This window comes from Macrotis lagotis, chromosome 1 (genome assembly GCF_037893015.1).
Source record: "Macrotis lagotis isolate mMagLag1 chromosome 1, bilby.v1.9.chrom.fasta, whole genome shotgun sequence".
Lineage (NCBI taxonomy): Eukaryota > Metazoa > Chordata > Mammalia > Peramelemorphia > Peramelidae > Macrotis > Macrotis lagotis.
This window is the reverse complement of record NC_133658.1, coordinates 864,896,201-864,960,724: the sequence shown is the minus strand read 5'-3', so window position 1 is coordinate 864,960,724 and position 64,524 is coordinate 864,896,201. Positions and strand designations below refer to the sequence as shown.

Genomic DNA, 64,524 nt, shown 5'->3' with positions numbered 1-64,524 from the left:
GAAGAACAAAGGCCCCCAAAGTCTACCAGATCCTTTCCTAGGTCAACCTTACCCAAATGAGAGGAGGTGGGGAGATTTTGCTTCTGTTTTTAGATTCACTATACAAAACATATGCAAATGAAATTGAAAGTAAAGCTGGGGGTCTAATGGGTTATGGAGCCGGTCACCTAATCCAAAGGTCCTTTCACTTTATGGGGCAAATGTACAGGCATTGGATAGGATGGATTTGGACTCCAGGGTGGCTCAACCTTTGGCAGAAATGAAGAACATTAATCTATTCCATCTCTAGATCCTGACTTGAGCTCTGGGACCCCAGGGACCAACTCTAATGAGTTTCCTTCATCTTGGGTCATCTCCCTTCACTAAACCACAGAATATCAAGCTCAAGTGAGGACAGAATGCTAATGGGGACTTTAAAACAGAGACTATTGGAATCAGGAGGGAACCTAGAACATGGACTATTAGAACTGAAAAGGGTCTCAGGACAGAGAACATCAGAGCTATTAAAGGACTTAAAAACAGAATGTCAGACTAGAAGAGATCTTCAAAGAATATCAGAGATGGGAGAGCTTAGAATATGAGAGAAATATAGAATATGAGAAGGAACATAGAGTATGAGAGGTGGAAGGGGTCTCAGACCATGTTAAAACTGAAAAGGCCCTTAGAACACAGAAAATGAGAGCTAGAAGAAACTTTACAACTTGGAAAATCAATTTTGAAAAGAACTTCAGATCAGGTCAAAATCAAGGAGGGACCTTACACTAGAGAATGTCAGAGCTGGGAAGGACTTTAGAAAATAAAATTCCTGACCTGAATGAGATCAACCCTCTCATTTCACAGAGGAAGAGACTGAGGCCCAGAAGGGGAAGTTAACTTGACCAAGGCAGAAATTTAGTGGCAGAAATGAAACGAACTGGCAGTCAAAGTCAACAAGCATCATTATCGGAAACATTTAGCATTTCTTAGACCAGGGGTCTCCTTTTTCCATCAAAACCTTCTGACTTGGGGGCAGCTAGGTGGTACAGTGGATAATGCACCAGCCCTGGAGTCAGGAGGACCTGAGCTCAAATTCAGCCTCAGCCACTTAATAATTACCTAGCTGTGTGGCCTTGGGCAAGCCACTTAACCCCATTGCCTTGCAAAAACCTAAAACAAACAAACAAAAAACCTCTGACTATTGATAACTGGGCAATGAATCAAAATATTTAAGTTCTTGAAACATCTCTGCCAATAACTTGCTATGTGACCTTGGGTGATGTACTGCTGCACCCTAGCCTTCACTTCCTCTCTCTATAACTTGAGATGCTTGAACAGTTACTCCAACTGAGATGTTAAATGACTTTGACCAATACATCATTCTTCCCTGGGTCCTGAGTTCTTCATCTGAAAAATGAAGGGACTCTATCAAATGATCTCTCTAAGATACCTTCTAGTTCTGATGTTCTATGTTCTGAGCCTCTCAGATCTGACATTCTCTGTGCTAAGACCCTTCCCAGCTCTGACATTCTGTGATCTAAGGACTCTCCCAGCTCTGACATTGTTTTCTAAGGATCCTCCCAGTTCTGACATCCTGTGTAAGGACCCTCCCAGCTCTGACATTCCCTGTCCTTAAAGATCCTCCCAGCTCCAACATTCTATATTCCAAACCCCCTCCCAGCTCTGACATTTTCATGTTCTAAGGGCCCTCCTAGATTTGACTATTTTAAGGTCCTGTCCAGTCCCAACAGTGTGTTCCAAAATACTAAGGGAAATCTTGGGTCCCTCCAGCCTAGAAGACATTCTATGTGCTAAAATCTCCTGCCATTTTAGATAGGGTGCTGAACTGGAATCCTGCCTCACATTCCCACCAGCTCTACAAGCTTGGCCAGATCAGCACCTCTTTTGGCCCAGTTTTCTCCTCTGTCTTGGTGATAGCCTCCACCTCCCAGGATCTCCCCATGAGGATCCAATAAGATCACACATGTCAAAAAAAGCTTTGCAAACCTGACAGAACTATTAGGATCACTATCACTTGGAGTCTGTGATAGCCTGAGGTATCTGCCCCTCCCACATGCTCATGCCCCTCCCTCAACTATAACTACCTCTTTCTTCTTAGGCAAAAGTTTCTCACAGATCTTGTTTGGAGGAGCAGAGACTTGGAGCTTGAAGATGAAGGTGGCTGCTTTTCTCTTCGTTTTCCTACTCTGCCTTGTGGCCCTGCCTGAGATCGAGGTAAGGGCAGCCCTTGTTCCTCCAGATTCAAGATTCTCAACAACTCTGATTTCTAGTTGGAGTGGGGTCTTTCCTGGGAAAGGGGACTAGCCTCCAAACCCTTCCTATTACCTGGCATCTGAAAAAACTCCCCCCCCCCCCACTATATTTTTCCAGGTAAATGCCCTCCCCATACAGTAGGATAAAATCAGACAGTTTGGAGGGGAACTCCAGGTGTCTTGACTATCCTCCGTCCCTACTGAGTATCCACGGGGAGCATCTATTTATAATAGCAAGGATTGAGTAGCCTGTGAGATTGGGAAGACAGATTCTGAATGAAATATTCCACCAATTCAGCTCTAAAGAAAGACCCCCACAATAATAGAAGGAGGTCAGGTAGACCCAGGCTTACCTGCTATTTCCCCATTGAGAGCATGTCATAGTAGAGAGCTAGTCTTAGAGCCAAGAAAGGGCCAGGCTTCTGATGGACCCTAGAAAAACAACCTAACCTCTCTATGACTTTCAGCTAAGGAAAAGCTGCCAACTTGCATTGGTAAAGGGGATTTCTTCATCAGGGTGCCAGTGCCAATTAAATCATAGCTCCAGTCCTTAGTCCTTCCTTTCTGCCAGATTGGCACTTTTGAAAGCCTGGGGGTAGCTGCCCTTCCTGTTATTCCACCTCTGCCCTCAATGTATTAAGAAAGGTCTAACCTGGGATGCTAGTCCTGGCCCGAGTTCAGATGTAGAATGAGCCATTTTTTTCTTTCTAGATCCCTGTTGTAAAATGAAAGAGTAAAACTAGATGTTTACAACTCTACTAGACTAAAAGCCCCTTCTAATTATTATATTCTATATTTTAACATCCCTCCCAACCAAAAAAGGATGTTATCTTTTGGTTGGAACTACTTTTTTGTATTATGGACCCTTTTGGCAGCCTGGTGAGGCTTTTGAGCCCTTTCTCAGAAAAAAGTTTTTAAATAATTGAAGAAAATGTTCAATTTCAGCTAGAGGTGAGTGAAAAAACAAGGATGTCATTTTTTTTCCCTTCAGCCTAATTAATAGACCCCTGAGGGGCAGCTAGTTGGCACAATGGATAGAGCACTGGCCCTGGAGTCAGGAGTACCTGAGTTCAAATCTGACCTCAGACACTTAATAATTACCTAGCTATGTGGCCTTGGGCAAGCCACTTAATCCCACTGCCTTGTAAAAAAAAATGAAATAAAATAATAAACCCCTGAAATCTATCTCCAGTCTAATAGGGAATTTGTGGTCCAAATCTATAGTCCTTGCTGGGGCTGGAAGGAGGCTAAAATTGGTGGGATCTCTGGAATTTGGAAGTTTTGAGCTGCCAGAGGGTCAAAGACAATCTGATAAAGAATGACCTTAATATGGTGACCCTCTGGACTTTTCTTACATTGTCTTGCCTTGCTTCAATCACTGAATGGGTATTGCCTCAGTCAAACTGAGACCTATTGAAGACCTTAACTTAAAAAGGTCAAGGTCTTCCGTTGCATGGGGCCATTGAGGAGAAAGGAAGGCTGGTGACTTAGTACAGCCCTCTCCCTTTTTAAATCCAATTCACTTGCAAGTCAGAGCAGTACCTTCCTAATGTCATGAGTCTCTTCAAGAAAAAAGGGCAAGCAACCACAGTCCCCTGGAATGGAGGGCCACTAGGCTGCTGAAGGGGGTGGGGTGGAGGGCAGCCCAGGACCTGGTTAAAGTTTCCAGACAAACAGCTTTGGAGGCTGGTGTAGGCAGGGAGATTCAGTCTTCTCCCCTGCCCCTGTTTTCCCTGCTTCCCCCCAACCCGACCCCAGTTAAAAAAAAAGAACTAGCTTAGACTGAACCAAAGAGGGATGCCTCTTCTCATCTCAACCCCATTTGAGAACCAGACGAGTCCCTTCATTTGGACCAACCTGTAACTCAGGTGGGCTTATCTTACTGACCAAGAGGTGGTTGCTGTTGAGTGATTTTTTCAGTCATATATGACTCTTCATGACCTTATTTGGGATTTTCTTAGCAAAAATACTAGAGGAGTTTGCCATTTTCTCCTCCAGCTCATTTTACAAATGAGGAAACTGAGGCAAACAGAGTGAAATGACTTGTCAAGGGTTTCACAGCTTATAAGTGCCTGAGGCCAGATTTGAACTCAGGAAGAGTCTTTATGATCTCAGATTCCATACTCTATCCACTGCACCGTACTTATCTGCATGCCTCAGTTCCCTCTCTCCCTTCCTATAAGGTTAAATTGAGTGGTCCTACCTGGAGTAATAACCCATTGGGCCCACTGGATTGTTTCTTGCTTCACCACTCTGAGGAAGGGAAGGACGGACATGCATTTTCCTTTCCCAGGCACAATTGGGCTGTTGAGTGGGGACTGATGGATAGATTCCCTTGTCACTACTCCACAAGGGTAAATCACCCCAGGAGACACAAGCAGAGAGGTCTCACTTACCTTGTATTTCCTTTCTGACAGGTGACTGTAGAAAAATAGACCTCAGGCAGTTAAGAGAAGCACAACTATTCACAAGACTCAGCACCAGCTAAGTTTTTTCCTATCTGTAGACAGGAAACAATGGTTGTCAGAGCTTGCTGACACCTTTCAGTTCAGTCCCTCCATTTTATAGAGGAAGAAACTGGTGCTCAGAAAAGAAAAATAACTTGCCTGCGGTCACACAAAAAAGCGAGCAGCGGTAAACCCAGTCTTTTCCATTCCCAGGCTAGCCTTCTTTCCTTTACCTTCTCCTGGCTAAGATGCAGTCCTTTTTAGGGGAGGTGGGAGAGAGAAAGAATCTGGGAAAAACCAAGGCAGTCAGTCCCCCATTTACCTTATGGTTGAAGGGATGGAAGGAAGATGAGTGTGTCTAAACAGTCCCTACTCCCTTCTTTCCACAAGAGCCCATTCCAATAGGAAGCTCCAGGGTCTTGGTTTCAGTTTATGTGACTTTATACAAGTCACTTTTCCTTTCTCTTTTTTTCAGGTTTTTTTTTTTTTTGGTTTTTATTACAAGGCAATGAGGTTAAGTGACTTGCCTAAGGCCACACAGCTAGGTAATTATTAAGTATCTGAGGCTGGATTTGAACTCAGGTCCTCCTGACTCCAGGGTAGGTGCTCTATCCACTACACCACCTAGCTGCCCCTATTTTCTCTTTCTTGACCTCAGTTTCCCCATTTGTAATAAAGTATTTGTGACATGTTCTTTAAGGTTCCTTTTAGCTCAAATATCCCATGTTCTAAGACCCCTCCCATCCTTATATTCTCTATTGTGTTTAATAATATACTTCTGCTCAGAAGCTTCCATAGCAATTACCCCAGGCTCAGAACTCTGAGCCGCAGCAGAGATCTCTGGAAATGTTTCCCTTTTCAATGGGTGGGGTTTGACCCTGATCTCAGACACTTAGCTGTGTGACTACAAGAAAGTCACTTCAGCTGTTTACCTCAGTTTCCCAAACTATAGCCATAATAACAACCCCTACCTAGAAGGGGTATTCTGAGGTCAAATAATGCTTATACTCCTTTCTCTTCTAAGTCTCAGAATGTTTACCTTCCTTTAATTAAATTCAATAACTACATATTTATATTAATATATTCAAATATTTATATGAAAGCTGATATGCTTAAGGCATTGTGCTAGGTGGGTGATGGTGATCAAAAGTAAGAACTACTACTGTCCCTGTCTTCAAGGAGCTTACATTCAGGTGTCACCTTCATGAAGTCTTCCCTAAACCTCCCAATTGTGAATTCTCTTTCTTTCTCTGATTCTTACCTCATTCTGTCTTTTCCCTCACTCTCTCTCTCTCTCTCCTCTCTCCTCTGTCTTATTCTCTCTCTCTCTCTTTCTCTTTCTCTGTCTCTGCATTTCTTTCTCTCTCTGGATCTCTCCCTCCCTGTCTGTCTCCTCTGCCTAACTCTTTTCCCTCTCTCCACCTCCCTCTTCATTCTCTGTCTGTCTCTGATTCCTACTCACTCTCCTTCCATCTCTCTCTCTCTCTCTATTATTTTTCCCAATTGCATGTAAAGATGTTTCCTATTTTTGTAAAAAATATAAAAAACCTCTCCATTTTTGTAAAATGCTCTCTCTTCCCTTTTCCTTCCCTCTCCCCTCCTCAAATTAGCAAACAATCTGATATCAGTTATACATGCACAAGCATGTTACATATATTTCCATATTAGTCATGTTGTGAAAGAAGAACCAGAATAAAAAGGAGAAACTGCATCTCTCCTCTCATTTTCTCTCTTCCATCTCACTCTTTCTCTTCCTGTCCTCTGATTTATGTTTTATCTCTTCTCCAATTAGTTTCTAATCAATTCTATATGTACATGTCTTAGCCCTCCCCACCCCAAATAGAATGGAAACTTCTTGCTGTCAAAGACTTACTTTTTAAAATATATTTTCAGTACCTAATACAGTGCCTTACATGTAAGACACTGAAAATTGTTAAACTGATTTGAATACTACTCTTTCTAATCTAATATTTCATGTTTTATAGTATCTTTCTGCTCTTACCTCTTTACCAAATTTCCTTGAGATCACAGAGCTATTAGAAATCCTTTAGTTTGGCATCCTCATTTTACAGATGGAAATCTAAGACCTAGAGAAGTGATTTGTCCAAGGTCAAATGGGCAGAGACAGCATTTTTCAATGCAGGATCTCTGGCTCCAAATTTTTTCTGTTACTTTGAACTTCCTCATTTCCATATGTGTTTGTTTCTAAAAGACCTCAGAGGAAGATATATTCCCCAAACATTTTTCCCTCAGAGTCTTTTTTCATTATTTCTTCAATCTCTTCTTCAATCTCCCCAAGTTGGGTTTCCCTTGAGGTAGGAAAATGAGAAGACAGAAGATAGGGTTAAACATCCCCCAAGTAATCTTGAAAGAATCTAACCTAGGCTAATAATGAAGCAAGGAAGTGAGGGTTAATCAGGCCAATTGAGTCTCCTCAATCCTCTTGATAAGAGGATGTCATGGACCTTTATCTTAAAGGGGCATCTCCCATGGAGTTGAATGTGGGCTCTGGCTCTGAGTCTCCCTTCTATTGTCCATCTTCCACAGGCTTCTGACAGCTCAGGAACTGCAGCACCCTCATCATCTAAAAGCCAGATGTTCCACGGACCCTATACCTGGAGTCTCCTCATCCTCACTGGGGTCCTCGGTTACCTCTTTCAGCTGCACTGAAACCTGGGACCAAGACTACGGAAACCACCTACCAGCCCTGGCTCCTGCTCACTCTTCTCCCTGAAGGCCCATTCCTCATGGCTACCGTAGAGTCCTTCACGTCGGTCCCTCCCAGCCCCTCAGCTGAGCATCCCATCACCTTTCAGGAGTTCAGATGCCCAGTCCATCCCCTGTCCACTAGGATCATAGAGTTATATCCCTCAGCACTCTGAGGGTTATAGTGATGAGAGATCAAACCACAGACCTGCTTAACTCAATAAAGCTTTTAAAGTCCTGACTGTGTGATCTTTCTGTTGGGTCCCTATCCCCATTCTAAGGATGCCTTTAGGCCCCCTCTTTCCCACCCCAAGCCCAGGACCTTCTGATAGCATTTGCAGAAATACATCTTCCCTTCCCTTCCCCAGGCTCCCTTGCATAGTTTCCTTGATCTGCAAATGCAGCCCACCCTAGTCTTGCCCCTTTTCCCAAACTCACTAGATAAGGGAAAAAAGCAGATGAAGCAGCTTCTGAGACTCCCACCTCAGCCTCACCCCTCTCACCAACTCACAGAAAGATAGGACTGGAGAAATTTGAGAGATTAGCTAATCCAGTGTTCTCATTTTCTTGAGACCTTCAGAAACGAAGAGATTTGTCCAATGTCACTCCGTAGTTAGGGGCAGAATCAGGAACTTGGAGTTCCTGGTCTTCTGATCCCAGGACCAGAGTCCACTCCAGAGTCCTGAACGAAGGCCAAACAGCCACACCACGGAGAGATGATGGTGGGAGAGCTCCTGAAAGCTAGAGCCTCTGTCCCTTCGCCTCCTCCCACCCAGGCTCCCTGAGAAGTGTGGGAGAAGGGAGATGATTCAGTTCTTCCCAGGATAAACCTTTGGGGTATAAGGGCATGGGGCTCCCCATCTCCATTGCTGCTTTGGTCATGTCCTCACCTTCCCTTGAATCTGTGGTCACCTCCAGCTCCCACTCCCCACCCCCATACATCGACAGGCAGGTTAACCTCTGGACTCATCCATAGACTTTTGCCCCAGATTGGCTGGACCCTAGTCTTCCCAGAATACAATCTGTTGCCTCTCAGCCGCACATGGCTTCCTGACTTTATCTCTCAGGGCTTGGGCTCTCCAGAAACGAAGGAGATCCCAGGTACTAGTTCCCATAAGACCCCACTACAATCTGGTTTCTTCTCTGGTATTTGGGGAGGGGAGAAGTGGTATCAGGTGGAGAGTCCCAGGTAAGAAGAACGGAGGGATGGTTAGAAAGCTTGGGTCCCATTATCTCCTGGCCACCCCACCCCCACCTGTCCCCCCATCCTTTCCTGATCTTTTTGCTGCTGGGAGGGGGTGGGGGGGTGGGGGACCCCTTAGGAGAAAGAACACTACCCTGTGTGATAGTAGGGAACTGGGAAAAGCAGGGAGGGTAAAGAGAGAAAGGTAAAGAAAGGTACCAGAGTGTGGAATCCTTTTTCCCCAAGAAAAATAGAAGCCAAACCTTCCTGTTCCCCTTCCCTCTTCCATCTCTCTGCCCCCTTCTCTCTCTTTCCTTCTCTTCTCCTTTCTTCTTCTCTTCCTTTCTTTCCTGTTTTGTCCTCTTCTCTCATCTCTTCTCCCTAATTCCCTTCTTTCTCCTCCTTTATCCCTTTCCTTCTATATTTTCTCTCTACTCTTCCCTTTCTCCTCTCCTTTCTCTCTGCCTTTCTCCCTCTCTTCCCTTCATCTTTTTACTTTCTTCCCATCTTGCTCTACTCTCTCATCTCTATTTTTTCTTTTTCTTCCCTTTTCTTTCTTCCCTTTTCTCCCTTCTTTTCTCTTTCTCTTCTCTCCTTTCTCTCTCTCCTCCCTTTCCCCCTCTTCCCTTCTTCTCTTCAGCTTCTTCCCATCTTCCTCTCTTTCTCCCATCTCTATTTTTTCTTTTTCCTCCTTTTTTCTTTTTTCCCTTTTCTTGTTTCTCCCTTCCCTTTCTCCTCTCTCCTCCCTTTCCCCTTTTTCTTCCTCTTTTCTCCTCATTCCTCTGTTTCTTCTTCTCCAATTTCCTTTTTTTTCTCTTCTCTCTTTCCCCTCCCTGCTTTTCCCAGTTCCCTACTATCTATCACACAGGGTAATGTTTGCCCTCTGGTGGCTAAAAAGTGTCCTTTCTCCCAAGGGGTCCTCCCACCCCACCCCCAACCCCTCCCAGCAGCAAAAGGATCAGGAAAGGATGGGGAGGCAGGACCTAGGGTGGGCAGAGGGTAGGGAGAAAATGTAGAATTCCACAAAATGAGGAATTTGATCTGAGAAGAATCCTCAATCCCAGACACAAAGATTCAACAACACAAGGAGAGCCGGGTTGACATTATAAAACATCTTATGTTACAAAGACAATATCTATACAAACATAGGGCCCAGTTCCAACACCACACCCCAAATTCTCCGAAGTGAAGGATCTCAAAGCACCTGGACATCCCAGATCTGAGAAGGTCTGTCCTCAGTCCTGTCCCACAGCACAGCATGGTCCCTGTCATAGCCTCGCCCACCTGGAGGAGTACAAGGAGGTCATTAGTGAAGGTTGAAGTGCCTTCCCAATCCTTGACCTCCAGAACATGTCCCTCCCTGCCTCCCCCCACCTCACCTTTCACATCTAGGATCTTGTCTTCAAACATCTCACTGCAGATGTGTCCAGATGTGTCAATGCTCCATGTCTGTCTGGGCTGCCGGCTCTCAGTCCAAAGCACCACCTTGGATCCAGGGCTGGGCTGCCCAATCACCTGTAGGCTCATCGTTGGGGCCACCTGGGACCCCCAAGAAGAGATTAACCATCCTTTAACTAAATCCCCAAGTCCTAAGAAAATCTCTGGGGCACTGTCTGAACTGTCTGAACACCAGATGGTCCACCTCTTTTCCAACCCTGCTCAGATCCCCACTTTTGGCTGACCACATTCCTTAAGAAGTATCATCTTGGGAGCAGCTAGGTGGTGCAGTGGATAGAGCACCCGCCCTGGAGTCAGGAGTACCTGAGCTCACATCTGACCTCAGACACCTAATAATTACCTAGCTGTGTGGCCTTGGGAAAGTCACTTGACCCATTGCCTTGCAAACCCCCCCCCAAAAAAAGAAGTATCATCTTAGACTATCAATGATAATAGAAACACCCAGGCCCAGAAGGTTAGCACCTGAAGGAACTTCAGGGGGAAAAAAGCAACCTTGCACAATAGAATTGGAAGGAAACTCTCACAGGACCTTAGAGGTTCCCTCTGGTAGGTCTCATTGGAGTCACAGCAGCTCAAATCCCTGCCCTGCCTTGGTGATCTGAACCTCAGCATCCTCCACTATCAAATGAAGGACCCAGGTCCCTTCCAGCTCTAAACTCTGCTGTGATCTCTTGGCATCTGGGCAAAGGGCACCCCTTTCCTGAGGCTGTCCTCCCCCTTCTGCCTTAAAAAAATCCTGATTTTATTTCATAAATACATATGTGATGTTATTTGATGTGTACATTGTATTGTTATGTTATATGCAAGGAATATTTTATAGGTACATTTTGTTATTTATATGCACACTGTGTTGCTAGTTTATATTTATACCTCTGTATTATTTTATATATATATATATATATACATATACATATGGGTTACTATTTTATATGTACAGTGCTGCTATTTATATGTATATTGTGTTGCCATTTCTATTTATATATTGTGTTGTCATTTTATATTTACATTATTTTATGTCTCCATGTGTTCCTATTTTATATGGCTATGTGTGTTGTTATTTTAAATGAGTTGCAAGGAGTACCTCCTACCTGAGACCTCTTGGTTCCCTTCCTCCTCACCTGCCCCCCAAAATATCCCAACTCCTCCAACTCGCCCCTTAAGGTAGCTTTCATTTCTTCCACATTTGGCTTGAGTGTACCCACTTATTTACATCTTGTCTTCCCCATAATGATGTAAACTCCTAGAGGGTTGTACAGTTATTGCCTTTTTTGCTTCTGGGTCCCTGGCCCATAGTAATCACTTCATACATGCTTTATAAATTCATTGCTTGCTTGCTGTGTAGAATGTCCTCTCTCCTGATAGAATGGCAGTTCTCAGAGGGCAGGAGAGGCTTCTCTTTTGTACTTGTCATCGTTTCCCCTGCCAATCCCCACCTTTACTACCTAAGAGAGCCACCAGCACATAGTAATAACTTAATGGCTGCTCCTAGGTGGCTTGATTCCCTAACAGTTGTAAACTCTCTACAGGCAGGAACCATGTCTTATCTGATACTCATCTTTACCTCAATCCCTATGCTGTGCAGTATTCTGCAAAATAGATGCTTAAATGAATGGATGAATACAGAATGTCAGTATTAGGAGGGGTCTTAGAATACAGCATGTCAGAGCTGGGGGGGGGGTCCTTAGAATAGAGAATGTCAGAGCTGGGGGAGTCCCTAGAACATAGAATGTCAAAGTTGGGGGTGTCCTTAGAACACAGGATATCAGAGTTGGGGGGCCCTTAGAACACAGGGTATCAGAGCTGGGAGATTCTTAGAACACAGAATGTCAGAACTGGAGAGGGCCCTTAGAACACAGAATGTCAGAACTGGGGGGGCCCTTAGAACACAGAATATCGGAGCTAGAGGCGTCCTTTAGAGATGATCTAGTTTGCCAATCTCATTTTACAGGAGGCTCCTGAGGCCCAGAGAGGGGAGTAATTGGCTTATGTTCACCCATCAATGCAGTCCTTTCCATTACCCAGCTTTTGCAAGCTAAGGCAAAAGAAATTATGTAGAAATCTCCCTGCTAGCATGTCCTGGGTTTTTGTCTGATTTCTCTTCTTCGTTGGATTCTTTCTGGGGGAAAGGCCTGTGAGACAGCCCTCCTTGACAGGGGCCTCAGAAATGCCCACCCTCCCTGTCCCGTGCCTCACATACCTGGTTCTTCAGTAGCCCATCTTCATAGTACCAGATACAGCTGGCCCCAGCCCGGGTCTCTGAGACCACAACTCTCCCAGCTTTCATGTCCTCCACGTCCTCAGGCACTGCCAACCACCTTCCCAGACCTTTGTTCCGCAGGCAGAAGTAAACTCGACGCTAAGGAAAGTGGGGAGCCAGGTGAGGAGGAGAGTCCCAGGACTTCCTTTGGTCTTCTAGCCTCCTCGTTCACATTCCTGAGTTAGCCCCAACCCCGGTCTCACTTATTCAGCCAGCTCCAAACCCACTGCACCCTCACCTTTGTGAGCAGGGGAGGCATCATGCACCATAAAACACAGAGTACCCAGACTCATTCATGGGCAGGAGTAGAGATCCATGCTGGCATGGTTATACAAATAAGTCCCAGAGAGCAGCAAATGAAGACCCCCCTGCCCCCAGAGTCACAGGCAGACATGCCAAAAATCCACACAGACAACTAGGTTCCATCACATCTATCCTTGGGCATACCTGCTTGATAGGATAGAGAGAGCCTATCCTCTGGGTCCCACTGTAGGTCAGCCAGTTGGTGATCTCTGTGCTTCCCACCAGCCAATGGCGACCTCGGAAATCACTATGCTCACATAGCACCCAACTGGGAACCCGAAATCCAAGATGGGGAGACCAAGGCAGAAGCACCCAAAAGGAAGAAGAAAATGGACATAGGGAAAAAAGGCAGGGTGGAGGTCAGACATGTGTCAGATATGGCTCCCACTGGTGTTGAGATTGGGGGAATCAGACTGAGTTATCTCTTTTTGTATTTCCCGTATTTACCATCTGCACAAAGTAGGTTCTTATTAAATGTATATTGATCGATTAGGGACCCAATCTGGATAAAATGGGGGTTGTTTGACCTAGGACCTCTCCCTGCTTAATGGCTTCAGAATCCAAACTTTACGGGAGGTCAAGATCTAGTTACTGTGAATTTCAAAAGTGGTTTGGGGGCTCTCTTAGCCTTGGGGATGGAGAAGAAGAATATTTTGGGTGGGACTGTCCTAGGTTTGGGAATTCCCCAGACCTTGGGGGTTCTAGCTTTCCCTCCCCCTCACCTCAAGGTCTCTAACATCCTACAACACATTAATTCCTTCCCTCCTGTCCTGTGCTTCTCTTAAAGGTTTTACCCTCCTTCCTTCCCTTTGCCCTCCCCAGCCCCAACCACCCAAGTGCTCCCTGGACTCACACGCCCCCTTTGATCCGAATGGAGAGGACATGGCTGTTGAAGCCCTCTGCTTGAAGGCTCCGCACTTCCCCATTGAGCTCAATCTCCTTTCCTTCAAAGCACTCCAACCCATAGAGGAATACAGATGGCTCAGAAAAATGCTGGTGGAAGGGGAAACACAGGCTAAGACTTGGCCCTAGATATGGAACCAGAACCAGATCCCTAAGCCAGTGGGAACAATGCTGGCTTTGGGATCAAGGGATGTGGGTTGTGTCTGACACTTATTAGTGGTATGACCTTTGGATAAGGTAATAACTCCTCTGAACCTCTGTTTTATCAACTGAAAAAAGGTTATTTTTGTAGTAATATCTGTACCACAGGTCTAATGGATTTGTAGTCAGGAAGACCAAAATTCAATTTGATCCTAGACACTAGTTATGTGATTCTGGGTAAAAATTTCCTCATCTGTAAAATGGTAATAAGAAGAAGAAGAAGGAAATTTTTTAAAAATTAACTTTGAAAATCATCTTTACACATAATTTGAAAAAATACTATTGAAAATTGAAATTGAAATTTGAAAATTGAAATTAAAAAATACTAAAAATACTATTAAGATTAAAATGGTAATAATAATAGAAATAGCACCTACCTCCCAGAGTTGTGAGAATAAAGGAGGAAAGGAACAAACATTTCTTAAGAGCTTGGAATATGCTAAAAATAGTCCTAAGTGCTCACAACTAATATCTCATTTAATCCTCACAACTACCCTAGAAGGAAGGTGATATTATTATCCCCATTTTATAGATGAGGAAATTGAGGGTAAATAGAGGCTAAGGGTCTCTCTCTGGGTCCCAGGCAAGAAATTATCTGGGCTGGATTTGAACTCAGATTTTCTGGACTCCAGGTCTAGAAGTCTCTCCTTGAGCCACCTTGCATGCTTTTCCAAACCTTAAAGCATTACATAAATGTTAGCTAACTACCACCATCTTCATCATTATCCTCCTCTATCATCATCATACCACCTCCTTCATAAGGTGGTAATGAGGGATGTTCTTTATACGATTTTCCAAACCTTAAAGCGTTATATAAATGCTAGCTAGCTATCACTATCATCATCATCATCTTCAATCATCATCATACCACCTACTTCATAGGGTAGTAATGAAGGATATTCTTTGTAAAACTAATTAGAATGTGAGTTATTATCATTTATGGAATGCCTTTATATTTGATTGTGTTTATAGAAGGCAGAGATAGTTGATTATTCCTTTTCAGAGGATGAATCTGGGTCCAAAGAGGTTGGATGACTTGTTCATAGTCACACAACAGGTTATTGGTCAAAACCAAGACTAGAATGAAGGTCTACTAATCCCTGACCCAGGCAGTGCCTTTTACTCACATTATAAGTCTACCCTAAAGAAAGTCCCAACTCTCTCTTTGTTCTGTCCTCTCATCCCTATCCTTGGATCAAGAGAAAAGAATGAGTCTTCTTCCAAAATAAAGTCATAAAATATAGAATTTCAGATTTGAGAGGGCCCTCAGAACATTTTGTCAGAGCTGAAAGAGATTTAGAACATGGAATCTTCAATAGCTTGGAAGGTCCTTAGAACAGAGAATTTCAGATCTAGGAGGGAACTTAGAACACAGAATGTCCAAACTGAGAGGGATCCTTAGAACATAGAATGTTGGAGCTGGATGAAGCCTTGTAACAAACAAAGTTGAAGGCAAGAGGGAATTTACATATCAATTAATCCAAATCTGCCATCTTTGTTATAGGTCTGTAAATTGAGACTCAAAGAGAAAGGAAATGACCCAAGGTGACTGAATCAATCTTCTGACTCCCAGCTCAATATGTTCTATGACATCATTCTCCTTCTTCTACTGAGGGAACTGGGGACCTTGGGAGGGAAAGGAGTACTCACCAGGGGGACCTTTCGCAGTGAGCTAAGGACAGTGGAAGTTAGGCAACCCATGGCTGTAAGTGTTGGGAACTCTCCTTCTGAGAGCACATGTTGTTCCCCCTCAAATTCCTGCTTCTCAAAGAGGATCCAGCTGTTGGAATGAAAAGGAGTCTCAGTGTGATCACCTTAAACTAGATTAGAGCATCCATCCAAGAAGTCCTTCTCCTGAGGCAGGACAGCCCTACCTAAGGCTCAGAGAAGGAAAAGCCTCTATCTTCAATCCTAAGACAGGGGTCCATCCATCTTCTCTCTATAGCCCCTTAGTTCAGTCAAGTCATTCTCAAGGAAGAATGAACTAATTAATGTAACAGTAGTATGCTCTAGGTAAACCAGGGAAAGAGGAGCATGAGAATCACTTTCCCTGGGAAGTCTTCTCCTACTCCACCTCTGTTACCTTTATCTTGAGGTAAATTCTAGGGAGGCTTCCTCACGCCTCCTCTTAGTCACCCTGGACTGAAAGTATGGCTCTCCTTCTCCAGAATTTTCTTCTATTACCTGCCACCATAGACCCGACAGGACTGGGGCTGGAAGGAGGGGGGCAAAGAAGCCTGGTCATCCTCAAAAGAAATGTGGTCCCCAAGGAAATCAGGTCCTGAGAAGAGTTGAATCTGGGAACAGAGAAAATAACCAATTAGAGCTGGGGAGGGCCCATGGAAGAACTGTTAGACCATAGCACTCATTGGCAAATGGGGAGCTTGAAGGCCAGAGAAGAGATATGTTTTATTTGAGGTCATGCAAGTAGTTAATGACAGAGTTGAGATTTGAACCCACTCCACTCTCAGACCAGGAGATAGGGAAGAAGGCCACCAAAAAAGAAAAGGGAAAGATGGGGGGAGGGCGGTGCCTAGATAAAGGTCAGACCTAAAAGCAATGGGGAAAAGATGCGATTGTCAGCCAGAATTGATTAGCTACCCTTAGTGTGCTAGCCACCGTGCTGGAGAAACAAAGAAAGGTAAGCAAGTCCTTGCCCTCCAGGAGAGAGAACATGCAAATAACTATGGACAAACAACAAATAGACAAAATCATTTGAGGATGGTCTCAGGAAGATCTATCCAGAAAGATTTCTTATAGAAAAAGCCAGGGAAGCCAGGAGATAGAGATGAGAAGATATAAGAGTTTCAGGCATAGGACAGTCAAGGAAAATCCTAAGAGTCTAGAAATGGATTATCTGGGGGAAGAACAGCAAAGAGGTCAGCGTCCCTTGATGATAAAGAGGCAGGTTTGGGCTCAAAGTAAGGAAAAACTTTTGAACAGCCAGAACTGGATTGGACTGTTTTGGGAGAGGAAACAGGCTCCCAAGCAGAGAGTTAATCAGCAATTCATTAATCAGCAAACCCTTGTTAAACCCACTATTTGCCAGGTCCTACAGATTTGGAGACAAAAATAAAACCACTCTTCCCAAGAAAAGCAAGCAATACATAATAGGGCCTGCAAAGATCCTCTTTTCCCTGTTTTACTATGTATATGGAAATGCTCATTTATTCTTCATTTGTTAAAGAGTACTAGTAGCTGAAAGGATAAGGAAAAACCTCAGATAGGGAGTGGTGTTTGACCTGGACCTTGAAGGAGATGAGGGATTCTAAGAGATGAAGGTGAGGAGGGAAGGCATTCAAAGCTTAAGCCACAGCCTGGGCAAAGGCACAGAAGTGGGAGATGAATGGTCATGTGTGACAGGGAGAAGGTCATCACTTGCCTAGGCCATGGAATAACATAGAATAGAAGAAAGGGCCTTGAGTACCAAAGAAAGTAGTTTGTATTCAGTCTTAGTATTAGAAAGGCACCGAAGGGACAGCTAGGTGGCATTGGGACAGCTAAGTGGTGCAGTGGCTAGAGCACTGGGCCCTGGAGTCAGGAGTACCTGAGCTCAAATCCGACCTCAGACACTTAATAATTATCCGGCTGTGTGGCCTTGGGCAAGCCACTTAACCCCATTGCCTTGCAATACACCGCCCCCCCCCAAAAGGCACTGAAGTTTATTGAGAAAGGAATTGATATGGTCAAACCTGTAATTTGGGAAAATCACTTTGGCAGCTATGTAGAGGATGAATAGGAAAAAGGCTAGAGGTAGAAAGACTAATTAAGAGGTTTTTGCAATAATCAGATAAAAGGTGAAGGAGGCCTTGAATAAGGGTAGTGGTCTTGTGAATAGAGAGACAGGAAGGAGTGTGAGAGATGTCATGGAATTTAAAATAATAAGATCTGGGGTACATTAGATAGAACATTGACCCTGGACCCAGGGGTTTAAATCTGGCCTCAGACACTTACTAGCTGTGTGACCCTGGACAAGTCACTTGCCAAGAAAGAGACAGAGACAGAGACAGAGATGTCCTACAGTGATGTAGGACTGGAGCCCAAGAAAGATACTAGGTCAAGAGATATAGGGCAGTTAGGAGCTAGGACTATAGTTAAAGGGCAGTTGGAAGACAGGCAGAGTAACTATGAAGTAACTTTCAATTGAAAGAGGGTGTCAGAAGCCCAGTTTTTAATGAGCTGAAAAGTTGAAAAGTTTTCTAATGAGTGGAGAGAAAGGGAGAGCACCCACTATAGACAGCTTTTTCTAAGAGTTTGCCTTGAAAGTGAAGAGTTTTATAGCAGCTCTTTTTGTGGTGGCAAAGAATAGGAAATTAAATTAAGGGGATACACAGCAATTAAGGAACAACCGAACAAGTTTCAAATATAAATATGATGCAGTACTATTGTTTTGTAAGAAATCATGAGTGGGGGCAACTAGGTGGTGCAGTGGCTAGAGCACTGACCCTGGAATCAGGAGGACCTGAGTTCAAATCCAGCTCAGACACGTAATAATTACTTAGCTGTGTGGCCTTGGGCAAGTCACTTAACCCCCATTGCCTTGCAAAAAAAGAAAAAGAAAAAGAAATCACGAGTGACTGGACTTTAGAAAAGCATAGAAAGACTTGCATGAACTGATGCTGAGTGAAGAGAACTGAATCAAGAGAACACTGTACACACTAACATTGTGAGATGATCAACTATGATGGATGAAGGTCCTCCCAGTAGTTCAATGATCAAGGACAAGCCTGAGAGACCCGCTATGGACCATGTTATCTTCATCCGGAGGGAAAAATTATGGAGTTTGAAAGCAGAGCAAAGTATACTATCTTCACTTATTAAAACTTCTTTTATGTTTTTCTTTCTCATTTTTTTCCTCTTTAGTTCTAATTCCTTTCACAACATGACTAATATGGAAATATGTTAAACACAATTGTATATGTACAACTTTTACAAGATTGTTCACTATCATAGGGAATGGGGAAAGAAGGAAAGGTGGTAGAAAAATGTGGAACTCATAAACCTGAAATGAATAAATGTTGAAAATTACCTTTACAAGTAATTGAAAAAAATAAAATAATAAAGAAGTAAAGGAAGAGAGATATGGGTACACAGTTTGAGGGGATGAGAGGTGTGAACTATTTGTTGGGGATTTCCTAGAAAGGTTTCCTGCCCAGATATAGTTAGGACCTGTTCAATCCAAAGACTCAGTGACTGTAGGGGAAGGAGCCTCTGGTGACAGAATTTCAGGAGAAGGGAAGCTGAAAAGCTTCTATGCCCCCTCCCCTCTTTTCAGCAAGGACCCCCTTCCTTACCTTAGAGACAAAATGTAAGTCGTGCTCCCCAACCTGGAAGAGATGAAAGGCAGGTATGAAGATCAGAAGGATATGGGGCCTCCAAGTTGAGCCAGGACTCCAGCATGACCAAAAGCTGTCTCCTCTTCCCACATAGTAAGTATCCCTTCTATGATCTTTTCTGATCCCCATTCCCCATCAGAGACTCTTTTCTGCTTTTGGTTCTGTTCCAATCTCATCCCTTCAAGAGAAACTCTGGTCCATACCATCTATGTTCATATCATGGCCCTCTCCAAACTAAAGGCTCTGCCCCTACTGGAATGTCCAACAAAGAGAGGCTCTTCCCTTTCCTCAGAGTATTCCTGGAAGGGTCAAGGTTTTCAGGAAGAGATCCCTTCCCTAGCCTCTGGCTCTTTATATGTCATTGCCCCATCCACCAGAGACACCTATCCCCACCCTTGGCCCTGCCCCTATAACCAAGAGGGAATTCCCCACCTTACTTCCCCATATGTCATACACATATCAGCACTTTCCTCCTACCCAGCTCACTAGGTGATGCCCAACTCCCAAACTGAGCCTCCTCCCCAGCCCCAGGTTCCTCAGAGGCATGACCTCCAACTCCATCCCTTCTACCTGGAGACTACCTTACTCTCAGCCCTGCCTGACCTTCCAGGAAAGGCTTCATCTCAAAGTCCCTACCCACAGCCCTGCCCCACCACCACCACCACAGAGTACTGCCCCTCACTGACCTGCAAAATGGGCTGGAGGGAGGTGATGGTGCTATTGCCAGCCCCCCAGTCATCACAATTTCGGTACACACCCTTCTCAAGTACATACTGCTCCCCAGAGAAGCCCACAAGTTCATAGGCCACCCACCTGTAGACAAAAAGAGGCCGGGGATTGGGGAGAGCCTGAGGGTTTTAGGCTCTAAGATTGTTGAGGCAAAGCCGGGGATGGTACCCAGTTGAGGGTCAGATACACAACACAGTGTGTGGGGAAGAGAAGGGGAAGAGAAGGGCAAGAAACTTGAACAAGAGGAACTACTGAGAAACTGAGTCCCCTGTTCAAGGGGATGGGGGAAAGGAATAAGTAACCCCCTTTCCAAACAATGTAAGATAGCAATGTAGGGGTAGGTAATACCAGTTCTATCAGTCCCCTTTTTCAGATAGGGAAATAAGTTCAGGGAGGGTAAATAAGGGTTTTATCTTATTCAAGGTAAAACAGTGGAGGATGTGCCAAAGCCAGGGTTTTGATCCCAGACTCCTGGTTCCCTGGGCACCACAACATGTTCCCCACCACACAATCTGAGGGCCCCCTCCCCTTCTCTCTGTCTGTCTCTGTCTTACCTGCTCTCTCTCTCTCTCTCTCTCTCTCTCTCTCTCTCTCCCTGTGTCACACATGCATTCTAGGATCCTCTACCTTTTTCTCATTCTTTCTCTTTCTGTCTCTGTCTCTGTCTGTCTCTGTCTCTGTCTCTTTCTGTCACACACACACACACACACACACACACACACACTCTCTCTCTCTCTCTCTCTCTCTCTCTCTCTCTCTCTCACTTAGGACTCCCTTTTTCTGTCCCCTTGTGTTTTTCTATTTCTCTGTTTGCTTCCCCCAAGTTCATAGGCCACCTACCTGTAGGCAAAAAGAGACTGAGTCGTCTCTCACATCCACCCCCCCCAGGAGTCCCTTTCCATCACCCACCCTCAACCTGAAGCTGCCACAGGGGTCACTCCCCCTCTAGTCCCCTCTGCTCGCATTTCCCTTGGCCCTCCCCTGCCCTCTCCCACTGGTCACTCACACGCCACTCAACACATGGATGGCTTGAGTGGTAAGGCTGTGGCCAGCCAGCTGCACATCAGAGAGGGCCTCACTCAATCCCACACTTGGTCCTTCAAAATCTGCAGCCTCAAACAGCATCACAGCTGGGTCCGAAAAGTCCTGTGTACAAACAGACAGTCAGCCCCTTCAGTTCCCATTGCCATCACAGCTCTGATGAGGAGAGGCTGGCTGAGTTAGAAAGCTGTTAGTTATAGGGAAGGAAGCTGGACATGCCAGCAAGAATACCCTCTCTAAGGGAAGGGGGAAGGCAGGGAGATGGACAGAATCACCTCTGGAGATGTTCCCTTACCGTGCGGATGACCCTCAAGGAGGTCAGCAAGTCATCATAGCCACCCCAGTGGGACCAGTCTGGATATTCGCCTTCCTCCAGGAGGTACTGGTGTCCTCGGAAACCTTCTTTCTCATAACCTACCCAGCTATGTCAGGAGACAGACAGACAGACAGACAGACAGACAGACAGATCCCTTCAGATCCCTACAGCCTCTACCACTAAAGCTGCAGAGCAGAGGGCCATCCAAGCTCTGGAACTCAGAGGACAGTGGGGAACCATTTGGGGCTGGGGGAGGAGGCTGGGGATGAGGAGGATATAGAAAGTGGCCAGTGTGAAAATAGAGAGGGGGTGAAGAAAACTTGGCGGGGGTGTCAGAGGTCAACATTCTGTGGCATTGAGTAGAGTTCCCAGCCCATGAACCCAGCCTCTTACCAGCCCCCAAGGATACGCAGGGAGCCCACAGTGGCCAAGCTGGGGCTCTGCCCATCCTCTGGCTTCCTCAAGTCATAGATGTCTCGGCTCACTTCCCAACAGTGACCTTGGAAGTCCTTGGCCTCATACACTAGGGCCTGGGAAGCGGGGAGAGAATTCAGGTTTATGGGGAAGTCAGGACATTGGGACCTTGGTCCTCCTCAAGACCCAGAACTTGGATTCCCATGACATACCAATACAGAATGATCATTACCATTACTGAGTCCTAAGCTCTTAAAGGGGTTCTCCTTGCTGAGGCTCCTGTTCCTATCACTAGGTTCCCTATTGCCTTCCCTATAATGGGGTAGCTCTTCATGAAACCCCATCTTTAGTGTACTTCTAATCCCTTAATGATTTCCCTTCCTTTTCACTGAAAATCTATTCCATCACTAAGCTCCTATCCATTGGAAACTGTCTTTGCTGGTACCTGAGATGGCTTCACAGGGGATCTCAGGGGGCTCAGGGGAAATTCTTATCCACAATGCTATGACTCCCCTTATCCCTAGACTCTCCTTCCCTCCCCTTCCATCTTTCAGGGAAGCTCTTATCTCCAAAGCCACCCTGGTTATACCTTTCTCACAGTTCCCTCCTTCCCTTCTGAAACCCAGCCCTGTTATAGAATGTTTGTCTGGGTTTGTTTTTTTTTTTTTTGAAGAAGATGATGGCATCAGGGAGATGATGCTATGACAAATACATGAATTGAATTTGAATGAGAGGGTCTGTGCTAAGTCACTGGTCTCACTTTCTCCTTCAGAGCCATCTGGGTCCAGAGGTCAGATATGAATCAGGACAACTGGAGATGGTCTGGATATGAGGTGATCAAAGATAAGTGACTTGTCCAAGGTCATACAGCTAAGAGGCAAGTATCTGGGGTCAGATTCAAACACCCATCCTCCTGAATTCAAGTCCTCTATCCACTGTGCCACCTAGCTGAGGGCAGCTAGACCTTAAAGACAGGAGAATGGGAGTTAAAATCCAACCTCAGACATTTACAAGCTGAGAGACCTTGGGCAAGTCATTTAACCCTGAATACCCTGCATTCAGAGCCATCTCCAGTCATCCTGATTCATATCTGGCCCCTGGATCTAGATGGATTTGGAAGCGAGAGTGAGGCCAGTGACTTAGTACAGCATCCCTTCACTCAACTCCAACTCACATGTTTGTCATGGCATCACTGATATCCCTGATATCATAGTCTTCAAGAATGAAGGACAACCATCATCATTATTATTGTTACAGAATAGGTCTCTGTGGACAGGGTGGGGAAGTAGGTTTCATCTCTTACCTTGGGTTCTCCTGGCTTCTCCACAGAAGGACAACCCTGTAGAAGTAACAAAGTAAAATAAAGCCTAGACTAAAGACAGGAGAAGAGACAAGGCCAAGGAAAGTGCATGAACTGATTCCTGGAGAGGAAGTTTCTTTTGACCTTTTAACTTTTTCACTTCAGCCTTTCCATCATACAAAATGGATGTAAATTAGGAGGCTTTTTCCACAGTCAAAGATAACTACCTCCAGTTCCTCTACTGTCATTTGGGCAGTCCTCCCCTTCCCTTCTTCTTTCTCCCCTCTCCATATCTTTTGATCTGATGATCTCTCTCCAGACCCAGGGTTCCCCAAGAGAAGGGGACAATAACTGAGAGTAACAGTTAAGGCTGTGGGGGGGGTATTTTGTTTACTCTTAAACAAGAATATTTTATTAATGTATAAAAAATTATTTGTACAAAATGAGAATAAATATGAAAAAAAAAGAAAAAAATAGTTAAGGCTGTGGGGTCACTGCTCTCTTAGGTCCTCACCAGTGTCAAAGGCTTCAGGGAGTTGATTTGAGGGTCAGAAGAACCCCAGGATTCTGGGGTAGGGTAGACTCCAGGCTCCAGGATACAGGGAACTCCAGTAAAGTTGGGTTTGGAGTACAGCAACCACCTGGGGAGGAGCAAGATGTCCTTGATTTGGTCCCAGAAAATACAGAAACATGGGGCAAGAGAACAGGCATGGACTGAAGCAAGATGGGGATTCTAGGTCTGGGTAGAGGGAGATCCAAGAGTCCTGTTGGGTGACACTGGGCCTGTGAGAGAAGTAAAGATTGGTATGTCCCACAAGTTCTTCTCCGGGGCAGGGGCTTAGATAGATAGATGGAATTTAAGAGTGGGAAGGGAACAGAGTCCTGAGTCATCCCTGGCTTACAATCCAGCAGTGACAGTAATAGATGATGCAAGTAAGGGCTGTCCCTGTCCCTGGGCATCCTCCAAGGCTTCTGTCAACTTCACCTGGACGCCCTCGTTGCCTTCCTTTGAGAATAGGCTGATCTCAGGGATGACATAGTCCTAGAGTAGAGGGAGGGACATGAGAGGTAGACAAGATGTTCAGACTCTATGAATCATCAAACCTCCCTGATCCTGGGATCATCTTGTCCCAAGGGGATGGATACGATGACCTCTGAAAGGTCCAGGCTTTCAGAGTCAGATGAGAGTCAGTCAGATCCAGGAGCTCCTCAAGACTATTAAAGGGGTCCCTGATTGGTACTTCATCCCACCCATTGCCTTTGGGCAGGTCCCTACTCATACCACTCCAGTTAAGTTAGGGCTTCCTAACTATTATTATGTATTCTTTTTGAATGCTATTTTATATTATTTTTTCAATTACATGTAAAGATAATTTTCAACATTCATCTTTTTGTAAACTTTTGAGTTTCATATTTTTCTACCTCCCTTCTTTTTCCTCCCCCATTCCCATGCAAGCAAATAATCTGATAAAGGTTTTACAGGTACAGTCGATTATTATTAAGTATTCTCTCTGACTGCTCACCATGCTTAGAATGTTCTCCCTTCTCTGCTCTGACTACAGACCTCCCTGGCCTCTTTCAAGTTCCAATAAAATCCCATCTTCCACAAGAAGCCTTCCCCAAGCTCGCTTAACTCTAGTGCCTTCCCTTTGTTAGATATGTATATATGTATATATGTACATGTTGTAGATATGTATATATATATACTTATTTATATTATATGATATATATATATATATATTTGTTTGTTTACAAGTAGTCTTTTTCCATTAGAGTGGAAGCTCCTTGAAGACAGGGATAGTCTTTTGCTTCTTTTTTGTAACCCTAGTCCTTAACACAGGGTCTGATATGTTGTGGGCACTTAATTATTTGACTTATTTATTATCTTTTTTGATTCTCATATTTTCTCCAGAATAGAGAATGAAGATGTTGTGACCATGTTATAGAAGATGTAACTGAGATTTATAGAGGCAGAAATGGCAGGATGAATTATAATTCAAAATCAGATCACCTATTTCCAAATTCTACCACACCACCCTGCTCCATTTTACAGGTAGAAAATGACTGAGAAATGGGCACATGACTTGCCCAAGGTCACATAGCTAATAAGTAGCAGAACCTTTTTATCATCTTATGACAGGAAAAATCAATACTCTTCATCTCACTCCTAGAATTACATCAACATTTAAGTCCCTAGTGTAGACTCTATAAATTACTAACTTTCTTAAGGAGGAAAGAAGAGAGGCATGGAGGGAGGAAGAGAATTTGGAACTCAGAATTTTGCAAAACAAATGTTTAAAAAATTTATATATATGTAAATGAGAAAAAATAAAATTAAAATGAAATGTTTTGGGGAGGCTAGGTGACGCAAAGGATAGAGCACCGGCCTTGGAGTCGGGAGGACCTGAGTTCAAATGCAACCTCAGATATTTAATAATTACCCCATTGTGTGACCTTGGGCAAATCATTTAGCCCCACTGCCTTGCCAAAAAAAAACATTTAATACTACTATGTGCCAAAGGAATATATAAAGACAAAAATGAAACAGTCCCTGCCCTCAAGAAGCGTACATCTACTAGGAGAAACAAGCACCAGAAGACAGGTCATGGAATTTGAGAAATGGTTCACAGGTCACTTGATAGTGCTCTACAATTTGACTCTATCTTTCCAAACTCATTCACACAACTGGACTACTTCCCATCTCCCAAGCACATCCCTCATTTTCCTCCCCAGAGACTTTGCTCATCATGGTCCTTATGCCTGAAACACCATTCCCCCCCTTGAAGGGTAACGCTTGTCTTCTCCATCTTCCCTTCCTGCCTGTAAGATTGTAAGATTGTAAGCCTTTTGAAGGGCTATAGCCCTCGGTGTCTCCCTCCATGATTACTACTGAGTTGGATACAGAGCAACAATAAAAATTAAGGTGTGTGCCCAAGAACTTTAGGAGGTATTATCCTCACTTTACAGATGAGGAAAATGATCTGTCAAGGCCATACAGCTAGTTCAGGAGATAGGATTCCTGCTTGGTACTTCTAATTCCAAAATCCTGCCCACTTTCCACAATATCCATTGCCTCTCTAAAATAAAAGTCGATTACAAATAATCAATGAATGAGTAAATGACCCTCCTGGCTCCCTCCCTTTGGATTTCATCACAGATCTGGAGTCCAGAGGATGCAGGGGAGCTGCATTGTGGAGGCCACTAAAACAGTCATGATCTCTTCCTGCTCCTTCTTCCTGTCCCAGATTACCTCTGAAAACTTCCCCTGTTTCTGTCTCAGACCCAGCCCAGCCCAGAACAGTGAGGGTCTGCTCCAGCCCCCTTGGCTTCCTCCCCACCTCAAGTCCTCACTGTCCAACTTCTTAAATTAGCCCCTTCAGTCTGGGGGGGGAGGGTCCATAGTGGTTCCCTATTACTTCTGATTTTGTGCAGATTGAAATCTTGTTCCTTCTCTTCTCAACTTTAACCAGGTAAGGAGAGCAGACAAGAAAGGAATATTCTACCTCCTCCCTGAACCCCTGCTCATATTCCACCCCTCCCCAACTTTAGCCAGGCAAAGTAGCACTAGATAGCACAATGGATAGAGGGCTAAGCCTGCAGTCGAAGTACTGAGTTCAAATCTTATCTCAGACCCTAGCTGTGTGACCCTGGACAGATCACTTCACCTCTGCCTGCCTCAGTTTCTTCAACTGTAAAAAGGAAACAATAATAATATCTACCTCCATTCCATTCTTTAGAAGAGTAAGGGGCAGAATCAGACTGGGGTACCTAAGAACGGGAAGTATGTCTCCCCATTCAGTCTGGGGGGCATCCTGTATGACTTGCTATTTAGGAATCATCCTGAGACTTAATGCTCTTCATCCACCATACTCTTTAGATAGGGAGATGAAGGGTGAAGAAACTTCAAGAACAGTTCCTGACCAACTCCCCCCCCATCCCCATGAAGCTGCTTTACTCACTCTGACAATCCTCCTGAGGGAGCCAATGATCAAAGGACTCCATGCCGTACCCAACTCCCTGAGCTCCATGTCTCCCTCAGGGAGGACCAGCTTCTGACCCTGGAATCCAGGCTTCTCATAGAGCAACCACCTGTGGGAACATAGGAAACCTGGGAAGAGTTCCATGGGGTCTGAGGGCCTACCACCAAAGCCTGACCCAGAGACCAGTCCATCTTGGTGATGATCAGTCCAGTACTGAGAATGCCAATGGGGCTCCCACCTTTAATTCTGTCAATATTGGGTGTAGAGGCAGAAACAGGCCTGGATCCTACTCCTACCCTCAATGAACATGGCCATGCCAGCTTCCACCTCTGCAAAGTCCTGCCTGGTGAATCAGCCAGAGGCACAAGGTCTGCCCTCAAGTCTCCTTGGACTCACCCTTTTCAGCCATGGCCCCTACACTCACCCTCCTCGTAGCACCCGGAGGGAAGTTGGAGGGGGAAGCCAGCCTGTGGCATCTGTGACATCACCCCAGACCTCCCGGGCTTCGCCTTGGCAGCCAGGCTCCGAGAAGAGGATGATCTACGGATGAGAGAGGGAACGCCAACAGATGGGTCAATCCCTCCCACTGGGTCACTCCCTCTGGGGCATGCACCCCTGCCCTCCCTTTGTCCTGGCCCATTCCAGGCCACCGACCCTTCTGCCCTTCTCCCTGGTCCACTGACCATTGATTCTCCTCTGCCTTCAATTATGTTATTCCCCCAAGCTTGACCCAATGACCCCTCTGCCCAGACCCGATCCCCTCCCCCTCGTGCTTCATTGACCAGTCAATAAATTGTCCACTGTGGATGAGGCAGCCCGAGGGGTAGAAAGACACCCTTCACCAACCACATCCCTGCCCATAGGTCTCTCCATTTTCCCAGTTTCCTCCTTCATACCTTCCCTGGTCTGGTGTTCAGTTTTCCTTGTTCCTTCTCTTCCCAAATCTAACCAGGTAAGGAAAGCAGACAAGAAAGGGATGTTCAGAAAGCTGATCCTCAGACAGGGCCCCCCAATCCCTAACCCCATTTCTCTGAGCTGATGATGCCCTCCGTCCTAGGCCTAAGAGACCCTAGCCTAAAATCCCAAGTCCACAAAACCCTCCAGCACTCAGCAGGGGCTCCATATTAGTAGTACAAGACCAGCAGCTCCTATTTCTATGGAACTAAAAAGCTAACAAGTCCTTTTTGAGAAGTGCTAGAAGCATTAATTAGGATGCCCATCTTACAGATGAGGAAATTAAGAGCCAGAGAGAAGTAGCTTGTGCAGAGTCACTGAGACTGTGGTGGGGTCTGAATTCAAACCTACTCTAACAGGACCATAGGAATTTGAATTGGAAGTGATCTCAAAAATCACTTGGTCAGGGGGGTTTTAACCTGGGGTCTGTGACTTTATTATTCTGATTACTGTATTTCAACATTTTGGTCCTTGTAGTACCAAGGACTTTATTATTTTGTGCAGTTAAAAACATTATTCTGAGAAGTCCACAACCTTTCAAAGGGAGACACTACACACACAAAAAAGTGATGAATACTGGATTTTAACAAATCCCCTCAGTTATCAGAGTAAGAAAACAAAGGCCCAGGGGCAAAGACTTGCCCAAGGTAGATGGAACAAGAGGTTGTCCAGAGTCAGGATTTAAACCTAAGTCTTTTCACTCTTAAACCATTGCTTTTCCCATTGAACTTTCCCCTTCCCCCTTCTCCCTCCTGCTCCTGGCCCCCTTAGCATGCTGAGAGTTTCCCTCTCCTCTTTCCCAGCCTCCTTTGTTCTATGGTCAGCCCAATATCCAGTACAGTTCCTCAAAAAAAAAATTAGGTAGTTAGGCAATGCAGTGGATAAAGTGCTAAACCTGGAGTCAGAAAAACCTGAGTTCAAATCCAGCTTCAAACACTGTCTGGCTGTATGACCCTGGGAAAGTCATTTAACTTCTATCTAGGGGTGGTGCTGTGGATAAAGCATCGGCCTTGGAGTCAGGAGTACCTGGGTTCAAATCCAGTCTCAGACACTTGATAATGACCTAGCTGTGTGGCCTTGGGCAAGCCACTTAACACCATTTGCCTTGCAAAAACCTAAAAAAACAAAACAAAAAACCTTCTATCTGTCTTTGTTTTCTCAGCTGTAAAATGGGCATAATAAACAGCACTTCCCCCCCCAGGATTGTTGGATCAAATTAGATATGTGCGTGTAATATAGTAGCATTATAATATAATAATAATATCAGGTTTTGAAAACCTTCAAGTGCTATATTATAACAGTTAGAGGTTGCTGTTGTTATTATTGTTATTAAATTCTCTTACCCTGACTTCAGGAAGTTGCTTGGTCCCCCCGGCTTCAGCCTCAATCTGTGGCTTTCCTTGGCTAGACAGAAGAGGGATACGTCCAGGGCCCTTCTCCAGGGCAGGTGAGGCATGGGGTCTCAGGGAAGATAATTTAGCCCCTAGAGTGGCAGAAGGTGCCATCTCCCCTCCCCCAAAGAGGAGGCTGCCCTCCAGGCGGGAAGGAGGAGCCCCAGCAGCCCCCCTCCGGGGACCCAGCTCTGCTGTCTGTGGCCCCTGAACATCAGCCACATGTAACTTCATCATGTCCAGTGGGGAGCGGGTTTCCGAGGGCTGCCGGGAGGGTCGAATGTCCCAGAAGAATCCCTGCCCAGGATTGGCCTTCTCCTGGCGCCGCTGAAGCTTCTCATCATCACTGAGATAGGGGTTCTCCGGTTCCTCATCAGACTCTGGCTGTGGCTGTGGCCCTGGCTCTGGCTCTGGCTCAGGCCTGGGTCCTGGAGTCCAGGTTGAGGCCTGGTCTTCCTCAATGGCAGGTAGTGTGGCATACATGGCCAGATAGGAGGAACGAGGGGCCCGGGGCAGTCTATGGGTGTGCAGGATCTCAGGGGGCTCCATGTTCCGAAGAGTGTCCAGGAAAAGTTCCAGGTCAGTGGTCAGAGCTACTTCTTCATCTTCTCCAACAGACTCCTGGTTGACTTCACCATTAGCAGGGCTCTGTGAGGGCCCCACCTCCAAGGGAGATAGGGAAGGAGAGTCTTTGGTCCCTAAGATGGCTTCAGTCTTTGTTGGAGATGGGACATGAGGGGCTCCAGAATCTGGCACAACCTCAGGCTTTGTTGGAGATGGGACATGAGGGGTTCCAGAATCTGGGACAACCTCAGTCTTTGTTGGAGATGGGACATGAGGGGTTCCAGAATCTGGGACAACCTCAGTCCTTGTTGGGGATGGGACAAGAGAAGTTCCAGAGCCTGGAACAACCTCATTCTTTGTCAGGGATGTAATGAGAGGGATTCCAGAGTCTGGAACAATCTCCTCTTTTGTTGGGGATGTGATGAGAGAGGTTCCAGAGTCTGGAACAACCTCTTTCTTTGTTGGGGTTGGGGATGGAGGGGTTTCACGGCTTGAGACAACCTCAGTCCTTGTTGGGGATGGGGCAAGAGGGGTTTTAGAGTTTGGAACAACCATGTTCTTTGTTGGGGATAGGACAAGAGGGGTTCCAGAATCTGGAATATTTTCATTCTTTGTTGGGGTTGGGATGAGAGAAGTTCCAGGACCTGGGACAACCTTAGTCTTCACTGGGGATAGGATGAGAGGGGTTCTAGGGCTTGGGACAAGCTCAGTCCTTGTTGGGGATGGGACAAGAGGGGCTCTGGAATCTGGAACAACCTTAGTCTTCACTGGGGATAGGATGAGAGGGGTTCTCGGACCTGGGACAACCTCAGTCCTTATTGGGGATGGGACAAAAGGGATTTCATTATCTGGAACAACTTTAGTCTTTGTGGAAGATGGCACAAAATGTTCTTCAGAATCCAGGTCAATCTCATTCCTTTGGGGTGATGGGGTAAGGGAAGATCTAGGTAATGAGACAATTTTGTCCTTTTTGGGAGATGGTTCAAGAGACACTCCAGAACTCATAATGACCTCGGTCCTCTTAAAGGATGAATCCTGGGGAGCACTAGGGCTCAGGACATCTTCACTTTTTACCTGTGATGATGTAGGGGCTATTTTAGACTTCAGGGAGATTTTGATGGTGGGATCATGATTCACGGTAGGCAGCTCTGGGACAACAAGGGTGCTTAGGTGTTGGGGACCAGAGGAAGATGGAACTGAAGTCCTGGTGGGGGGAACCTGAAGAGGAAGCTGAAGAGGACTTGGGCCATGTCTAGAATCAGATAGTTGAATAATTGGTACTTCCCTCTCTTTGGGTGAACAGGCCTCAGCATTGATGTCATTAGCCCTGGGGCCACTACCTTCTTCTTGGTTTGCCTCCCCAAACTTTGGTGGCTGTCCCTGAGTCTCGGGCACTCCCACTTGGCTTGAGGGAGGCCCTTGGAACCTGCTGATCGCCTGGGGTAGCCGACTCCGTCTCAAGGCCTCAACTTTTGGGGGATGAGGTTCAGAGGGTACTAGAGTAGTGAGAATTTCTAGGGCCTGGCTCCGACTGGGTGATGGGGAACCTTCATGACGGGGGCCTACCACAACAGCTCGGACTGTTCGGGCTACGTGCCGGCCTCGAGGTAGTCCTTCGGCCCCAGTGGGCCCAATCATTAATGAGCTGCTACTACTTGTCCGCTTCTCCACTCGCCCTCCCATTATTGTTGTGGTACGCACAGTCCGAGTCACCCGCCTCTCCTCGGAGGCCCGAAAGGTTCCACTGGAAGAACCTAGGCCAGGGTGAGGGCTTGCCTCTCGAGGCCCTGTCACTGGCCCCTCTGCCCGGGTGACAGTGGTAACACTGAGCTTTGATGTCTCTGCGTGAGTTATAGGGTTACTGCTGTGGAGCTGGACAGCAGCCTCCTTCAGCTTCCCCTGTTGCTTCTTCTCCTTTGGGAGTGGTGTGTACATCTTAGAGAAGATGGGCTCATGACTGAGGAATTTCTTTGTGTCACCTGGAGGGGAGTCTTTAGGTAGGTCATGCCTTTCCCTGACACCGGCCTTGGGTCCCTGAGAATTCACAGTCTCCTCTTCACATGTGGTGATGCCATTGACTTCCTCTCGATGGTAGGTATATGCATATGATTCCTCCTGGGGAGCAGCACCCCCACCTTGGGAGACCAGGGAGACCTTGTGGAAGCGGTGCCGAACCTCCTCCTGGGCAGGGGGCCGATGTCGCCAGGTCAGAGTGGCACTCACCACACCAGACTCTGGCTGGGCTGGGTGTGTGCCTGCCTCCTCCATGCCAGGGCCTGGCACTTTGCCCTGAGGGCTCTCTGTCTCCTCCCTGCTCAGCACCCCCAGGACACTGCAAAGGAGAGAAGCATTGATCAGTTGGGGATACCTCCATGATACTTCCAATACCTCCATGAGGTGATAAATAATAATAATATTTGAATTGACTAATATATTCTTTCCCCCCTTTTTTCTTATTTATTTTTTCCAATTATATCAACATTCATTTTTGTTATGTTTCCTCCCTTCCAACCTTTCCTTCCCCCTGCCTAGGTTAACAAGTAATCTGATGGGTTCTATATGAACAGCAGCTAACACATACTCTTTAGAGTAGCCCATCTCTAAAAGTAACCTCATCCACCCCACTAACTCTAGGTACTTCACCCAGATCTGAAGGCTGACCTTATAGTCTATTCCTAGATATATAGGCAGGCTGATGTCAGGGCCATCTCTCTGAGTCTTGGTTTGCTCCTTTGCAAAATGTTGGGATGAGATTAGGAAGTTTCCAAAAAACCTTCCAATTCTGACATTCCCTGTTTTAAGGACCCTCCTGGTTCTGATATCCTGTATTTTAAGGTTCTTTCCAACTCTGACATTCTATATTCTAATGTCCTTCTAATATTACCTCCCAGTTTTGAAATTCTGTGTTCTAAGGTTTCTCGCAGCTCTAACGTTGTCTGTTCTAAGGAGCCTCCCAATGCTGACATTCTGAATTCTAAGGGCCTTCTCAGCTCTGACCTTTTATGTTCTAAGACCCCTCCCATTTCTGACCTTCTGTGTTCTCCAGGTCCTTTCACTTTTGACATCCTATGTTTTAGGGCCCTCCCAGTTCTGATCTTCTGGGTTCTAAGGGTCCCCTCAGCCCTCATATTCTCTATGTTATGTTCCCTCTCAATTCTGACATTCTGTGTTCTAAGGGTCAAACACGGAGTGTCAGATCTGAGAGGGGCCTTAGAACCCAGAAAGTCAGAGCTGGGAGGCCAGTTATATTAGGCCAGACTGCTTAACAGGGAGGGAGATGTGGGATTGGTGCTTGGGTGTTCGGGGATAAAGAAGAGAGATGGGAGAACTATAGAGCTAGGTTGGGAAGGAGCCAAAGCCAAGCTGAATGGGAAGAGAAGGTAGGAAGGGAATAAATACTCACAGAGTGACTATCGTGTACTAAGTGCACTTTACAAATATTATCTCATTGGATCCTCACAATAGCCCTGCAAGGTCGGAAACTAGGCACACAAAGGTGAAGTCATTCATCTAGTCACACAACTAGTGAGTGTCTGGCCACACAGGCTGAAAGGGAAGAAATCCTGACCAGGGTTAACAAACAGAAAAGGAAGAATAAGCTAGTAAACACATTAAGATTCCCACCTATACATGCTTTCTCCTTCAGGTGAGCCTGTCCTAATGATGATGATGATGATGTTTGTCCCTCATTCTCAAAGAAGACCATGACATCAGGGAGGTGATGCCATGACAAGCATATGAATTGGATCTGAGTGGGGGGGTGGATTAAGTCCCCAGCCTCACTTTCTCCTCCAGAGTCATCTGGGTCCAGTGGCCAGATATGAATCAGGTCAACTGGAGATGGCCATGGATGCGAAGTAATCAGAATTAAATGACTTGCCCAGATCACACAGCTAACAAGTGCCAAGTATCTGAGGTTGGATTTGAACTCCCATCCTCCTGACTCCAGGGCCAGGGCTATATCCACTGTGCCACCTAGTTGCACTTGAGTCTCTCCTATCACACACATATATCCATGTTATGCCTTTGTTGGCTTAATAGAATAGAAGTGAGTTTAGATCTCAGCCCTGACACTGACTGACTAGGAGACAGTGGACCAATCACTTAACTTCTGAATATGTTTCCTGATCTGTAAAAATGGAAACAACCCATGTGGGATCTGTATTCAAGGGTGATGTAGAGTTCAAATGGTACAAAGTAGAACATGCACTTCAAAAATCCTAAAATGCTATGTAAATGTTGGCTATCATCATTATTTGTATGACTTTACCCCTCTCTAAGGGTCTAGCTAAAATGGAGAGTGTACAAGAATGAAAGTCAGAAATGCCTGAGTTCAAATCCTGTCTCAGAGATTTACTAGCCATATAACCCTGGACAAGTCACGTAACTTGCCTGTAATATGGGTATAATAATAGCCTCTACCTCCTAGAGTTATTTTGAAGTCAAAACAAGATATTTAAAAATGCTTTGCAAACATTAAAGCTAGCACTAATTAAAGTAAGGGCAGATAGGATAGAGTGGATAGGCACAGTGAATAAAGTTCTGGGCCTGAAGTCAGGAAGACCTGAGTTTAATTCAGTCTCATATATTTACTAACTGTGTGACTCTATTTGCCTCAGTTTTCTTATCTGTAAAATGAATCAAAGAAAGAAATGGCAAACCACTTCAGCATCTTTGTCAAGAAAACCCTAAACTGAGTCGTGAAAAGTTGGACACAACTGAACAACAAAGATAATGAAAGCAAGACCCATTTTGAAGTTTCCATAGACATTGACGCATAAAGGATATGGGAATAATTAAAGAATTCCCTCCCTAATTTCTTATTGATTGTCTAGACCTGTGAGTTCATTGAGGAAGCTCTTGGTTTCCTTAAGAAAATTCTTTGCAAATTAATACAAATCAGTAATTGTTCTATGACTTCTAATATTCTAGGATAAATGACTCTTTGATCATCACAAGGCCAGAGTCAAACCAAGTCTTCCCATCTCCCAGCTCCATCCTCTATCCACTATTTCTGATTCTCTCTTTTTTAATTTGGTTATCTCTTCCCTAAATCTGGGTTTCCCCATGTACAATTTGATTAACTTAGCCCAGAGAGGCCATTTTATTCATTTCCCTCTTAAGGGATCCCTTCCTCTTTTTCTAATTTAATAAAAAATATTTTCAATTCCAACCTTCCACCCTTCCTCTTTCCCTCCCATTATGAAGGCAAGAAATGCAATTCAGGGACCCCTCTCAAACCATTTCCTAGGGTCTTTGAGAAATCATCTTGTCCATCCCCCTGACCCAAGTCAGACAGAAGTAAATTGACTCTGTTTCTAGTTTTTTTTGCCTCTTTAGATCTCATTCTGATCTCTTCCCTCCCTACCTGCCTTTCATTCATTTGGTCAATCATTCCTCTAGTAACCTTCCCCTCAAGAATCTCAGATTCATCCCAGGGATATATACTCCTCCTGTCCCCAGGATCTTATCAGTCCATTCACTCCCTCCAGAGCTGGCTTGGGGCCCTTGGGACTTTGGCCTGGCTTTGACAGTCCCCAGACATGAGTCAGTATTTTATGAGGGGCTGAGATGAAAGGGGCTAGGGTAGAGAAGCTGTGGAAAGCCAGTCTCTGCCTCAGGACTTGTCAGACTAGATGCCAGGGATGGGGGTGGGGGGGGATAAAAAGGGGATATGGGCCCAACCCCAAGCCTGACGCCTCTTTCTATTTGGCAATAAGCTGACCTTCAAAGAAGTGGGTGGAGAGAAGAGGGTGACCATTCAGGTCTGGTCTAGGAATCTTTAAGCAGGGGATAAAGCTGGATTCCTTGATCCCTAAGAAAAATTTGCATGCTCTTTACTGAGCTCTAAATGTGCCTCCTATCTCCTCATTGAACTTTAATCCAACCTCAGTGAACTGATTCAGTGGGGCTCTGTCCCCTCAGTGAGCACCATTTCCTTCACTGAACTCCATCCCCTTACTGGGTCTCTCATTCTAGAGTCCTATTTCCTCACCAAGTCTCCCATAATTCTACTTTCTTTTTTTTTTTTTTTTGGTTTTTGTTTTTGTGGGACAATGGGATTAAGTGACTTCTCCAAGGTCACACATCTAATGAGTATCAAGGGCCTGAGGTCAAATTTAAACTCAGGTCCTCCAGGGTTGATACTCTATTAACCTTGCTGCCCCCCATAGTAATTCTTATTGAACCCTATGCCTTACCCTGAACCCTCTTCACTCTCCCATTTCACGCATTAACAATAGATCATGTTATCAAGCAGAGGCATATCAGTAGGAAAGGCTCCCATGACCTTTGAAGACCCAAAAAAAATCAGAAAAAGAGGAGAGTCATTGGTTGCCATGCTACATCAGTCCTTCTCCTGAACTGAATTTCTACCATTAATGCATGGAATTGGAGAGCTGAAGGGGAAGGAAAAGGGGGCTCAGGTTGAAGGTAATGGAAGACTTGGTGAGGGAATGGGACTCAGCTTGAAGACAGAGAGAACTTCCCAAATTTTCAAACCTCTTTCATGAGCAGGAGGCAGAAAGATATCTCAGAATCTCACCCACTTCTCACCTCAACCATAGATTGGATCCTCAAGGGCTATCTAGCCTAAAGTGGTATATGTTGGGGGAGGGGGGAGGAGAAGGATGGACAAGATAACCTGTACCCTCAAAACATGGCCTGTGGGACTGGGAAGTGAAGGGTGTGGGGAAGTGATGCCTAATCCAACAAGTCAAACAAAACCCTCAACTCACCTGTGAGTCACCCCCCAAACTGGGCCAAACCAGTCTCTACACACACCCATCCACTACTACGGATCCAACCGAAACCCATCTTCCTTGTCAACCCCCCCCCCCCACCTCTCCTTTTTTCAATGCCTTCCTGGCCTCAAGGGCTTTTTCATGGGAGTTGTCAAAGTAGGGGCATAAAAGTGTGAGGGGGCAGCAGTTTAGCTCTCCAGACTCCAGCTGGGACTCCACAGAGTCTATCATTATGTACCTGGAGCCAAAAATAGCTTGGGAGAGGACTGGGTGGGGGCCACCTACAGCCTTACTCCAGCTCCTTCCCTATTTTGACCTCTCTTCCCTCCTCCTTGACCTTTCTCTCTCCTTATTCAAAACCAAGTCTCAGATGATTTGAGAAACTGTCTTCCCTAGGATCTAATCACCATCACCCTTAAGTCTAGCACTTACCCTCCACTGGGGGGATCTGGGAATAGGGATGGGGGGAGGGGAAGTAGCGAAAGAATAGGACATTTCTAGGAACCAAAAGTATTCATTTAATTTGCGGAATGTCAGAATTGGGAGGGACCATAGAACATTGCACGCCTTAGGAGACAAGAACATTATAATCTCTTCCTTGTCCATTGTATATACCTCCAGCACCTGTCTCTATCCTATAAGATGAAGAAAAGTTGGCTCATATAATATTAGAGCTGGAAGGAATTTTAAAACATAAAATGTTAAGTTCTGGAAAGGGCCTCAGAATACAGAATGAGAGCTAAAAGAAGGCATAGAAACCATAAAACTAATTCATTTTGCAAATGGGAATTGGAGGTTCAGAGAAGGGAAAAAAGCTCTGGAGTGGTCATCAGATCATTGGGGCACAGTCTGAATTCAATCAATGAAAACTTCTCTGGACATCATTTTTCCCATCTGTAAAATGAAGATGGTAATACTATTTGCTATACCTACCTCATAAGGTCTTTGAAATGTTAAAATAAGAATATATAGAATATATAAAATAAATAGATGAACATAAATATAATATATTTATATATAGATTATTATATAATATAGAAATATAATTGATTTAGAGGTCATCTGATCCCTTCATTTTATAAATAAAGAACTTAAGTGGAGAGAGAGATTAGGGGACACATCTTTAACCTCAATTTATACAGTTTGTAATTAGAAAAGCCAGGATTCAAATCCAAATCCTCTTGTCTTCAAGCGCAGTTAGACTGGGTTCAGGTCTAAATTCTACTCTTTCTGTTAAGAACACCACCATCTTTCTAGCTACGCCAAGATCCTAGCCTTAATATCATCCTCAACCCACAATCCACAATACATAATACATATCCCAGTCAAAGTCCAGGGGCAAGCACAATTCTTCCTCACTTAAACCCAATTCACATGTAAGTCAAGACATCATCCTCTTAGGACCACTACCACCATCACCACCACAACAACAACACAAACACCAATATCCAATTCATTTTCAAGTCTTGTTACATCTATCTGCAAAATATTTCTCACAACCCTCCTCTACTCTCCATTTACTCCATCACCACCCTAGTTCAGGCTCTCCTCACCTCTCACCCAGACAGGACATTGTCCTAAAACTCCTAATCTGGTCTCCCTGCCTCCTCTCTCTCCCATTTCACTCCACCTTCCACTTGAGTCCAAGCTCAAGTGACTTTCCTAAAGTGTAGGTCTGATAATATCATCTCTCCTATTCAACAATCTCCAGTGGCTCCCTATTCCCTCTTGAAGCAATCACAGATCTTCTGTTTAGCAAAGTCCCTTTCAATTCTGCTCCAATCAACCTTAACCAGGCTTAAAATGTAAATTAATGCTGTTCATACCCTCTGTGGTCCAATTCCTTGCTGGTTTTTTTTTTCACTTAGTTCTTCTGACCCCATCTCCATGCCTTTCTATATAGACTGTCCCACAATTCCTTCCTCTGCCTCTTAGAATCCCAGATTTCTTCCAAGTCTTGTTTATGTTCAATCTATATTCATCCTTTTTTTATTCCTCCCCTTCCCTGAGAGATCACAATGTATTTACTTTGTATATACTGTATATATGTATCTATTATATACATTATACATGGATATACTATAGGCATACTGTCTATAATATTGCCCCCAATAGAATGCAAATGTCTCAAGGGTAAAATTTGTTTCATCTTTGTCCTTGTGTCCCAAGTACCTAGGAGAGCACTGGACAGATCATCAAGTGCTTACCAATTGATTATTATCTGCATGACCCTTGAGCAAGTTATGACCTCTCTGGAGGTCAGTTCCTCATCTTAAAAAAAAAGGAAGAGATTGGACTAATTGACTTAAAAGTCTTTTCTACTCTAAATTTCTGTGTAGTCTGCCATTTAATTTTCCCAATAACCCACATGAGGTGGATGGTACAAGTATTACTATCTTCATTTTACAGATGGAGAAATTGAGGCTCAGAGATATGAAGTGGTAAAGAAGCTTAGATCTAAGGTCCTAGAGCAAGTTATTTGCAGATTTCGGTTTCTAATTCAGATCTTTTGGTTACTATCCCAGTGTTTTGTTGCTTATTTTTCCCTCAATATTGTATAAATACTTCTCTCAGCCTCAGTTTCTCCATCTACAAAATGACATGTGAAAGTCCATTGTAAACCTTAAGGTGCTTACCTATTATGAACCTTAAGAGTGTTTACTTATTATGAATATAATGATTATGTAATCTCTGTGCTTTTCATAACAATAAACACACCCACTGTCCTCATAATCAGGAGTGAAAGGAAAGAGTATCAATTTGGTATCACCTAGAGGTTAAGGATCAATGACCCTAAGCTAGAAGGGACCTTAGGGACCTTCAAGTTCAACTGCCATCATTTAACAAATGGGGAAACTAAGGCTCAGGAATGTGAAGTGGGTGAGTGGGAAAGTAGAAAGAGTCAAGACCCAGAACTTCACAGAATCACCTAACCTAGAAGTCTTTTAGAACCTTACATACTCTTCTTTGGGGTCAAGGGGGAAACACAGAGATAGTATGGAGTAAGGGATGAACAAGATAATAATAAAAACTAATATTTCTATCATTACATAATTTTATTTGATCTTTCCCCAAACCCTAAAAAGTAGATCTTTCAGCTATTATTATGCTCATTTTACATAAGAGGGAACTAAACAGAGGGATAGTGACATTCCCAGGTTCTATTGCTAGTAAATAACTGAGGCAAGATTTACAGTCAGCTCTCCTGACTCCATGACAGGATGCTAACCACTAAGCTATGCTAACCTCGAGTCAAAATTCCCTTCCTAGTTCACCATTCCCCATCCACAGAGTTGCTTTTGTACTGCTGTTCCTAGTGGTTGGTTCCTAGTAAACAAATAATTAATTCTTTTTTCATCCATTTATTCATCCATTTAAATTTCTTAAATTTAGTATTTTATTTTTCCCCACGTGTATATATATATATATATATATATATATACATACATATATATATATATATATATATTCATCCATTTTTTTTTCTGATTTCCTGAGACCTCTATGGGAATAGAGAAATTACTTGAACCTTCTCTTAAGGAGACAACTTGATATAATAGGGAGAAAAAAAATGACTCTGGATTCTAACTCTGATATTTACTTGGATAAATAACTTCACCACTTTGAGCCTCAATTTTCTCATCCATAAATTGAACTAGGTGAACATGGAATGTTCCTTCTAGCTCTCCTATGACTATGGTCCTGAGTGCCTGATGAAGACAGGTGGGCATGATGGGAAACCTCGGAATCCAAAGATTCATGAGAATCAATATTTTGAAGCTCTATTTATTTTTTGCAGTCATGTGATCTCACTTGGTGGATTTTCCTAGGCTGGAGTTCATTTGACCAAAGGAAACTTCAGTTCTCTCTTTTCTACCTCCAGAGCTGCCCACCTCCTTCAGTTCAGGGGCGTTCAAGGCCACTCCATTAGTCCAGAGCATCAATAGTTAACTTTAATAGCTGTTACTGTCATTCTTATGATTCAGTGATAAATAAGAATCTTTCTAAATTTCACTCATCTACCTGGCTTCTTGGAGCAAAGGACTTCAAAGCATCCTCTTGCCACCTCCTTACCAGCCTGCACTTGACAACTTGGGGCTCAGAAAGGTTGAACAACTTGCCCCAGGACACCCAGCACCTTGACAGCCAACATAAGACTAGAAGCAGGTTCCCAGGCCAGATTTGGGTGCCTGATCCCTTCAGAGGGTGGAGATGGGGTGACTCCCTTATTACATTGTGGGCACTTCCCTGGCCAGCCACATAGAGGGGAAATCAAGACAGGGACTAGCTTCTAATCGACTGGAAGTAAAAAATAGCTCAGATAGGCTAGCAGAAAGAGAGACAGTATGATCAATCCCAGGCTGGGGGTTGGAATGAGGCTGGGGTGGAGAAGGACAGAGCTCAGAGCCAGAGAAGAATGAATGAATCTCTACTGAGAAGAAGGCAGGGCTCTGAGAATGGGGTCAAAGAAAACCAGCTGTGTCTCTCCAAGCAGAGCCCTTACTACTCACCTACTGCCCAGAGATCCAGGTGATTCGATGGCCCGGCTCCCGGCAGGCTTGCCTGCCCTTCTTGGGTACTGGTCCTGCTTCAACTGGGGTTCCCAGGGCCAGAAGTCGGGACACCCTGTAATGGGGCGTGGCTTCTGGGGAGGGGCCTGCACCCTGGCCCGGCAGCCCCGGAATTCTTCAGGACTGCCTGGGCAAGGAGCTGGTTGGGCCGGTTTCAGCTCCCACGGCAGTGAAGGTACTGACTCTAGCTCCCCTCCGCCCTCCCCAGGAATCATTCCTGTCTCCCCCTGCAGGGTGATGGTAACAAGGTGGCAAGTGGTCCTGGCTGGCAATGGGGCATCATGGAGTGGCTCTGGTTCCCCAAAAGTAGAGGTCTCTGTGAAGTGACCCTGAGAGCTGTCATCCTTTGCTGGATGAGGAGTGAGAGATGGAACTGGGAGGGTGAGGGCAACCTCAGACCTCACCGAATCTTGGGGCTGTGGAGTAGTAGAGGTACTAGTAGTACCCCCCTGGGCAAAGGGGTCTGCTCTCTCCTCACTTGGGCTAGGGTCTTCCTCCTCCAAAGCAGCATCCCTAGTACTCAAAGGAGAAACATCAAAGGACTCCCTGTCCTGCCCATCTACCCCATGGCAAGTCAAGGGTTGTCTGAGGGGACAAGAACCAGGTGTCTCATGCTCTTGGGATTGTACTGGGGAGAGAGATTCTGGAGTTCCTGCAATCTCTGAGTCCTTAGGTTGGGGAGAAGTACAATTGGCGAGGTCCAAGGTACTGCCCACCGCTGGTCTCTGCAGTCGTCCTAGGGAATGAGTGGATGTCCCTAGGCTTTTTTTCCGGAGCCATCGTTTTCCTAGGCCCCAGTTCTGCAGGTCCCATTCCGAGTTGCTCCGAACACCCTCCTGGGGGCACAATAATCACAGGCCATAAGACCTCATGGGCACCAGAGGCCAGGGCCTTCTTCCCTTACTCCTGGGACTTCCAGGAGTCAGGTTAGAAAATATGGGGTTCTGGGAGACATTTTATTATGGCTATTCATAAGCTCAACCACATCCTAAGAAGAATGACCAAAATGGTGAAAAACCTTGAGTCCATGCCAACTGAGACTTGGTTGAAAGACCTGGGTTGTCTGGGTAAGAGAAACCTTAGGAGGGAACATGAATGCCACCTTGAGTATATGAAGGACAGTGATTTAGAAAAAGGATTACACTAGTTCCTGCTTGGTTCTAGAGGGTGGCATTAATTCAAAACCACCTACCTCCCTCTGCAGTGACTTAATAGAGATCAGGAGGACACATTTCCCTCGAAATTACCCTATTAGCTCCTTCCTGCTATTCCCATAGTTATTTCCACCTCAAGCAGAATGGAAGGAATACTTCCTTTGGAATCAGGACACATAGGGTTAAACCTGAGCTCTTGCAATCATTTGGCTGTGTGGCCTAGGGCCAATCATTTCCCTTTTTGAATCTTAATTTCCTCCCTCCACCCCAGTGCCTTCACAAAATGAGAGGGTACTCTAAACCCTTTGAGATCTTAGGATTGCTCTTGCCTCCTGGCTTGTACAGGTCCCAGGCCTTAGGGCTACCCAAGCAAAGAGGGGACTCTTGGGCATATAACCTTGGCAGAGGATCCTGGATCTGAGGAACCTGGTCCTTGGGTCCAGGCAGTGTGTCCCCTAGCTCCAACTTCCCCACTGGCAAGGTCTGGACTCTACCTCTCTTCCCAAGCTTCCCCAACCACGTCACTGCTTGCTGTTTGGTTGTTGTGGTTGTTGTCGGGGGTAGGAGGTGCCAATTGCTGTGCCAGTCCTTATGACAGCCCTTTCTAGGCAGCAGGGCAGGGAGGAGACTGGCCTTTGGGGAACTCTCAGGAGTCCAAAGAAATTACCGACTTGCCAAAGGTTAAACAGGAAGTTAGGGTCAGAGAAGGTACAAAGATTCTCAGTCAGAATAGGAGGGGCCAATGCTAGATACTAAAAAGAGTTGTGCCCCCTTTTTGTGGAAGAGGTGCCCTAGAGGAACCCTCAGCTTGGGAGAAAGGGCAGAAAGTACCATAGAGCCCTTTTTTCCTCCATGGGCAAAGTGGCCATTATTGGTGTGTGGGGGGAGGGGTTGTGGGTGTGAGTATGGGTGTGGGTGTATATGGATGTTTGGGTGGGTGGGTAGGTATTTGTCATTGAAGCAGTAGTGATTGTGCTCAGTTGCTGAGTAGGCAGCAATAATTGTAAGGAAAGGCACTGAGGGAAGACAAATTCTGATTGGATATAAGCTCCTTGAAGATAGAGATGATTTCATTTTTGACTCTGTCTCCAGCCCCAAAGTCAAGAGACTGGAAGACAGTAGGGCTTGTTGATTGATTGGTTAGGATAAACTCAGAATGCCTTTGGGGAGCAGCTTTAAATTCAAGGCCCCCCCCCTTCCTTTTCTCCAGTCCATGCAGTAACTCCCATGGGAACCTTAACCTGGGTCATTTTTGGTGCCTGAGGTCCCAGCCATTAGATCTGGTCTCTCCTATGAGCCCCACTACCTCACAAACCCCCAAAGAGATGAATCAATGAATTCTCTTGAGAAGGAACTTCCTCTTTCCAGTTTTCTCTCTGAAAAATGGAACTTTCATTATCTAACTTGCAGGGGTTGTAGGAAGGAAAGCATTTTGGAACAAATAAAAATTTTCTGGAAATAGGAATGATAATTCATGGTGCTATAGGGTACCAGAAGTCATTAACACAAAAGAGGCCAGTTAAGTAGCCCTATTGATTATTATTTATTATTATTATTTAAAATAATATTACCTTGATGTTGTGGTTGAAGTTGCTGCTCTGAACCAGGTCTGGGCAGCTCTGACCTTTCCAGGGCCTAGAAGAGAATAGGGAAACAATAGGATGAATAGTTTCTCCTGCCACTTCATCCATTTGAAATCCCTCAAGGTTGGCCTCTCTCCCAGAAGAATAATTTTACAGCCAACCATTGGGAGGGGCAGAGGCAGTATAGAAAATAGTCAGACACTGAGTATAGCCAAGCTTTTTCCATACTTGAGGAATGAGGAGAAAGGCAGGATCCAAAAGAGGGATGCCATGCCCAAAGATTCTAGGTAGCTGCATTCATCAGAAATAGCTTATCAGAGGTGAGGGACACAGAAGTCACCTCAGAGAACAAGTGCTATCTAAGAGGGAGAAAGTACATGCCCCTCTGTGTAAGCATCTTGGGACAGGTTCACACTATACTAGTTATAGCTCTGCCCCCCCCCCACTCCTTTTCTTTAAAGCAATGGGATCCATGAACTTAAAAAAAAAATTCTCATAACTATTCAGTATAATTGGTTTTCTTTGTAATCTTATGTGTTTTATTGTATGCACTTAAAACCTTACTGGGAGGAGTCCATAGGTTCCAGAAGCCTATGAAAGAGATTCAAGATACAAAAAAGGCTAAAGATCTTACTTTGGAGCCTAAGTATTACTGCTACCCAAGGGTGGGCAAAGGAAGGTCAACTATAATATAGGATTGTTGTCCAATGGAATCACAAAAGGAATGATTCTGCTTCTATTCCCCTATTCTTACACACACACACACACACACACACACACAAAACCTCTGCTCCATCTCTTTCAGACCCAGTGAATTCAAATTTGACCAAGGGTTGGAATAAGAACAGAAAGGGGAAGCAGAAAATATTGTTAAAACTGGAAATTACCTTAGAACAAAGAATGTCCTAACTGGGGGGTGAATTTAGACACAATGCCAAAGCTAGGAGGGAACTAACAACATGGAAAGTGAAAACTGGAAATGACCTTAGAGCAGAAAAGGTGAGAACTGAGAGGGACCTTGGAACATAGATTGGCAGAGCTGGAAATAACCTTGGAATCTAGTGTATCAGAGCTGGGAGGGACCCGAGAACACTCAGTATCAAAGCTGGAAGGAGACTTATTGATCCCCTAGTTCATCTCCATTTTATAGATTTAGAACCTGAGATACAGAGACAGAAACAAATGTATATGGATAGGGAGAGGAGGGAGAGGCAGAGAGAGACACACAAGAACTGGGAGAGGGCCAGAGACAGGATCTCCCCTTCTCCCCCTCATTCTGCCCACATCCTCCATGGCTTCTGCCTTGCCCAGGCCCTGGGAACCCTGGGTTGGGGAAGGAGCCATGTTGTGGCCCATAAGATGCCCAGGGCCCTACGCTCCCACGGCCTCTTGGGAACATGATCCAGACCTATGAACAGGCACACACATGCAGAGCCTGTCATCCAATTCCTTTAATCCTGACTCACTCCTCTCCGACCCCGCCTTCTCTCAGGTAGGTTGGGGTAGGAGACTGAGCTCCCAGATTGCGGCAGGAGGTAGAGAGGGGGTGAAGAGGAGGGACAGTGTACAGATTGTGCCAAAGGGGGTTGGGTGTGGCTACCGACAGTAGGGTTAAAGGTCTGACTGGTATTTATCAGGCTTCCAGGGAGATGAGAAAATCTCCCATCTGTATATACTCTTTGTGTGTGGGGGGTCCATTCCATAGAATGTTAGATTATTTAATGCTCTAATGTTCTATGTTCTAAGCTCCCTCCCAGGGGTCCTTATAGGATTGAAATTCTTTTCCTGAAGATCCCAGGCCAGCTCTTGCCCAGTCTGCCACCCCCTGACCTCTCTCCCTGTCTGGACAAGTCCCCAGCTTTCTCTTTCTTCACACCCTTCCTTTCCCTCTCCTCCCAGCCTCAGGCCTAGAGCTCCCACAGCTGGCCAGGAGGCTTCCTGATGACATCTGGGGCCCAAGATAAGATCTAGACAAATTGCAGCGGGTACTATGTACAAACATTCAGAGACTAAGCATACGCTATACCCCCATGTCTGTGTACGGGACCTTTCATCAAGTCTGGGTAGCTTTGAGAATGAAGAGTGCAGGTTGGCCACTGTATAGGCTCATAGACATTATAGGAGGCCTTGGAGATCACCAAGTCCAACCTCCTTCATGTTACAGCTAGGGAAACTGAGGTCTACCAGATTATAGATTTAGACTTGGAAAGAACTTTATTGGTCACTTACTGGTGTCCAGGTGTCTCTCCTTGAGAGAAAAGGGACTTTTTTTTTGTCTTTTCCCACCCAATAGTATCCCATATATAGTAGTTTTTTAAAAAATATTTGATTAAATGAACTGAGTTGAATTTCCACTACTTTATAAAGCCTTACCCAGGATCCTATAGTGACTCAGTGGCAAAGGCATTACTAGAACTTTTAGTGTTCCAACCCAGGAACTGTGACAAAGGAGACTGAGACCTCCACCACACCCACAAGCTTAGGGCAGGAGTGATAAAAGGGTTAAAGTTTAGAAATTTAAAAAAAAACAAGGCCACAAGGATAACAGATGGGGGGGTGGGGACTAGAATCACAGATCTGCAGCTGGAAGGGATCTCAGGCCTCTTCCAATCCAACTCCCTCATTTTACAGAAGAGATCACAAGGTCAGTAACCGGAAAACTGGGGTTTGAATTCAGTTCTTCAGATTCCAGATCCAGAGATCTTTGCTGCCTCTTCTGTAGAATGAGACTGATGATATCATTCACCTCCCAGTGTTGTAATGAGCATCAAATGAGCTTTTAGGAGTGTTATAAAGGACATTATTGTTGTTTTTGTTATTTTCACTGTCTTATGGCAATGGGAGCATGGACAAATTATTTCCTACTTTGGGCCTCAGTTTTCCTATCTATAAAAGGAGGAGGACTGAATTAGAATATAGGCCATTAGATGGTTTTTAAGGCCTCTTATAAATCTAATATTTAGGATTTCAGTCTTTTAAATTATTCTGCCCCCTCAACCCCTTCATCCCCCCCACAACTCCCCTGGAAGACAGGATGGTAGAGGGATGGCACAAGTATTTTTTTTTTTAGTTTTTGCAAGACAATGGGGTTAAGTGGCTTGCCCAAGGCCACACAGCTAGGTAATTATTAAGTGTCTGAGGCCAGATTTGAACTCAGGTACTCCTGACTCCAGGCTGGTGCTCTATCCACTGTGCTACCTAGCCGCCCCACACAAGCATTATTAAGACCTATTAGGCTTGATATAGGCAGCATGCTAAATGCTTTATAAAGATTATCTCATTTAAATCTCACGAGAACCCTGCCATTATCTATACTTTATACTTAGGGAAACTGAGGCTGATGGAGGTGAAGTGACTTGCTTGGGGTCACAGGTGTCTGAGATCACATTTGAACTCAGACCTTCCTTAACCCAGGTCCAGAGTTTTGTTTACTATATGATCTAGCTGACTTCTAGAAATGAATAATTATAAGATTTATTAAATTTAGATGAGTATGGTTAAATTCTCTAATTTTACTTTGAATAAAAATGAATATATTTTAATATCAGTGATGCAACAAACTTGTCATAAGTACTTTGCCAATTCCCTTTCCCTCTCTGGGCCTCAGTTTTCCCATCTGTAAAAAGAGGAAATTGGATTATCTTTCTTTTTACTTTTGACCCAGATGTGTGATTTTATCTATGCACAGTACACCTGAAAAAGATACCTCTCTGGCACTTCAGAGCAGTAACTGGTCTGCAGTTTATAGTCCTGTTTTTAGACTATATTACAGTTTTAATCTCCAAATTTAAAATCTTTTGAGGATCCCTTAAAGAGCTTCTATTTATGTGAACTTTAGAGCTGTAGAAATGAAAATGCCTGAGTTTTGAGGTCCCCAGATCCCATTTTGAGAATCCCTGGATCTTAGGGAACTGCCTGAAAGCACTGAAATATTAACAATTTATCCCGGGTTATAGAGAGGATAATAAATCTAGAAACAGAATCAGAAATCATGTAATCTTACCCAATCATTTTACAGATAAGGAAACTGAGGCCAGCAGGTGTTAAGTGACTTGATCAAATCCACACTGCTAATAAGCATGACCCACAAGATTGATTTGAATCCAGCCATGGGCTTTGATGCCCAGCCTGGACCAGGCTACATCACACAACCAGAATGTGGCAGACATAACTTGAACCCAGGGCCACCATCTATTCCCCCCCCCCCCATGCTGTATGTCCCTTCCACTTCTAAATCCTTTGAAAGACCAGTTCTAAAAATCCCATGAACTCAGTAATTCATAATCTGAATTCTCTAATATTCAGAGCTCTCCTATCGCTCTAGCTCTCTCTAACATCTGTTCAAAGCACGGCACCCCTCACCCTGGAATCCCAGAGCTGAGCCATCTCGGCCCCTGAGACCCTTTCTTCCTCCATCAACACCTACACGTGTGGTGTGTGTCCTTCCAGCCTCTACCTGCCTCACCTGTCGGGGACTCTGGGTTCTCCAGGCAGAGCTGCTGCTTTGCTCCTCCTGTCCTTTCGGGCCCCCAGACCCTCCAGGGCCTGGGTCAGGTGGGCCCGCAGATCCCGGAGCCGGGACCTCAGCCGGGGCCGCTCGGCCATGGCAGGGCTGGGGGCCGTCGGGGAGTCGCTTTCCTTGGGCGCACCTTCCCTCCTCCTGGAGCTGGGCTTCTAGGACAGCTGAGCAGCGGGTGGAGACCTGTGTGTCACCTGGATTCCCGCCGTGTTTACTGAGAAAACACCCCTCATCCACTCTCCCCCGCCCACAGAACAAACTGGAACCTGGTCGGGAGCGATAGATGGTTGAAGGTGGGGGACGGGGGTGCGTAGTGGCAGAGTCACTTGGTCAAGTCCTCATTTAAACAATCGTGGCTTAACCCGCAAGACGGGCGCAGTGAAGGGAGGGCAGGTCCCCCCTCTGGGCGGAGGGGGCGGGTCTCCCCTCCTTGAACTATCCCTTCTGCTCTAGTCCTGCATTCCTTGGAGTTGGGATGCTGATCTCATAGTCCTTCCTTTCTCCTCCCCCACCACAAGGTGAGCTGTTTGGGGCCTTCAGGGGAAGCAAAGGGGCATGGGCCAGAGCTGGGGTCAAGGGTCGGAGGCGGAGGTAGGCAAAAGGTTGGAGGTAGGTGAGTGAGCTACACGAGTGAGATCAGGGACCAGAGTCTGGGAACCCGACGCAGAACTCGAACTGGAAGGGGGCTGGACAGCTCCTGGTCTAGCCTTCTCTCCGGTTCAAGCTCCTCTGATTCTGGCCTTCAATTCAATGCAGCCAATGGAACCCTCTGCTCCGGAGATAGTGGTACAAGATAAAAACCCAACAGTTCATGCCCTGAAATCATTGATCTAGTCCAGGAAGGGCCATTAGAACCCATGTGGGCCAACCCTCCATTTAAAGATAAGAAAACGGAAACCGAGACTTTGCCATGGCCACCAAGGCTGGAGATACTTCGGTCTCCCGGCTACTGTTTAGTGTTGAGGGCGGGGTTACATTAAGTTCCATTCCCCACCTTCCCCCATCTCCAGAAAAGCTTTCCCAGTCATCTCTGCCGCTCGGTTTCCCTATCTTCCTTCAATACAGTTCATATTTCACCTTAGAACTTTCCCGATCCCTCCAGCGGCAGGGATTCCCACCTATATGTTCAGCATATATCTTGCATAGACCTCTTTTTCGTGTTGCCTCCATTAGACTGTAAGTTCCTTCAGGGAAGGAGCAGTTTTTTGCCCTTCTTTGTATCCTCTGAATTTAGCCCAGTGCTCAACACAAATCCTTAATAATTGAACGGTGGGAGCTGTGAATGGATCCAGTCTTTCTGGAGAGCGATATGGAACAATTCCCGAACAGCAATAAAATTGTTCCATGCCCTTTGACCCAATTCTAGGTCTATATCTAGAGGAAATTATAGAAAAAAGGAAAAGTCCTATATGTTCAAAATATTCATAGCAGCCCTTTTTTATAGTGGCAAAGAAATGGAAATGAAGGGGATGCCCAGCAATCGGGGAATGGCTAGAGAAGTAATGGTACATGAATACCATGGAATACTATTGTTCTATAGAAAACCAAAAATGGTCTGAGTCTAGAGAAACATGGAATGATTTATGGGATCTGATGCTGAGCCAAGGGAGTAAGGACTAAGAGAACAATGTACACATCAACAACATTGTCAGTTGAGCAGCCTTGATAGAAGCAGCTCCTCTCAGCAGTTCAGAGAGCTAAGACAACTGTAAACTGGCTATGGACTCTATTATCCCCATCCAGAGGAAGAAAAATAAAACAAAACAAAGCACAAGCACAGACAAACAAACCCTTCCGAATCTGATGAACACTTTATTAAAATTAACATTTATGTATCTCTTTCCCTTAATCCTAATTCCTCATGCTGAAAATTACTAATCTGTAAACATGTATATCAAAATAGGTATGTAAAATGCTAACCTGACTGTTTGCCAATGAGAGAAGGGGGGGTGGGAAGGGAGGGTGGAAGGAAATTTTATAACTTAAAAATATATATGTGCAGATCAATGAAAATAAATAAATTTAATTAAAAAAGCTGATTGATAGATGACTGACAATTCCGTCACTCTTTTCATAATTGAGGAACATTTATTAAGCACCTACTACTGTCAGGCTAAGTATCTGAGACTGTATTTTTTGAACTTGGGTTCACTTGATTCCAGGGATGGTACTTATCCACTTCAATACCTTGTTGTATGACCCTGGATAAGTCACTTGACTCTGATGGTCAGAACTGTTTCCAGTCGCCCTGAGTCATATTTGGTCATTGTATCTAGATGACACTAGAGGAGATAGTGAGGCTGGTGACTTAGCACAGCACCCCCCCCCCCACCTCAAATCCAATTCATGTGCATGTTACAGCATCACCTCCCTGATGTCATGGTTTTCTTCCAGAAAGACAGACAAACAATAAAAACAACAATAATCAGGCAATGTTCTAAGTTCCAAGGAGACAAAGAAAGGCAAAAGATAGTCTCTGCCTGAGATGAGTTTAAAGCCTAATTGTATTAGGATCCCTCAAATCATTTTCTATTGGACACTTAACTAGTCTTGGGACCCGAGGAAAGTTAATGTCTGAATCTATTTCCTTCTCTAGAAAGAGGGGATTCAATGAAGCCTGGATTCATCAATTAACAAGTCTTTATTAAATAACTTTTATTCACCAAGTATTTTACTCAGAGCAGGGAATAAAAAGCCCAAACAGGAAACTGTTTCTGCCCTTAAGAAGTATACATTTGGGGGCGGCTAGGTGGTGCAGGGGATAGAGCACCAGCCCTGGAGTCAGGAGTACCTGAGTTCAAATCCAGCCTCAGACACTTAATAATTACCTAGCTGTGTGGCCTTGGGCAAGCCACTTAAAACCCCATTTGCCTTGCAAAAAATAAAAAATAAAAAATATACATTTGATGAAGACAAAAACTTGTACATAAATTGGTACATAGAAAATATATATAAGGCAGTTATTATGTGATATTGTGAAAAGAAATGAGCCTGAGGGAACTAGGTAAAGCTACATACAGAAACCTGAGCTCAGTCTTGAAGGAAAGTTGGGAATCCAGAAGCAAAGTCACGAGGGGTCTCCTGGAAAGGACCTTAGATGGGAGATTAAGTGACCTGAGGGAGGCTCTCTGGAGAACCTGCTCTGGTCAGGTTGCTGTACTGATCAAAATAATAGATAAAACCCAAATATAGCCTTAAAAAACTCTGGGATTCTCCTCCCAACTCTTCAAGTAGATTGCTGGGACTTACTCAGGTTCTGCTCTACCGGCAGTCTCTAATGTGGACTTCTGACTTTTCAAGGATCCCAAGGTGCCAACTGTCCCTAATGTTCCTTCCCCTAGAAGCAAGGAAGAACAACTCCGAGGCAAAGAACAGAGTGGAAATAATGATGACTACCTCAGGGTTGTTTCGTGGATGAAAGGAGATGATGTATATAAGTCACTCTGGAAATCTTTAAGTGATCCATAAATGCTGGCTATTATTTGTTTTATTGTTGTTGTTGCTGTTATTATTATAATATTATATTATATTATAATATAATATATAATATATTATATTATAATATATAATATATTATAATATTATATTCTATTCTATTATATTATAATATTATTATAGATGCAAGTGGATATGGGTGGAGAGAGCTATTGACTTCAGAGCTTTCTTTATCTCTTGCCACCCAGAGGTTTATAGTTTTTAAAGCCTGGATCACCAATAAGGAGGAACTGTTATTGTCTTTGTTAATGTACACCTAGTTCCCAGTAGGCAGCCAATCAAAAAGGTCCCTTTCTGAAATGCAGTAAATAGATGGAAAATAATAGAATATCCCTAAAGTTTCCCCTGTGGAGGTAGGGGGTGGGGAATATCGCCTAACATGGTATGCCTTACTATTTGATACATAAAGATTGGTCAGTGGAAGCCTTGTTCTTTTATATAATCAGCCCCTGCCCTCAAAGAGCTTATGTTCTACTGGGAAATAATAAATATGACCTGTAGCACCTAACTCCAAACCTTATATTCTGTTCTTCAGACTTGCTGCTTTATCCACTCTTCCTCCGGCCTTAGCACAGGCCATGACTGGCTCCTGGTGACCCCTAGTGACCTCAAGCAGGATAGCCCACCCACTACAGTCAAAGGCATGGTAGGGGAGAGAGACAGAGTCAGGAGTTGATGGGACAGAGAGACCCCTATTCAAGGATCAAATGAAATAATGCGCACAAGTTATAAACCACTGAACAAATGTCATATACTTATTATTCTTATTACTTCTCTAGTTTTAAATTTTACAAAATCTTCCTAACAACCCAAGGAAGTAGGTAGTGGATGTTATTATTCCTGTTTTAAAGATGCCAGTGCCTAAGGCATTGTTGGGTAAACCCAAAGCACTTAATAAAGGCTTCTTGGTTCATTGTTTGAGTCCGAGACACAAAGTTATTTTTGAAACAACTTTAGGCATCCAAGGAAAGTGGATTCTGGGGTATCTGAGCCCAAATTTTAGAAACCCACAAAAACCTCAATATACACATATGCACAGAGACACCAGACACATATGTCCACAAAGGCACATTGTTGTTTGTTGTTTAGTCACGCCTGACTCTTCGGACACCATCTTGGAATTTTCTACTGCTCTAAACTGCCTGTTGTCTATATATTTTTATTGTAGTTCAATAATTTTTAATTGTGTCTGACTTTTTATGATCCCCTTTGGGAGGTTTTCTTGGCAAAGATACTGGAATGGTTTTGCCATTTCCTTCTCCAGCTCCTTCTTACAGTTGAGGAAACTGAGGCAAACAAAGCAAAGTGACTTACCCAGGATTACATAACTAGTAAATATCTGAGACTAGATTTGAACTCAGGTCTTTCTGACTCCGGGTCTGGTGCACTATCCATTGCATGGTTCTCTGAGATAGAGGTCTAGAGATGGCATCCAGGGTTCTTCCCTCCAGGGAAAGAGGGAAGAGGTACCTGAAAGTCTTTGGACCCTCAGCAGACAGAGGGAAGAGGAAGGAAGGGGATTTGTTTCTGTGTTGTAGATTTGGTGCCCCCCAAACTTTGGAACCTGACACGCAGGATGCCATTTTGAACACTAGAGGGAGACAGAGACGAGCATGTGCTTCCCCTGAGTCTGCCCGAGAGCTGGTCTCAGTCTCAGCAGCAGAGAACATGCCAGTCTCTTTACTGTCCTGGTCCCATTCTTCATCACCTCTCCCCTGATTATACTAGTAGCCACCATTCTGCTACAATACTGGTGTCCTAATCTTCCAGTTTCTGCTCTGCCTTCAAGGCTCGGCTCAAATGCCACATCCTCCATAAAAGGCTTTCCTAATTTCCCCAAATCCTTTCATCCTCTAACTTCTGCACACTTCATACTTACATGTGTTATAACAATTTATGTACATGTATCCTCTCCACCAGACTGCAAGCTACTTGAGGGTATGGACTGTGGAGAGGTATTGCCCTAGCATCAAGCAGGTTCCAGAGAGCTGATTCCAAATTTCCATATACCTCAGAAATGGGCAAATGCTATGAAGTAGGACTTGATTAAGGGTTGTGGGTAATCTGGAACACTAATGCATTGTTGGTGGAGCTGTGGACTCATCCAACCTTTCTGGAGGGCAATTTGGAACTACGCCCAAAAGGCAACAAAAATGAGCATACCCTTTGACCCAGCAATACCACTACTGGGTCTATACCCTGAAGAGATGGTGAAAAAGGGTAAAAACATGTACAAAAATATTCATAGCAGTCCTGTTTGTGGTGGTAGAGAATTGGAAATCAAGTCAATGTCCTTCATTTGGGGAATGGCTTAGTAAACTGTGGTATATGTATGTCATGTAACACTATTATTCTATTAGAAACCAGGAGGGACAGGATTTCAGGGAAGCCTGGAGGGATTTGCATGAACTGATGCTGAATGAGATGAGCAGAACCAGAAAAACACTGTACACCCTAACAGCAACATGGGTGTGATGATCAACCCTTGCTCATTCCATCATTGCAACAACCAGGGACAATTTGGGGCTGTCTGCGATGGAGAATACCATCTGTATCCAGATAAAGAGCTGTGGAATTTGAACAAAGTTCAAGGACTATTCCCTTTAATTTAGGAAAAAAAACCTATCTTATTGTCTGATCTTGTTATCTCTTAGATTTTATGTTTCTTCTTTAAGGATATGATTTCTCTCTCATCACACTCAATTTGGATCAATGTACAACATGGAAACAAAGCAAAGACTGACAAATTGCTTTCTGTGGGGGGATGGAGGGAAGGAAGTAAGATTAGGGGGAAAAATTGTCAAACTCAAATAAAATCTTTAATAAAAAAAGTGGAACTTGATTTATTATTTTATTGATTATCCAGACCTAAAAAACTATAGAGAAAAAGGTTAATAAATGGAGATTAAATTTAAAAGTATCTTGTGCATATATTTCTGCTCCCCAGGAGCTGATTGTTAAACGTTTATCAACACAACCCTGCAAAAGACCCTGAACAGAATGGAGACCCCATAAATATTTGTTGGACTCAACTGATTGCAGAGGAATCTAAACTCAAACAAAGAAGGAGATTCCCAGGGCTCAAGTATATCAGTTATCTTAGTTTACAGAGAAATGTACTTTGAGCTTGGGGAGGTGGTACTATGTAAATGAAATAATGATGTTCTTCAGTTGTGTCCATCTCTATTTGATGCCATCTGGAACCTTCTTGACAAAGATACTAGAGTAGTTTCCATTTCCTTCTCCAGCTCATTTTTTTAGATGAGCAAACTGAGGCAAACAAGGTGACACAACTTGCCCAAGGTTATCCAACCTTATCCAAAGCTGGATTTGAACTCAGGCCTTCCTGACTCCAGGCCAGAAGTGCTATCCACTTGGCCACTCTAGTGTCCTAGGTGAAAGAATATCAGTTTTAAAATTAGGAGATTCCAAATTGGGTGGTCCTCTGTGAAGAGATCAACAACCCTTTAACTGATGCAATGTCTTCTATTGCTTCTGATCTCTAGATCCCTACCAATAATATTCAGGACATGTTTGCTTTTTAGAGTTTTCCCATTGCAAGTTCCACCTTCTCTTTGAGGAGTGTAAAAGAATCAATATTGTTTGTTCCACTCCATAAACATTATGCAATAGCTGGAGGGACCTGTGAGGTAAGGGGAAGGGAGCCTGGTATGTTCCAAGCCTGGTTTCAAGTCAAGCCACCATTATCTCCAATTTATCCTATATTTGTCTTGTTTGTACATGTTGTTTCCCTCAGTGGCCTCTTTGTGAGCATGACTTTTTGCCTTCTTTTTCATCCCAAGTGCTTAGCATACAGTAGATGCTTAATTGATGCTTGTCATTGAATGACTCAAAGCACAATGGTTCCTGATCCTGTCAGCAGTAGGCAATTACAAAAGGCTTTCTCATTGGTTGTAAATTAAGAACTGATGACTCAGGGGCTTCTGAGCCTTGAAGTGACCAGGTATTCAGGGAAGCAACTTATCACATACCCCTTTACATTTCCTTCCCAGCCTTCACCTGGCCATGGCTAATGCCTCTGTTTCTTGGGAGTTTTTTCCTTTCCTGATCTTAAGCAAATGGTATTTCTCAGAAGGAAGTGTCCAGGTGATCTTATGAGTGACCTTTGGGAGAGTGAGCAGTCATGGGAGACAGATTGTGGTCCATTTCCTCCTCAGACCTGCCTCCTTAAAACTGGAAAAAAAAAGAATGATGAAGGGCCAAGTTAGAGATCCCTTTTACAAGGATTTCAGGCTCAGCAACCCCTGCCCTGTCAGTTCTGGCTCCAGAAGCTCAGTTAGGCTTCTCATTCAGTCCTTCACAGATAATGGGTTAATTGGTTCTGCCCATTTCCACAATGTTGCCTGGACTGAACCAGGCAGGCAATGTCTATGCATACTTTAAAGACTGGCTCCCTCCATCTCCCTCCTGACCCCATCCCCATGAACCAGACCTATTATGCATGCATACAGAAATTTAAACATATGTATAAAGGTTAGTTCGGTGGTAGCCAATAATACACAGAGTGTCTGGTTTGGTTTCAGGAGGATCTGAGTCCAAACCAGACCTCAGACATTTACTAGCTGTATGACTCTGAACAAGTCACTTAACCCTTTGCCTCAGTTTCCTCATCTGTAAAAATGGATCAGAGAAGGAAATGGCAGATCATTCTAGTATTCTTGCCAAGAAAACCCTCAAAGGGATCATGAAGAGCCAGACACAATCAAAAACCATTGAACAATAACAGAAGCATGTATACAACAAGCAGTTTAGAATAATAGATAATGTCATACTTGTTCCAGAACCAGGGAGATCTGGACTCCAATCCTGTCTTTGAATCAAGCCGACTGTGTGACTCTAGGCAAGGCTCTAAGTGTCTAGATAACTCTCTTAGACTATAAATTTGAGAGAAGGCGATGATCTCCATTGGTAGGAGTTTGTTCCTCTGGAAAGGCCTCCTATAAGTGAATACACTGGTCTGTCTCCTCATCTGTGCTAATAATTAATGTCCTTATCCCCTCCAGTTATGATCTTTATGTATTTGAAGTTCACTGTAGTGTCAAAACAGTTCATTCACCATAGTGTCTCAATTAACATTCATATTTCCAATAAAGTCACAAAGCCAAAAAATCCTTTAAGATCAACCCAGTCCTTGAAAAGATTCTGGTCCATAGCAGTAGATTAATTGATAAGTATTCATTGTGCCTTACTTTTTTTTTGCTTTCACCCCAAAGCCAGCCAAGAAGGTCTCCCAATCTTTTCCCAAATATAACTTCTCAGAAAAGCTTCCATATGGACCTAAATGATCACAATTCAAAGCTAACATCTAAAAAACAGATGCATTAAAGAGCTGTCCATGCTTAGCATGAAGAGAAGGCTCAGGAGAACAGTAAAGTCATCAAGTATTTGAAAGTCTGTCATGAGGAAGAGGGATTGAGTTTTTCTGTTTGATCTTAGAAAGCAAAACTAGGAATGATGAGTAGAAGTTGCAAAGAGACAAATTGAGGTTTGATGTCAGGAAAAATTCCCTCTATGCATCCCCAAATGGAAGGGGCTGCCTTGGATTCTCCCTCCTGGGAGAGCTTCAAAAAAAGCTGAGATGGTCTCTCAATGGGCAATATATAATGGGGGTTGTTTCTTGTATGAGTTGCAATAGATGGGAAGTGAGTGCTCTCCAAGATCATATACATATGTTTAAAATGTGAATTCAACACAACTAACCGACAAATTGAAAAGTCAAATGCAGTATTTCATAGTCCCTCATCCCTGCAAAATCATAAAGGGAGAGATCATCTAAGATCTTGGGTGGGACCAAATCTAGTTATTATAATTTCTCAGCTTTCAGTTTAGAAGATCTTACTGTTCTTTTCATTTATATTACTATATTGTAAATAATATCCACTAGGGGGTGGCTAGTGGATAGAGCACTGACCCTGGAGTCAGGAGTACCTGAATTCAGATCTAGCTTCAGACACTTCATAATTACCTAGCTGTGTGGCCTTGGGCAAGCCACTTAACCCCATTGCCTTGCAAAAAAAAAAACCCTAAAAAATAATAAGAATAATATCCATTAGGTGGCACAATGAACTTGATGTCAAGAAATCCTAAATTTTAATTCTGCTTTAAACACTTACTGTGTGACATTAGACAAGTTCTATAAAATGGGGGAGTGATATCACCTACATTTCTGGGTGGTTGTTAAGATAAAATGAGAAAATATTTGTAAGGTTCTTTGCAAACCTTTTGTTGTTCAGTTGTTTCAGTCTTTTACTACTCTTTGGGAAACCCATTTGGGGTTTTCTTGGCAAAGATATTGAAGTGGTTTACCATTTCCTTTTCCAGCCCATTTTTATAGAAGAAGAAACTGAGGCAAACAGGGTTAAGTGACATGCTCAGGCTAAATGTCAGAGGCTGGATTTGAATCTTGAAGAGAAGTCTTCCTGACTCCAGTCTTGGGGCTCCATCTACTGTGCCACCTACTAATAAAACCCTAAATAAATGAGCTATTATTATTAGAATAATTGTGGATATGTTGTTTTCCTGCTTCAGCTTACTTCTTTTTATATGTATATATATGGTCTTCCTGATTCTATTTGCTTCCCTTTTGCTTCAGTTGATATATCTTCTTATATTTTGCTGAATTAGTTATGTCTATCATTCTTTTCAGCACTGTAATGTTTAATTATATTCATAAACCATGATTTGTGTTGTTTTATATTATGAACTAGAAAAATCAACAAATGATTTGCATTTGCAAAGAAGACCAGAAAACAGGGATCGTATCTGCCTTTGTAAACCTATTACATATAGCGTGTTTAAATATATATGATATATTTGTACGTATAGATAGATGATTGAACATGGGAGCAGCAACATTGTCCAGCTTGTCTATGTCCCCTAATGAATTTTTCATTTTCTTCTGTGTATTTTGTGAATTCATTGACACTCTTTTCTTCTTTTTCTTTGCATTACTATCACTCCCTCTATTCTACCTTCCCTCAAATTAAGCTCTCCCTATAAGTATAGTTAAGCAAAACAAATTTGTTTTGTAATGGTTATGTCTGAAAATGGATGATTCATTCTGTACCTACAATCCATCACCTCTGCACTAAGAGAGAAGAGGCATTGATCCTTCTCATCACATGTATTCTGGATTCATCACTGGTCATTGCATTGAGTAACATTCTTAATGTTAAATGAATATCTTTCAAAAGTGTTTTCCTTTACAATTTTGAGACCATTGTTCTTCTGCTTTCTTCATTCTGGTAGTTCATATAAATCTTCCCAGGTTTCCCTGAATTCTGCCACAACTATCCCCTATCAAATGTGAGATTTTAAATATTTATTCCTACTAAATATTTGTGAGAGGTAACATAGTGCTGTGGAGAGTTACCATGCTCAGGGTCTAGTGAATCTCTTGAAGCCTGTGAAACTCATTACTGCAATCCAAACCAGATTAAAATATAATTGGGAAATAGTTAATAAACCAATTAAAAAATACAATAAAGGGAAAAAGAAGGAAGTAACTTGCCCAGGGTCACACAACTAGTAAGTATCTGAAGCTAGATTTGCACTCAGGAAGATGAGTCTTCCTGACTCTGGGCCCAGCATGGGGTATTAATTATATTGTGAAGAATACACTGGGATGGGAACTTGAGTCAAAAGCAACAGAAAAATACCTTAAACACCTTGGGGATACCCCTGGAACCAAGAGGAGATGTAGCCAAACATACTCAGGGGACTGACTTGCCAGAGCGCATAGAACCTGGGATAAGGCCCTCCCAGTGTCTGTATGGATTTGCAGGGTTTTGAAAGACCCTCACAATCTTATTCCCACTATCTTTCCAGTTTCATTTCCTATTCCTTCCCTTTAATCCACAATTTTCCAACTAAACTGTCTCTCTCACATCCCAAGTTTCTTTCCAGACCCAGCTCAGATGCTGTCCCCTACATGAGACATTTCCTGACCTTCCCAGGGCCCCAAGGATCAATGATCTATTTTTTTTATAGGTTTTTGCAAGGCAAATGGAGGTTAAGTGGCTTGCCCAAGGCCACACAGCTAGGTAATTATTAAGTGTCTGAGACCGAATTTGAACCCAGGTACTCTTGACTCCAGGGCTGGTGCTTTATCCACTGCACCACCTAGCCACTCCTAATGATCTAGTTTTTTTAAAAATGACTTTGCATAATCATGCATCTATCTTGGGTTTGTTTCTCTAATTCCAGTAGAATGTTAGATCGTTGAAGACAGAGACTGTTTCTATCCTATATGCAACTTTTTCTCTTCTATAAAGCTAGGTCTATACTTCATGGATGTCTCGAAGAGGTTGAGATAGAAACCAACAGTTTTTATTTGAGAAGCTCCTCCCTAATATATTCACAGGAGTCTTTTGCACCCAGAGTCCCACCTTTAGCACCTACACTGTAAGAGTCAAGGGAACTTCTGGTTCCACTGCCCTGGGGCATTTCTCATAGGCTTGATCACTTGTGGAGAGAGATCTCATTGCTAAAGGATGTGTGTAGGTTCTGGGATATCCCTTTGAATGAGTGGCAGCTGCATCAATCAGCTCATTGAAATGCATTGTGGTTATTGTATACCAGTCACTGGTCTCAGTTCTGAGAAAGCAAAAGAAAAAGCAAAAACAGTAAGGTCTTTGCCTTTTTTACAAATATGATAGTGGTTATGGTGAAGGGGGCTGCTTCAGAACAGATTCTGCCTTATAAAAGGGGTAGGAAATGCAGGAAAACCAGCTCATCCAATACAGGAAGGAGACAGATAGACTGGGCAGGGCCAGAAAGAACTACTCAGTACAGGAGCCAAGGTGGGCTCTATGACATCAGGTCAGGGACTCCAGATACTCTGACAGCACCATCAAGAAAGTTTATTGTGAGACTTTAAGGATTTCTTGCAACCTTGTAACTTCTAAAATCAGAGGACCTGGGTTCAAATCCCACCTCTGACTCATACCACCTGGGTCACCAGGTTAGTTAGTCACAACCTTCCTGGGCCTCAGATTCTATTATCTCTCAAATGACATGCTTGACAATCCAATATCTACGATTCTCCATTTGTATTCCTTTTTGAGTCGCATCTCTATTAAGACTCAGAGTTTATAATTTTTTTAAACCGGAAATCATTTGGTGGTTGTTTCAGGGATAAGAGGGGAAAAGAAAACACTTGAAGTCTTTGTTCAAAGAAGAGATTCTCAGGCAAAAGAAGTGGTGGTAGCAGTCAGGAGAAAATAGAAAACCTATTCTCTGGGAGACAGAGGAAGAGGAAGGGGGATGACCAGGGGCCAGACACCAGAAAGAGCAGCTAATGGTGAGGACACTCACCCTACCCATGCAAGTTGGTGCCTTCTCTGCCACTTAGGACCTTAGAGAGTCATCCAGAATCTTTAGCAATTAAGTGACTTGCCCAGAGTTATGCAGTGTATTTATCAAATGGAGCATTTAAACTCAGATCTTTGAACTCAGCTAGCTTTCCAGGCTAGCTCTTTTGCCATCAATCTACCCCTTTTTCTCCTCCAGTAGCTGCTTTAGAAATATTTGTTAATGTTACTAATGATTTGGGTTGTGACCAGTGTGGAAGAGTCAGTACACCAGGGTTTGAGTACCAGCTTTCTGATCTCCTGACCTTCTCTCTATATATCTCAGTCTCTCCCCGGACCAACAAGCAAGACAGGAATAGTAGCCTTCTGAAAGACCCTTCAATTTCTAGATTTCTATGTGCTGAGATCCCTCAAATTCAATGCAATTCAAAGAGCATTTGTTTTTACCTTTGTTTTGTGGTTGCTGCCATGTTCCCTTTATTGTAGAAAGAAAATGGAAAAGATGTTCATTAAGAATTTTTCTAAAGAGCATTCATATGGGAGGGGTGCCTTCTACTGCCCTTCCCATTTCCTTCAGTGGTCCACTTAGAGATATTCCCTCACATCCCATTTATTCAGTTGTGGAGCAGACAAACATAGGGTTGTACTGTCTCTCATCTGCAATGCCCAGAAGGTGCCAGCCAGTTTCTCTTCATGGTCCTCTGGGGAACTAGCCAAGATTTAAGGGAAGGCTGTGAGAGTGGGGTAAAGATAGACTCTAGGTAACAGAGGACCCCCTTTTCTGCCTTTGAAGATCGATAATGGAACACAGAATGTCAAAGCTAGGAGGGTCCTAATACAGAATGTCACAGCTGGGAGGGCTTTTAGAACCCAGAATGTCAGACCTAAGGGATTTTAGGACAGAGAGTCTAAGAACTAGGAGGGACCTTAGTATACCTAATGTCAGAGGTAAAAGGACCTTAGAGACCAGAGAGAATCAAAATGGCAGAGTGAAGGCAAGGATTTGACTGAGCTCTCCCCCAGATTCCTCCAAATATCTTTAAATAATGACTCTAAAAAATTCTAGAGCAGAGACCTCATACAAAGACAGAAGGAAATACTTTTTTAGCCCAGGACAACTTAGAAGGTTGACAGGAAAGGTCTGTTGCATCAGGGTAAGAGTGGAGCTCAGTTCAGTGCAGACCAGTGCAGGTCAAGCCTCAGCAAACCAGGAGCAAATCTCGGGGCTTCTGAATCAGTGGTGGCAATGATGTTTTCTAGATCTCCCAGCCCACTGATGGTAAAGGGATTGAGCACCAGGGGCAGGACTCTGCTGTATTACTTGGGTCATAAGTCCTATGCAAGGAGGAGTACTAGCACAGCAGAGCTTCAGGCTACAAGGGAACAAGGTTGAAGTTCCAGGGTTGAAAAGAATTCTTGTAGTCACTCATAAACCCATGCAGAGTGAAAGTAAGCACACCTCTCCTTATATCATACCACTTTAGAAGAGGCAAAAGCTTTCAACTTTATATCTGAAGCAGCTTCACAAAAAAAAAACCACCTGAAGTTTGGATCAGTGCCCCCTCCACTTGAGAAGATTCTCCATCCTCCTCTCCATAGAGTTACAAGTCAAGAAATAGACTGGAAAATGAGCAAACCACAGAAAAATATTATGGTGATAAGGAAGATAAAACACATACTCAGAAAAAGATAACAAAATCAAAATATATCCAAAGCCTCAAGAAAGAAAATATGAATTAGTCTCAGGCCAAGTAATAGAAGTATAGGAAAAAGTGAGAAGGGAAATTAGAATGATGCTAGAAAATCGTAAAAAGAGAGTCAACAGCTTGGTAAAGGAGGCACAAAAAATAATGAAGAAATTAACACCTTAAAAAAATAGTCTAAGTCAAATGGTAAAAGAGGCACAAAAAAATCTAATGGAGGGAAGGAAACCTTGAAAAGTAGAATTAACCAAATAAAGGATATACAAATTCACTTAAGAGAAAGAGCTCCTTAGAAAGTAGAATTGGTCAAATGGAAAAAGAGGTACAAAAGCCAAATGAAGAAAATAATTCCTTAAAAGTTAGACTTGGGTAAGTGAAATCTAATGACTTTATGAGTCTTCAATAAACAATCAAACAAAATCAAAAGAATGAAAAAAAGGCAGCAAATATGAAACAAAATATCTCATTGGGAAAACTGACCTGGAAAAAAGATTCAAAAGAGATAATTTAAGAATTATAGAGCCAGAGGCAGCTAGGTGGTGCAGTGGATAGAGCACCGGCCCTGGAGTCAGGGATATCTGAGTTCAAGTCTGGCTTCAAACACTTAATAATTACCTAGCTGTGTGGCCTTGGGCAAGCCACTTAACCCCATTTGCCTTGCAAAAACCTAAAAAAAAAAAGGAGAGAGAGAATTATAGGGGCAGCTAGGCAGTATGATGGATAGCGCACTGACTGGAGTCAGGAGGAATTGAGTTCAAATCTGACCTCAGACACTTAAAGAATTGCCTAGTTGTGTGACCTTGGGCAAGTCACTTAACTCTATTGCTTTAAATAAATAAAATTTTAAAAAAAGAAAAATTATTGTACTACCTGAAAGTCACAATCAAAAAGAGTCTAGACATCATTTTTCAAGAAATTTCTAGAACTAGAGGGTAAAATAGAAATCTAAAGACTCCATTTATCACCTTCTGAAAGAGATGCCAAAATGAAAATTCTCAAAAATGTTATAGACAAAATCCAGACCTTCAATATCAAGGGGAAAATACAAGCAGCCAAAAAGAAACAATTCAAATATCATGTAACTACTGGCAAGATAATGCAAGCTTTAGCAACTTCTACATTATAGGACTAGACAGCTTGGAATATTATATTCTGGAGAAGAAAAGAGCAAGGATTGCAACCAAGAATCACCTATTCAGTATGACTGAGTATAATCCTTGGTGGGGAGGAGAGGAGGGGAATGGACATTTGATGACTTAGAAGTCTTTCAAGAATTCCTGATGAAAAGATCAGAGCTGAATACAAAATTTGACTTTCATACTTTCATATATGACTCAAGAGAAGCAAAGAAAGATAAACAGAAAGGAGAAATCATAAAAGATTCATTCCTATATGAGAAAATGATATTTTAACTTCTAAAAATTTTCTCAATATTAAGGCAATTAGAAAGAGTATATACATATATATATACATAGAAAGCTTGGGTGTGCATTGAATGTGATGGTATGATTATCTAAAAAATAAAATTAAGGGATGAGAAAGAAGAATGCATTGGGAGAAGGGGAAAGGAAAAAGTAGAATGGGATAGAGTATCTGACATAAAAAAAGTCTTGAAAGAGTTTATAGTGGAGAAGGAAATGGAGAAGCACATAAAGGGAGCATATGAACCTTACTGATATCAGAATTGACTCA

The 64,524-nt window shown here is 43.9% G+C and overlaps 1 protein-coding gene across 1 annotated transcript; it reads right to left on the bottom strand.

Annotated features, from left to right (window-relative positions):
- Window positions 1-9,698: 9,698 nt before the first annotated feature.
- On the bottom strand, window positions 9,699-41,276 carry CRYBG2 (crystallin beta-gamma domain containing 2). The gene is made up of 20 exons (XM_074218018.1): window positions 40,987-41,276; window positions 29,121-32,064; window positions 27,720-27,767; window positions 27,248-27,363; window positions 26,803-26,932; window positions 23,746-23,885; window positions 23,358-23,484; window positions 22,847-22,882; window positions 21,523-21,659; window positions 21,109-21,235; window positions 20,779-20,918; window positions 19,730-19,856; window positions 19,002-19,034; window positions 15,892-16,004; window positions 15,358-15,487; window positions 13,457-13,596; window positions 12,748-12,871; window positions 12,241-12,399; window positions 9,965-10,124; window positions 9,699-9,869 (listed from the first exon to the last, which is right to left on the bottom strand). The coding sequence occupies exons 1-20, from the start codon at window positions 41,259-41,261 to the stop codon at window positions 9,781-9,783; spliced, it is 5,295 nt and encodes a 1,764-aa protein (XP_074074119.1). The 5' UTR covers window positions 41,262-41,276; the 3' UTR covers window positions 9,699-9,780.
- Between the last annotated feature and the right edge of the window lie 23,248 nt (window positions 41,277-64,524).

What these genes read in the sequence shown, in the direction of transcription:
- CRYBG2 (XM_074218018.1), bottom strand. Translation starts at nt 41,261, where the DNA reads ATGATTCCTGGGGAGGGCGGAGGGGAGCTAGAGTCAGTACCTTCACTG. An exon ending in CCTGGATCTCTGGGCAGTAG is followed by an intron (nt 32,065 to 40,986) that starts GTGAGTAGTAAG and finishes TCTCCTTTGCAG; the next exon opens with TGTCCTGGGGGTGCTGAGCA. An exon ending in CAAGATCCTAGATGTGAAAG is followed by an intron (nt 9,870 to 9,964) that starts GTGAGGTGGGGG and finishes GTACTCCTCCAG; the next exon opens with GTGGGCGAGGCTATGACAGG.